Source organism: Somniosus microcephalus, unplaced genomic scaffold (assembly GCF_052327205.1).
Source record: "Somniosus microcephalus isolate GS21.2 unplaced genomic scaffold, FLI_Smic_1.0 scaffold19, whole genome shotgun sequence".
In the NCBI taxonomy this organism is placed as follows: domain Eukaryota; kingdom Metazoa; phylum Chordata; class Chondrichthyes; order Squaliformes; family Somniosidae; genus Somniosus; species Somniosus microcephalus.
Genome location: NW_028225206.1, coordinates 462,898 through 534,986, shown reverse-complemented (window position 1 = coordinate 534,986; position 72,089 = coordinate 462,898). Strand labels below are relative to the sequence as shown.

General features: G+C 46.9%; 1 protein-coding gene across 1 annotated transcript; it reads right to left on the bottom strand.

The window, feature by feature from the left end:
• Positions 1–28,714: 28,714 nt before the first annotated feature.
• On the bottom strand, positions 28,715–50,589 carry LOC147083906 (poly(ADP-ribose) glycohydrolase-like). The gene is made up of 5 exons (XM_085980061.1): positions 50,552–50,589; positions 47,056–47,164; positions 44,869–44,974; positions 31,636–31,764; positions 28,715–30,261 (listed from the first exon to the last, which is right to left on the bottom strand). Exons 2-5 carry the CDS (start codon positions 47,098–47,100, stop codon positions 30,146–30,148), a joined length of 396 nt encoding a protein of 131 aa, XP_085836187.1. The 5' UTR covers positions 47,101–47,164; positions 50,552–50,589; the 3' UTR covers positions 28,715–30,145.
• Positions 50,590–72,089: the final 21,500 nt, after the last annotated feature.

The window sequence follows — 72,089 nt, the reverse complement described above, 5'->3', positions numbered from 1 at the left end:
GGGAGCGGTCCCTTTGGAATGCTGAAAGGGGAGGTGAGGGGAAGATGTGTTTGGTGGTGGGATCACGTTGGAGGTGGCGGAAATGGCGGAGGATGATCCATTGAATGTGGAGGCTGGTGAGGTGAAAGGTGAGGACAAGTGGAACGCTATCGTGGTTCTATTAAAGAGGGGAAGGGGTGAGAGCAGCAGTGCGGGAAATAGAACGGACACGGTCGAGGGCCGTGTCAACCACGGTAGAGGGGAATCCTCGGTTGAGGAAAAAGGAAGACATGTTGGAAGCACTGGTATGGAAGGTGGCATCGTCAGAACAGACGCGACGGAGACGGAGAAACTGGGAGAATGGAATAGAGTCCTTACAGGAAGCGGGGTGGGAGGAAGTATAGTCCAGGTAGCTGTGGGAGTTGGTGGGCTTGTAGTGGATGTTGGTCGAAAGCCGATCGCCAGAAATGGCGATGGAGAAGTCAACGAAGGGAAGGGAAGAGTCGGAGATGGACCATGTGAAGGTGAGGGATGGGTGGAAATTGGAAGTAAAGTGAATGAACTTATCTAGTTCAGGGCGAGAGCAGGAAATGGCACCAGTACAGTCATCGATGTACCAGAAAAAGAGGTGAGGGAGGGGACCTGAGTAGGACTGGAACAAAGAATGTTCCACATATCCCATGAACAGGCTGGCACAGCTAGGGCCCATGCGGGTTCCCATAGCAACACCCTTAATTTGGTGGAAGTGAGTGGAGTCAAAGGAAAAGTTGTTCAACGTGAGAACAAGTTCAGCCAGGCAGAGGAGGGTGGTGGTTGACGGGGACTGGTTGGGCCTCTGTTCAAGGAAGAAACGGAGCGCCCAAAGTCCGCCCTGGTGGGGGATGGAAGTGTAGAGGGATTGGACGTCCATAGTGAAAAGGAGATGGTTGGGGCCAATAAACTGGAAACTGTTGAAGTGACGGAGGGCGTCGGAAGAGTCGCGAATGTAGGTGGGAAGAGACTGGAGAAGGGGAGAAAAAATAGAGTGGAGATAGGAAGAAATAAGATCCGTGGGGCAAGAACAGGCTGAAACGATGGGTCTACCAGGGCAGTCCTGTTTGTGGATCTCGGGAAGTAGTTAGAAGCAGGGTGTGCAGCGTTGGGGGACTATGAGGTTGGCGGCCATGGAGGGTAGATCTCCAGTGGAGATGAGGACAGTGACACACTTGGAAACAATGGCTTGATGTTTGCTAATGGGGTCATGGTCCAGGCAGAGGTTGGAGGAGGTGTTGGAGAGTTGGCGTTCAGCTTCCACACGGTAGAGGTTGGTTCGCCAAACAACAACAGCACCACCCTTATCAGCAGGTTTAATGATAATGTTAGGGTTGGGTCGGAGAGAATGGAGTGCTGCAAGTTCAGAGGGAGGTAGGTTGGAGTGAGAGAGGGGAGCACAGAAATTGAGATGGCCGATGTCACGTCGGCAGTTAGCAACGAAAAGATCTAGAGAGGGTAAAGGCCAGAGGGAGGGGTCCAAGTAGAAGGAGCATTTAGAAAGCGGGAGAAAGGATTGGCCATGTTTTCACTATCCCCTCTGACCTTCCCCTCTCTGACCCCGAACGATCAGTCCTCAGCAAAGGCCTGAGCTTCATCCCCTTATGCCCCTAACTGAATGAATTTCGAGCTCGGCACGATGCTGAGCTCTTCTTCCGTTGCCTTCATCTGCATGCCCACTTCTCTGGCCAGGAGTTTTCCCCCGCATGGCTGATGCTTTCTCCCGTTTTCTAAATTCTCCTTCTACTTGGAACCCTCCCTCTGGCCTTTACCCTCTCTAGATCTTTTCATTGCTAACTGCCGACTTGACATCAGCTGTCTCCATTTCTCTGCTCCCCTCTCTCACTCCAACCTACCTCTCTCTGAACTTGCAGCACTCCGTTCTGTCCAATCCAAACCTAACATTATCATTAAACCTGCTGATAAGGGTGGTGCTGTTGTTGTTTGGCGAACCGACCTCTACCGTGCGGAAGCTGAACGCAAACTCTCCAACACCTCCTCCTACCTTCGCCTTGACCATGACCCCACTAGCAAACATCAAGCCACTGTTCCCAAGTATGTCACTGACCTCATCTCCTCTGGAGATCTTCCCTCCATGGCCGCCAACCTCATAGTCCCCCAACCCCACACAGCCCGCTTCTACCTCCTTCCCAAGATCCACAAACAGGACTGCCCTGGAAGACCCATCGGTTCAGCTTGTTCTTGCCCCACGGAACTTAGCTCTTCCTATCTCAACTCTATTTTTTCTCCCCTTGTCCAGTCTCTTCCCACCTATATTCGCGACTCTTCTGATGCCCTCCTTCACTTTAACAGTTTCCAGTTTCCTGGCCCCAACCGTCTCCTTTTCACTATGGACGTCCAATCCCTCTACTCCTCCATCCCCCAGCAGGACGGCCTTTGGGCGCTCCGTTTCTTCGTTGAACAGTGGCCAAACCAGTCCCCATCCACCACCACCCTCCTCCGCCTGGCTGAACTTGTTCTCACATTGAACAAGTTCTCCTTTGACTCCACTCACGTCCTCCAAATTAAAGGTATTGCTATGGGAACCCGCATGGGGCCTAGCTATGCCAGCCTGTTCATGGGATATGTGTAACATTCTTTGTTCCAGTCCTACACAGGTCCCATCCCTCACCACTTTTTCTGCTACATTGATGACTGTATTGGTGCCGTTTCCTGCCCTCGCCCTGAACTAGATAAGTTCATTCACTTTACTTCCAATTTCCACCCTTCCCTCACCTTCACATGGTCCATCTCTGACACTTCCTTTCCCTTCCTTGATTTCTCCGTCTCCATTTCTGGCGATCAGCTTTCAACAAACATCCAGTACAAGCCCACCGACTCCCGCAGCTACCTGGACTACACTTCCTCCTACCCCGCTTCCTGTAAGGACTCTATTCCATTTTTCTAGTTTCTCTGTCTCCGCCGCATCTGTGCGGGTTAGGTTGATTGGCTATGATAAATTGACCCTTAGTGTTAGGGGGATTAAATACGGGGATAGAGTGGGATATGTGTTGGTGTAGGGGTTGCGGGGATCGGGTGGGATATGTGTCGGTGCAGGCTCGATGGGCCGAAATGGCCTCTATCTGCACTGTGGGGTTTCTGTGATTCTGTGATCTTCTGAGGCAGTGCATGGAACCGTGGATGACTTGCTTCCACATTAGAAATGAGTTCTCAGGTGACTGATGAGTCCAATGCGGGACCTACAGTCTCTGTTACAGGTGGGGCAGACAGTGGTTGAAGGGGAGGTTGGGTGGTGTGCTTGGGTTGACGTGCGCTCCTTGCGCTGCCTGCGCTTGGCTTCTGCGTGCTCCTGGTGAAGAGACTTGAGGTGTGCGGCGCTTTCCCGGATGCTTCTCCTCAACTTTGTGCGGTCTTCGGCCAGGAATTCCCAGGTCTCGGTGGGAATGTTACACTTTTTCAAGGAGGCTTTGAGGGTGACCTTGAAGTGTTTCCTCTACCCACCTGGGGCTCTCTTGCTGTGTCGGAGCTCCGAGTAGATCACTTGTTTTGGGAGTCCCGTATTTGGCATGCGGACAATGTGACCCATCCATCGGAGCTGATCAAGCATGGTCAAAGCTTCGATGCGGCGAATGTTGGCCTGAGCAAGAACACTGACACTGGTGCGCCTATTCTGCCAATGGATTTGCAGGATCTTGTGAATTGCAATGGAATATCAATTTAAAATAGAACAATAATTTGCAATGCAATAGCACATTGCAATGGAATATCACACTGAAATATAATCGTCACTTGCAATGCAATAATACATTTCAATGGAATATTACTTTGCAATTTAATAGTCATTTGCAATGTAATAGCACCTTGTAATGCAATGCCACTTTGCAATATAACCATCATTTGCAATGCAATAGAACATTGCAATGGAACATCACTGCAATACAATCATCATTTGCAATGCGAAAGAACATTTCAAGCTACTATCAGTTGGCAATATAACAGCCATTTGCAATGCAACAGAACAGTGCAATGGAATATCACTGCAATATAATCGTCATTTGCAATGCGAAAGAACATTTCAAGGTACTATCAGTTTGCAATATAATAGTCATTTGCAATGCAATAGAACACTGCAATGGAATATTACCTTTCAATATAATAATAATTTGCAATGCAACAGAACATTGCAATGGAATATCAATTTGCAATATGATTGTCATTTGCAATGCAAAAGCACATTGCAATGGAATATCACTTTGCAATATAATTGTCATTTGCAATACAATAGCAAATTGCCATGTAATATCGATTTGCAATATAATCACCATTTGCAATGCAATAGCACTTTGCAATGGAATATATATTTGCAATATAATAGTCTTTTGCAAAGCAATATCGCATTGTAATGGAATATCGCTTTAAATAAAATGTGTAATTTGCAATGCAATAACATATTGCAATGGAATATCAATTGGCAATATAATTGTCATTTGCAATGCAATAGCACATTACGATGCAATAGAGCATTGCAATGGAATATAAATTTAAAATATAACAGTCATTTGCAATGCAATAGTAGATTGCAATGGAATATCACTTTGCAATATAATAGTCATTGGCAATGCAATAGCACATTGCAATTTAATTTCGCTTTGCAATATAATCATCATTTGCAATGCAATAGCACTTTGCAATGGAATATAAATTTGCAATATAATAGTCTTTTGCAACGCAATATCACATTTTAATGAAATGTCACTTTGCAATATAATAGGCATTTGCAATGCAACAGTACATTGCAATGGAATATCACTTTGAAATATAATAGACACTTGCAATGCCAAAGCAAATTGCAATGGAATATCATTTTCCAAAACACAACTATTTTGAAAACAAGATAACAATGCAATGTAATATCACTTTGAAATATAATTGTCATTTGCAATGCAATAGAACATTGCAATGGAATATAACATTGCAATATAATAGGCATTTGCAATGCAATAGCGCATTGTAATGGAATATCGCTTTATAATATAATCATTATCTGCAATGCAACAGCATATTGCAATGGAACATCACTTTGCAATATTATCATCATTAGCAATGCAACAGCACATTACAATGCAATAGACCATTGCAATGGACTCTCAGTTTGCAACATAATAGTTATTTGAAAGGCATTGGCACATGGCAATGGAAGATTAATTTAAAATATAACAGTCATTTGCAAGAGGGTGGTTGGAATGTGGAACTCAATGCCTAAAAGGGTGGTAGAGGCAGGAACCCTCACAACATTCAAGAAGCATTTGGATGAGCACTTGAAATGCCATTGCATACAGGGCTATGGACCAAATGCTGGAAAATGGGATTAGACTGGACAGGGATGGATGGGCGGCGCAGACACGATGGGCCGAAGGGCCTCTTTCTGTGCTGCAAAACTCTATGACTCTATGACTCTATGACAATAGAATATCACTTTGCCATATAATATGCTTTTGCAATGCAATAGAACATTGCAATGGAACATCACTGCAATATAATCGTCATTTGCAATGCAATAGAACATTTCAATGGACTCTCAGTTTGCAATATAATAGTCATTTGCAATGCAATAGAACATTGCAATGGAATGTTACCTTGCAATATATTAGTCATTTGCAATGCAAAAGAACATTGCAATGGAATATCGCTTTGCAATATTATCGTCATTTGCAATGCAACAACACATTGCAATGTAATTTCAGTTTGTAGAGTAATAGTCATTGGCAATGCATTAGAACATTACAATGAAATATCACTTAACAGCATAGTAGTCATTTGTAATGCAATAGAACATTGCAATGGTATTTCACTTAGCAATGTAATAGTCAGTTGCAATGCAAAAGCTCATTACAATGGAATATCGCTTTGCAATATAATTGTCATTTGCAATGCAATAGCAAATTGCAATGGAATATCGATTTGCAAAATATTCGTTATTTGCAATGCAATATAACATTGCAATTGAATATCACTTTCCAATGTAATAGTCATTTGCAATGCAATAGAAAATTGCAATGGGATATCACTTCACAATACAATAGTCACTTGCAATGCAATATAATATTGCAATGGAATATAAATTTGCAATATAATTGTCATTTGCAATGCAACATCACATTGGAATGCAATGTCGCTTTTCAATATAATTGTCATTTGCAATGCAATATAACAATGCAATTTAATATCACTTTGCAATATAATAATCATTTGCAATGCAATAGCAAATTGCAATGGAATATAAAATTGCAATGTATCAGCATTTGCAATGCAACATCACAATGTAATGGAATATTGTTTTAAAATAAAATCGTAATAGGCAATGTAATAGCATATTGCAATGGAATATCAATTTGAAATATAATCGTCATTTGCAAAGCATTAAGACATTGCAATGGAATATCACTTTGCCATATAATAGTCATTTGCAATGCATTACCTCATTCTAATGGAATATCACTTTGCAATGTAATAATCATGAGCAATGCAATAGCATACTGCAACGGAATATCACATAAGAATATAGTAGTCATTTGTAAGGCAATAGAAGATTGCAATCTAATATCACGTTGTAATATAATAGTCATTTGAAATGCAATGGCACATTGCAATGGAATATCACTTTGCCATATAATATGCTTTTGCAATGCAATAGAACATTGCAATGGAACATCACTGCAATACAATCGTCATTTGCAATGCAATAGAACATTTCAATGGACTATCAGTTTGCAATATAATAGTTATTTGCAATGCAATAGAACATTGCAATGGAATATTACCTTGCAATATATTAGTCATCTGCAATGCAAGAGAACATTGCAATGGAACATCACTCTGAAATATAATCATCACTTGCAATGCAATAAAACATTGCAATGGAATATTACTTTGCAATTTAATAGTCATTTGCAATGCAATAACACCTTGTAATGCAATGCCGCTTTGCAATATAACCATCTTTTGCAATACAATAGAACATTGCAATGGAACCTCACTGCAATATAATCATCATTTGCAATGCGAAAGAACATTTCAATCTATCAGTTGGCAATATAATAGTCATTTGCAATGCAATAGAACAATGCAATGGAATATCGATTTGCAGAGTAATCGTTATTTGCAATGAAAATAACATTGCAATCTAATATCACTGTGTAATATAATAGTCATTTGTAATGCAATATCATATTGCAATGGAATATCACTTAAGAATACAGTAGTCATTTGTAATGTAATAGAAGATTGCAATCTAATATCATGTTGTAATATAATACTCAATTGAAATGCAACAGCACATTGCAATGGAATTTCACTTTGCAATATCATAGTCATTTGCAATGCAATAGAACACTGCAATGGAATATTACCTTTCAATATAATAGTCATTTGCAATGCAACAGAACATTGCAATGGAATATGACTTTGCAATATGCTCGTCATTTGCAATGCAAAATCACATTGAAATAGAATATCACTTTGCAATATAATTGTCATTTGCAATACAATAGCAAATTGCCATGTCATATCGATTTGCAATATAATCGTCATTTGCAATGCAATAGCACTTTGCAATGGAATATAAATTTGCAATATAATAGTCATTTGCAAAGCAATATCGCATTATAATGGAATAACGCTTTAAATCAAATTTGTAATTGGCAATGCAATAACATATTGCAATGGAATATCAATTTGCAATACAATCATCATTTGCAATGCAATAGTACATTACGACACAATAGAACATTGCAATGGAATATCAATTTAAAATATAACAGTCATTTGCAATGCTACAGTAGATTGCAATGGAATATCACTTTGCACTATAATAGTCATTGGCAGTGCAATAGCACATTGCAATGTAATTTTGCTTTGCAATATAATCATCATTGGCAATGCCAAAGCAAATTGCAATGGAATATCATTTCCCAAAACACAACTATTTTGAAAACTATATAACAATGCAATGTAATATCACTTTGCAATATAATTGTCATTTGCAATGCAATAGAACATTGCAATGGAATAGTACCATGCCATATATTAGTCATTTGCAAATCAAGAGAACATTGCAAAGGAACATCACTGCAATATAATCGTCATTTGCAATGCAATAGATGATTGCAATGGAATATCGCTTTGCAATATTATCATCATTTGCAATGCAACAACACATTGCAATGTAATTTCAGTTTGCAGAGTAATAGTCATTGGCAATGCATATTAACATTGCAATGATATATCACTTAACAGCATAGTAGTCATTTGTAATGCAATAGAATATTGCAATGGTATATCACTTAACAATGTAATAGTCACTTGCAATGCAAAAGCTCATTACAATGGAATATCGCTTTGCAACATAATATGCTTTTGCAATGCAATAGCAAATTGCAATGGAATATCGATTTGCAAAATATTCGTTATTTGCAATGCAATATAACATTGCAATTAAATATCACTTTGCAACGATGGCTTAGTGGTTAGCACTGTTGCCTCACAGCGCCAGGGACCCGGGTTCGAATCCGGCCTCGGGTGACTGTCTGTGTGGAGTTTGCACATTCTCCCCGTGTTTGCGTGGGTTTTCTCCGGGTGCTCCGGTTTCCTCCCACAGTCCAAAGATGTGCGGGTTAGGTTGATTGGCTATGATAAATTGACCCTTAGTGTTAGGGGGATTAAATACGTGGGGTTACGGGGATAGGGTGGGATATGTGTTGATGTAGGGGTTACGGGGATCGGGTGGGATATGTGTCGGTGCAGGCTCGATGGCCTGAAATGGCCTCTATCTGCACTGTGGGGTTTCTGTGTGATTCTGTGTGAATATAATAGTCATTTGCAATGCAATAGAAAATTGCAATAGGATATCACTTTACAATACATTAGTCATTTGCAATGCAATATAACATTGCAATGGAATATTACTTTACAATATAATAGTCACTTGCAATGCAATAGCAAAGTGCAATGGAATACAAATTTGCAATATGATAGTCATTTGCAATGCAACATCACATTGGAATGCAATGTCACTTTTCTATATAATTGTCATTTGCAGTGCAATATAATAATGCAATTTAATATCACTTTGCAATATAATAGTCATTTGCAATGCAATAGCAAATTGCAATGGAATATAAATTTACAATATAATAGTATTTGCAATTCAACATCACGTTGTAATGGAATATTGCTTTAAAATAAAATCGTAATTGGCAATGCAATAGCATATTGCAATGGAATATCAATTTGAAATATAATCGTCATTTGCAAAGCAATAGAACATTGCAATGGAATATCACTTTGCCATATAATAGTCATTTGCAATGCATTACCTCATTCTAATGGGATATCACTTTGCAATGTAATAATCATTGGCAATGCAATAGCATATTGCAATGGAATATCACATAAGAATATAGTAGTCATTTGTAATGCAATAGAAGATTGCAATCTAATATCACGTTGTAATATAATAGTCATTGGAAATGCAATGGCACATTGCAACGGAATATCACTTTGCCATATATTATGCTTTTGCAATGCAATAGAACATTGCAATGGAACATCACTGCAGAACAATTGTCATTTGCAATGCGATAAACCATTTCAATGGACTATCATTTTGCAATATTATAGCCATTTGAAATGCAATGGCATATGGCAATGGAATATTACTTTAAAATATAACAGTCTTTTGCAATGCAATAGAAAATTGCAATGGAACATCACTGCAATAATTTCATCATTTGCAATGTGATAGAACATTTCAATAGACTATCAGTTTGCAATATAATAGTAATTTGCATTGCAATAGAACATTGGAATGGAATATTACCTTGCAATATAATAGTTATTTGCAATGCAAAAGAATATTTCAATGGGATATCACTTTGCAATACGATCATCATTTGCAATGCAATAGAACATTGCAATGGAATATCACTTAACAGCATAGAAGTCATTTTTAATGCAATAGAACATTGCAATGGTATATCACTTAGCAATGTAATAGTTACTTGCAATGCAAATGCACATTGCAAAGGAATATCACTTTGCAATAAATTGTCATTTGCAATGCAATAGAACATTGCAATGGAATAGTACCATGCCATATATTAGTCATTTGCAATGCAAGAGAACATTGCAATGGAACATCACTGCAATATAATCGTCATTTGCAATGCGAAAAAACATTTCAATGGACTATCTGTTTGCATTATAATAGCCATTTGAAATGCAAAGGCATATGGCAATGCATTATTACATTAAAATATAAGAGTCTTTTGTAATGCAATAGAACATGGCAATGGAATATCGCTGCAATAATTCCATCATTTGCAATGCGATAGAACATTTCAATGGACTATCAGTTTGCAATGTAAAAGTCATTTGCATTGCAATAGAACATTGGAATGTAATATTACCTTGCAATATAATAGTCATTTGTAATGCAATAGAACATTGCAATGGTATATCACTTAGCAATGTAACAGTTACTTGCAATGCAAAAGCACATTGCAAAGGAATACCACTTTGCTATATAATTGTCATTTGCAACGCAATAGCAAATTGCAATGGAACATCGATTTGCAAAATAATCGTTACTTGCAATGCAATATAACCTTGCAATTGAATATGCAATGCACTAGCTCATTGGAATGCAAGGTTGCTTTGCAATATCATCGTCATTTGCAATGCAATACAAAATGCAATGGAATATCACTTTGCAATCTAATAGTCATTTGCAATGCAATAGCAAATTGCAATGAAATATAAATTTGCAATATAATAGTAATTGCAATGCAATATCAGATTGTAATGGAACATCCCTTTAAAATAAATTCATAATTGGCAATGAAATAGCATATTGCAATGGAATATCAATTTGAAATATAATTGTCATTTGCAATGCAATAGAACATTGCAATGGAATAACATTTTGCAGTATATTAGTGATCTGCAATGCAATAGAACTTTGCACTGGAATATTACCTTGCAATATAAGTCATTTGCAATGCATTACCTCATTCTAATGGAATATCACTTTGCAATGTAATAATCATTAGCAATGCAATAGCATATTGCAATGGAATATCACATAAGAATATAGTAGTCATTTGTAATGCAATAGAAGATTGCAATCTAATATCATGTTGTAATATAATAGTCATTTGAAATGCAATGGCACATTGCAACGGAATATCACTTTGCCATATATTATGCTTTTGCAATGCAATAGAACATTGCAATGGAACATCACTGTAAGGATTTCGGGGGCTTCGTTTAAACTGGTTTAAGGTAATCTACCTGGCCAGCAGTCTTTTTGCTGCTGCACTCTAAACCAATTTACAAACAGCGGTTTCGAATCGCTACCCCTCCTTTAGTTCTGAGTGGAGGAACTTATAATTAATGATATTAAAACGGAACACGTGGTTTGGATGAGAGAAAAAAATCAAGCTTTATTAACTAAAAGAAACTACAATCACAATATCAAACTATCCCACACGAACACAGTAAAATTGTAAAACTATACAGCAGGAGGGTTGCAGATGGTGAAAACGAGGGGTACAATGGCTACAATGTTATTTAAACAATCTTAGCAATTCCCTTAAATCACCATCCCCCCTTAACTCCTGCTAGGTTGCCTTGTTGAGAGTCAGAAAATCTCTGCTCACATGGTCCAGCGAAGAGAGAGAGAGAGAGAGAGAGAGCTCACCTATGTCCCAGGAAGTCAAGAGGCAAGAGCCAAGAGTCAAGAGAGCGAGCTGGCTGCTCAGCCCTTTTTTTATACCTGGTGAGCCCCTCACATCCTGCCTTGCAAGGGCTGTGTGCAAAATTAACCCCAAAGCTGTGATAGGCTAACTCAAAGTGGTTAGATTGAGTGAATGTGATTTTCAGAGCTCCCTTTGCTGAAACAAAAGGGAGATACATCTGCTCTATAGTCCAGTACTGGGTGATTGGAAACCCATTCAAGATACAAAGAGTCTCTTCTGCAGTTTAGGTGTATCCACTCGATATACAAACAAATGCTAATAGCATTCAATTGCTTTATAAACAAAGCAATGTCCTTTGTCTTCATTGAACCTTACTTCCAGACACAGGAAGCTGCATTCCAAACCTCTTTTGTCATTCGGCCATGTGGTGCGACTGCCATTTTATCCCTGGAAATTTAAAAAGCACATTGCCCAGGGATACTTTAATCAAAAACATGAATCTTCAGAACTGTAAATTATTGCGAATTCTTACAGTCCGCCCTTGGATACTTCCAGCTTGCTTGTAGTATCCTCTTGAAGAAATGAGCAATGATTTCTGACCCCCCACAAACAACCATCCCCTGTATTTACCTAATAGCTATCTGCCACTGATCCCCGTCCTGTCTATTCCCCTTAAATTCAAGAAAAAACCATGGTACAGTTGGCATCTTACAGATACTTCAGTTTTCAATAAGGGGTCTCATACAACTACACGCTTGTAAAATTATACAGTGTAAACCAAATTTACAATCACTTTTTTTTTACATCATAATTTATTACAAAATGTTGCAATCTTAGTTACACAATGTACTCAAATTATCGCAAGCACGGAGAGGGTCCTACGCCTCTGCTCAACTTGGAGTTGTCACAAACTGGTCCCAAGCACGGAGAGGATCCGACGCCTCTGCTCAACTTGGGGCTGCAACACAAAATACAAAAAGTCATTAAACAACATGCTTAAATGAAACCCGATCTTCACGTGCCGATGATGGGTCGCGAAATTCGAGTGGGTATTGCTCCTCCCACTCGGGCAGTAAAAATACCTTCCACCCCCCTTTGATCAGCTTAAACTTTAAAACAGGCAGAATGGATTTAGCGACCAGCCTGCTCCAACAGCCCCGAGCCATTCCCTTGTTCTTTTGTGGAGGCGGGGTACCCCTCACGTTTAAAATATACCTTGGCACAGACCGAGACCGGGGAGTATGGGATCTCATGACTCCCAGTCCCTCCCCATCCCATCTTCCCTCGACTGGCTGCAGAAAATGATGGGTGCCTGTGTGGCGGCACTCCCTGGCCCCACACTGATCCGGCCACCCACTCATCCTTCCCAGCCACAACTTATCTTCTTGGCCCGTGGGCCCCCGGGTGAGTTCCTCCCTCCCCCGACCGCACCCACGTGACTCTTGGGTCTCCCCCTCCTCTATACAATAATTCCCGGGCCATCACCACCCACCCCCGGGGAAGGCGTCCCTATGACCAGGCACCCGCGCTTCCCCATCGTGACTCCTCAACAGCGAGGTTTCCCGCACGTGAACTTCGGTCAGGATAGTGCTGGGTTGGGGGCCATGCCCCACCCAGCTGGGGCCATCTCCTCCCCGTAGGAGGAGAAGGCAAGTTCCTCCAGACTCTGTCCAATTTTTCCCGAAGATCGCTGCCGGGTCTCCTGGATTCGTCCAGTGGCGAGGTGATCCCCAACATTCCGTATCTTCATTCGGTGTCCAGCTCGGGCTGGGCGAACATGGCTGCTTCATTTTCCAATCTCCTGCAAAAACTTAAAAGGACATGCAGCCAGGTCTCACTGACCTGCTGCCTTAGGTGGAGACATGGTCGGGTCCCTTGACCTCGGACCAAAATACAAACATTCGGCACACATGTTAAACTTACTTAAAACTAGTTAAATAAAAATCATTAAACACCTTATCAAGCTTTGTACACTCACATAGCTATAATACAAATGCCGCCCGTCTCCGGACGGCCAGTCTAATCTCTGGCACTGTCACAGATTGCTGCTGGCTGCAGCGAAGCTGGACTGCCTCCTGTCTCTGGTCCCCCACAGCTTATGGCTGTTGAGTGGGGGCCTCTGTTCTCTGGCTTTTCCCTGGCTCGGGAAACCGCTCTATTCCACTGTAAAGTGGGTGACCATGCTTTCTTAGGCTGGGGCACCCGCTGAGACCTTCTGAGGGGTGTCTCTATGGGGGAAACTTTGGCTGGCAGACCCTGAGCTTGGGTCACAGCCCCAGCTGGCTGGGAACCTTCTCCCCCATGTCCAAATAGCCCGCACTGTATAATGTACCTGGAAGCCTGCTGGTACAAATCTCTCTCTTCTGATCCAAAACCTGGTGTCAGCTCCCTCCCTATGTCTCCTACCACCCCATTGTCCACCCCTCCTCACTGCCAGAGCTCCTCAAAACCCGGAGCTGTGGGCTGCTGCCTTGGGATCTCTAATTCCCTAGCCAGCCTTTCCCTGGGTGATGCCTGTGGGATAGTTTGATTTGGGCTGCCAGTAAAATCCAGCTGACCTGCCTTCGGGCTGATCAGACAAATCATCCCCTTTGATGCATTTAAAGCCATGTTAAGGCTTTCTATCTCTGCACTACAGGGGCCATGATCTGCTTCCTCAAACCTTAGGGCGCAGGCCAGCTTATAAGCTGCCCTTGCTTCCCTAAACCTTTCCTCCTGCTCTCTCTTCACACCCTTCCTAACCCAGCCACCTATACCCCGATAGGTCAGCCTACACGCTGCTGCTAACATCCGCAGGGCTACCCACATACTGAAAACAACGAGAGAAACAAGAGCTGATGCTTTCTCCAGATCCAGATCACTTATTAAATCAAAAACTGCCTCCACTCCTACCTGGCTCGCCATTGTAAGGATTTCGGGGGCTTCGTTTAAACTGGTTTAAGGTAATCTACCTGGCCAGCAGTCTTTTTGCTGCTGCACTCTAAATCAATTTACAAACAGCGGTTTCGAATCGCTACCCCTCCTTTAGTTCTGAGTGGAGGAACTTATAATTAATGATATTAAAACGGAACATGTGGTTTGGATGAGAGAAAAAAATCAAGCTTTATTAACTAAAAGAAACTACAATCACAATATCAAACTATCCCACACGAACACAGTAAAATTGTAAAACTATACAGCAGGGGGGTTGCAGATGGTGAAAACGAGGGGTACAATGGCTACAATGTTATTTAAACAATCTTAGCAATTCCCTTAAATCACCATCCCCCCTTAACTCCTGCTAGGTTGCCTTGTTGAGAGTCAGAAAATCTCTGCTCACATGGTCCAGCGAAGAGAGAGAGAGAGAGAGAGAGAGCTCACCTATGTCCCAGGAAGTCAAGAGGCAAGAGCCAAGAGTCAAGAGAGCGAGCTGGCTGCTCAGCCCTTTTTTTATACCTGGTGAGCCCCTCACATCCTGCCTTGCAAGGGCTGTGTGCAAAATTAACCCCAAAGCTGTGATAGGCTAACTCAAAGTGGTTAGATTGAGTGAATGTGATTTTCAGAGCTCCCTTTGCTGAAACAAAAGGGAGATACATCTGCTCTATAGTCCAGTACTGGGTGATTGGAAACCCATTCAAGATACAAAGAGTCTCTTCTGCAGTTTAGGTGTATCCACTCGATATACAAACAAATGCTAATAGCATTCAATTGCTTTATAAACAAAGCAATGTCCTTTGTCTTCATTGAACCTTACTTCCAGACACAGAAAGCTGCATTCCAAACCTCTTTTGTCATTCGGCCATGTGGTGTGACAGCCATTTTATCCCTGGAAATTTAAAAAGCAAATTGCCCAGGGATACTTTAATCAAAAAACATGAATCTTCAGAACTGTAAATTATTGCGAATTCTTACATCACTGCAGAACAATCGTCATTTGCAATGCGATAAACCATTTCAATGGACTATCATTTTGCAATATTATAGCCATTTGAAATGCAATGGCATATGGCAATGGAATATTACTTTAAAATATAACAGTCTTTTGCAATGCAATAGAAAATTGCAATGGAACATCACTGCAATAATTTCATCATTTGCAATGTGATAGAACATTTCAATGGACTATCAGTTTGCAATATAATAGTAATTTGCATTGCAATAGAACATTGGAATGGAATATTACCTTGCAATATAATAGTCATTTGCAATGCAATAGAATATTTCAATGGGATATCACTTTGCAATGCGATCGTCATTTGCAATGCAATAGAACATTGCAATGGAATATCACTTAACAGCATAGAAGTCATTTTTAATGCAATAGAACATTGCAATGGTGGCATAGGTGGCATAGTGGTTAGCACTGTTGCCTCACAGCGCCAGGGACCCGGGTTCGAATCCGGCCTCGGGTGACTGTCTGTGTGGAGTTTGCACATTCTCCCCGTGTTTGCGTGGGTTTCCTCCGGGTGCTCCGGTTTCCTCCCACAGTCCAAAGATGTGCGGGTTAGGTTGATTGGCTATGATAAATTGACCCTTAGTGTTAGGGGTATTAAATACGTGGGGTTACGGGGATAGGGTGGGATATGTGTTGGTGTAGGGGTTACAGGGATTGGGTGGGATATGTGTCGGTGCAGGCTCGATGGGCCGAAATGGCCTCTATCTGCACTGTGGGGTTTCTGTGATTCTGTGATTCTGTGATCACTTAGCAATGTAATAGTTACTTGCAATGCAAATGCACATTGCAAAGGAATATCACTTTGCAATAGATTGTCATTTGCAATGCAATAGAACATTGCAATGGAATAGTACCATGCCATATATTAGTCATTTGCAATGCAAGAGAACATTGCAATGGAACATCACTGCAATATAATCGTCATTTGCAATGCGAAAAAACATTTCAATGGACTATCCGTTTGCAATATAATAGCCATTTGAAATGCAAAGGCATATGGCAATGGATTATTACATTAAAATATAAGAGTCTTTTGTAATGCAATAGAACATGGCAATGGAATATCGCTGCAATAATTCCATCATTTGCAATGCGATAGAACATTTCAATGGACTATCAGTTTGCAATGTAAAAGTCATTTGCATTGCAATAGAACATTGGAATGTAATATTACCTTGCAATATAATAGTCATTTGTAATGCAATAGAACATTGCAATGGTATATCACTTAGCAATGTAACAGTTACTTACAATGCAAAAGCACATTGCAAAGGAATACCACTTTGCTATATAATTGTCATTTGCAACGCAATAGCAAATTGCAATGGAATATCGATTTGCAAAATAATCGTTACTTGCAATGCAATATAACCTTGCAATTGAATATGCAATGCATTAGCTCATTGGAATGCAAGGTTGCTTTGCAATATCATCGTCATTTGCAATGCAATACAAAATGCAATGGAATATCACTTTGCAATCTAATAGTCATTTGCAATGCAATAGCAAATTGCAATGAAATATAAATTGGCAATATAATAGTAATTGCAATGCAATATCACATTGTAATGGAATATCCCTTTAAAGTAAATTCATAATTGGCAATGAAATAGCATATTGCAATGGAATATCAATTTGAAATATAATTGTCATTTGCAATGCAATAGAACATTGCAATGGAATAACATTTTGCAGTATAATAGTGATCTGCAATGCAATAGAACTTTGCACTGGAATATTACCTTGCAATATAATAGTCATTTGCAATGAAGTAGTACATTGCAATGGGACATGGCTTTGCAGTATAATAGTAATTTGCAATGAATTAGAACATTGCAATGGAATATCACTGCAATATAATCGTTATTTGCAACGCAATAGAACATGGCAATGGAATATCGCATTGCGTTATGATCATCATTTGCAATGCAATAGAACATTGCAATGGAATATCACTTTGCAATAGTATCGTCATTTGCAATGCAACAGCACATTGCAAAGTAATTTCAGTTTGCAGAGTAATAGTCATTTGCAATGCATTAGAACATTGCAATGGTATATCACTTAGCAAAGTAATAGTCACTTGCAATGTAAAAGCACATTGCAATGGAATATCACTTTGCAATATAACTGTCATTTGCAATGCAACAGCAAATTGCAATGGAATATCGATTTGCTAAATATTTGTTATTTGCAATGCAATATAACTTTGCAATTGAATATCACTTTGCAATATAATAGTAATTTGCATGCAATAGAAAATTACGATGGGATATCACTTTGCAATATAATAATCATTTGCAATGCAATAGCACATTGGAATACAATGTTGCTTCGCAATTTAATCGTCATTTTAAATGCAATGGAATATCACTTTGCAATAAAATAGTCATTTGCAATGCAATAGCAAAATGCAATGGAATATAAATTTGCAATATAATAGTCATTTGCAATACTATATCACATTCTAATGGAATATCGCTTTAAAATAAAATTGTAATTGGCAATGCAATAGCATATTTCAATGGAATATCAATTTGAAATATAATCGTCATTTGCAATGCAATAGAGCATTGCAATGGAATAATATTTTGCAGTATAAAAGTGACTTCCAATGCAATAGAACTTTGCATTGGAATATTATCTTGCAATATAATAGTCATTTGCAATGACGTAGCACATTGCAATAGAATATGGCTTTGCAGTATAATAGTAATTTGCAATGCATTAGAATATTGCAATGGAATATCACTGCAATATATTCGTTACTTTCTATAGCATTAAAAGACAGGCATAGCTTGGACCCATGTGGGTTAACCAGTGACAAGTTTATTTGGAGGAAGTGAGCAGTGTCAAAGGAAAAGCTGTTTAATGTGAGACGGAGATTGGCCAGGTGGAGGAGGGTGGTTGTGGATTGGGATTGGTTGGGCCGCCATGCATGGATGAAGCGCAGGGCCCGCAGGCCATCCTGCTGGGGTGGAGGTGTAGAGGGACTGGACAACCTGGGGAGAAAACGAGATGTAGAGTCACTGGACATCCTTGTAAGGGATGAATGTGTAGAAGGACTGAACGTCATGATGAGAGAAGGAGATGTAAATGGACTGGACAATCTGGTGAGCGATGGAGGTGTCGGGGCCTGAATGTCCTGGTGGGGGTGAGGTTGTAGAAGGACTGGGCATCTATGGTGAAAAGGAGACATCTACGACCATGAAACTGGAATGGTTAAAAAGGTGAATGCTGTCGGAAGAGATTAGACAAGGGGAGAACATTTACAGTTGAGATAGGAAGAAATCAGTTCCATGGGGCATTAACAGGTTGATAAGATTGGTCTACCGGCGGGGTCCTGTTTGTGGATGTTTGAAAGGAGGGAGCAGTGGCTGTGCCAGGTGAGTGGACTATCAGTTTGGAGGCCGTGTGATGAAGATGTCCAGAGGAGATGAGGTCATTGCCAGCCTGGGAAAGGATTGCTTGATGTTCGGTGGTGGGGTCACGGTGCGGGGGAGGGACAAGGAGATGTCAGAGTTTGGGCTGTATTTTGCGGCCAATACGGGTGTGTACAAGGTGTGCATGTGTCCGTAGATTCCACGCTAGTTCGGGGATTAGGCATCGAAATCTTCTTAAATAGCAAAATACTGCAGATGCTGGAAATCTGAAATAATAACAGGACATGCTGGAAATACTCTGCAGGCCAGGCAGCATCCGTGGAGAGAGAAACAGAATTAACGTTTTAGGTCTGGGACCCTTCATCAGAACTGGAAAAAGCTGGATATGTAACAGATATTAAGCAGGAGCAGAGACGGGGGCGCGGGGCGGTGGGGGGGTTGTTAGGAGGGGAGGAAGGAATTGAAAGAACATCCTGTACTTTTGTAAGAGGCAGAAAAGATAAAATGTTGCAAATGGGAATGGCAAAAATCATACTGCATGAAAAATGGGGGCAGGGCTAATTATCTGAAATTGTTGAACTGAATGTTGAGTCCGGCAGGCTGTAAAGTGCCCAATCAAAAGATGAGGTGCTGTTCCTCGAGCTTACCTTGAGCTTCATTGGAACAATGTAATAGGCCGAGGACAGAGAAAACAGAGCGGGAGTGAAGCGATGAATTAAAGTGACACGCGACCGAAAGCTCAGGGTCACCCTTACGAACTGAACGGAGGTGTTCCCCAAAGCGGTCGCCCAATCTGCGTTTGGTCTCCCCAATATAGAGGAGACCGCATCGTGAGCAGCGAATGCAGTATATTAAATTGCAAGAAGAACAGGTAAATTGCTGTTTCACGTGGAAGGGGTGTTTGGGGCCTTGGACAGTGGGAAGGGTGGAGGTAAAAGGGCATGAGTTGCATCTCCTGCGCTTGCACGGGAAGGTGCCAGGTGAAGGAGAAGGGCTGTTGTGGGTGACTGAGGAGTGGACCAGGGTGTCACAGAGGGAGCGGTCCCTTCGGAACTCCACACAGTCACCCGAGGCCAGATTCGAACCCAGGTCCCTAGCGCTGTGAGGTAACAGTGCTAACCACTATGCCACCGTGCTGCCCAAGATGCTAAGTGATATTACATTGCAATGTTCTATTGCATTGTAATGTACTATGGCATTGCAAATGACGATTTTATTGCAATGTTCTATTCCATTGCAATGTTCTATTGCTTTGCAAATGATGATTATAATGCAATGCGATATTCCAATGCAATGTTCTATTGCATTGCAAATGACAATTATATTGCAGAGATAGTCCATTGCAATATTCTAATTACTATTATACTGCAAAGCCATATTCCATTGCAATGTGTTACTTCATTGCAAATGACTTGTATTGCAAGGTAAAATTCCAATGCAAATTTCTATTGCATTGCAAGTGAATATTATACTGCAAAGTGATATTCCATTGCAATGCGCTATTGCATTGCAAATGACTATAATATTGCAAAATGTTATTCCATTGCAATGCTCTATTGCACTGCAAATTATTATTATATTGCAAATGTTAATTCCATTGCAATTTGCTATTGCATTTCAAATGACTATTATATTGCAAAGTGATATTCCATTGCATTGTTATATTGCCTTGCAAATGACTATTATATTGCAAAGCAACATTGCATTCCAATGTGCTATTGCATTGCAAATGACTATTAAATAGTAAAGTGATATTCAATTGCAATGTGCTATTGCATTGCAAATGTCTATTATATTGTAAAGTAATATTACATTGCAATGTTCTATTGCATTGCAAATGATGATTATAATTCAAAGCGATATTCCATTACAATGTGATAATACATTGCAAATGACTATTACATTGCAAATTTATATTCCATTGCAATTAGATATTGCATTGCAATTGACTATTATATTGCAGAATGATATTCTATTGCATTGTTATATTGCATTGCAAATGAGGATTATATTGCAAAACGACATTGCATTCCAATGTGCTATTGCATTGCAAATAACTATTATATAGCAAAGTGATATTCAATTGCAATGTGCTATTGCATTGCAAATGTCAATTATATTGCAATGTTATATTACATTGCAATGTTCTATTGCATTGCAAATGACGATTATATTGCAAAGCGATATTCCAATGCAATGTTGTATTGCATTGCAAAGGACGGTTATATGGCAAAGCGATATTCCATTGCAATATGCTATTGCATTGCAAATGACTATTATATTGCAAAGTAATATTCCATTGCAATGTTTTATTGAATTGCTAGTGACGATTATATTTCAAAGTGATATTCCATTGCAATGTGCTATTGCATTGAAAGTGACTAAAATATTGCAATGTGATATCGTATTGGTACATGAGCAGTGGTGTTCATTCAAGGAGATATTTCACAACTTTCAAGAAAAATATATTCCACTGAGGAAAAAGCGGCGTAAAAAAAAGACAGCCATCCGTGGCTAAGTAAAGTAATAAAGGACAGTATCCGACTGAAAACAAGGGCATATAAAGCAGCCAAATCTAGTGGGAGGATAGAAGATTGGGAAGCACTTAAAAGCCAGCAATGAATAACTAAAAGATTAATTAAGAAAGGGAAGATAGATTAGGAAAGTAAACTAGCAAAAAATATAAAAACAGATAGCAAGAGTTTCTACAGTGATATAAAAAGAAAAAGGGTGGCTAAAGTGAATGTTGGTCCCTTAGAGGACGAGACCGGGAAATTAGTAGTGGGAAACATGGAGATGGCAAATACGCTGAACAATTATTTTGTATCAGTCTTTACAGTAGAGGACATTAAAAATATCCCAACACTGGACAAAAAGGGGGTTATGGGGGGGAGGAGCTAAACATGATTAAAATCACTAAGGAGATGGTACATAAGAACATAAGAAATAGGAGCAGGAGTAGGCCATACGGCCCCTCGGGCCTGCTCCGCCATTCAATAGGACCATGGCTGATCTGAATATAGACTCACGTCCAATTCCCTGCCGTCTCCCCGGTAAGATAATGGGACTTAAGGCGAATAAATTCCTGGACCTGATGGCTTACATCCTAGTGTCTTGAGAGAAGTAGCGTTAGGGATTGCGGATGCATTGGTGGTAATTTTCCAAAACTCCCTGGATTCAGGAAAGGTCCCAGAAGATTGGAAAACTGCTAATGTAATGCCCTTATTTAAAAAGGGAGGTAGACAAAAGGCTGGAAACTATAGACCAGTTAGCCTAACATCTGTGGTTGGTAAAATGTTGGAGCCCATTATTAAGGAAGCAGTAACAGGACACTTGGATAAGCATAACTTAAACGGACAGAGTCAGCATAGTTTTATGAAGGGGGAGTCATGTTTGACAAATTTGCTCGAATTCTTTGAGGACGTAACAAACAGGGTGGATAAAGGGGAACCAGTGGATGTGGTGTATTTGGACTTCCAAAAGGCATTTGACAAGGTGCCACACAAAAGATTACTGCACAAGATAAAAAATCACGGGATTGGGGGTAATATACTGGCATGGGTGGAAGATTGGCTATCTAACAGAAAACAGAGAGTGGGGATAAATGGGTCATTCTTGGGTTGACAATCAGTAACTAGTGGTGTTCCGCAGGGGTCAGTGCTGGGACCCCAACTCTTTACAATCTATATTAACGATTTGGAGGAGGGGACCAAGTGCAACGTATCCAAGTTTGCCGAAGATACAAAGATGGGAGGGAAAGCATTGCGTGAGGAGGACATAAAAAAACCTGCAAAAGGTCATAGACAGGCTAAGTGAGTACTGGGCAGAAATTTGGTAGATGGAATATAAATGTTGGAAAGTGTGAGGTTATGCACTTTGGCAGAAAAAATCTAAGAGCAAGTTATTATCTAAATGGAAAGAAACTGCAAAGTGCTCCAGTACAAAGGGGTCTGGGGGTCCTGGTGCATGAAACACAGAAGGTTAGTATGCAGGTGATCAGGAAGGCCAATGGAATCTTGGCTTTTATTGCAAGGGGGATGGAGTATAAAAGCAGGGAAGTCTTGCTGCAGTTATACAGGGTACTGGTGAGGTCACACCTGGAATACTGCGCACAGTTTTTGTTTCCATATGTAAGAAAAGATATACTTGCTCTCGAGGCAGTTCAGAGAAGGTTCACTCGGTTGATTCCGGAGAGGAGGGGGTTGACTTATGAGGAAAGGTTGAGTAGGTTGGGCCTCTACTCATTGGAATTCAGAAGAATGAGAGGCGATCTTATCGAAACATATAAGATTATGAGCGGGTTTGATCGGGTGGATGCGGGGAGGATGTTTCCACTGATTGGTGAGACTAGAACTAGGGGGCATAATCTTAGAATAAGGGGCTGCCCTTTCAAAACTGAGATGAGGAGAAACTTCTTCACTCAGAGGGTAGTAAATCTATGGAATTTCATACCTCAGAGAGCTGTGGAAGCTGCGACACTAAATAAATTTAAAACGGAGATAGACAGTTTCCTATCTGATAAGGGAATTAGGGGTTACGGGCAATGGGCAGGGACGTGGACGTGAGTCTAGGTTCGGATCAGCCATGATCCTATTGAATGGTGGAGCAGGCCCGAGGGGCCGTATGGCCTACTCCTGCTCCTACTTATGTTCTATGTTCTTATATTATGTTTTTATGTATTGATTGGAGGATGTGAGCAGCCTCTGGACCAATGGGAGGTTAGGAGCCACTGTGTGGGGATTGGATTAGGTGAGCAGGCTCTGGGCCAATGGCAGGGCAGGAGTCAGTGTATGTGGATTGGAGGATGTGAGCTGCCTCTGGGCCAATGGCAGGGCAGGATTCAGTGTATGTGGATTGGAGGAGGGGAGCAGGCTTTGGGCCAATGGCAGCGTAGGAGTCAGTGTGTGGGCATTGGATTAGGTGAGCAGCCTCTGGGCCAATGGCAGGGCAGGAGTCAGTGTGTGGGGATTGGAGGAGGGGAGCACATTCTGGGCTAAAATCTAGCCAGGGTAAAATGGAACCAAAGACTGGCAGGAAAAACTATAACAGAACAATGGGTGATCTTTAAGGAGGAGATGTTCCAAGTACAAGCTAGGTACATTCCAACAAGAGGGAAGGGTGAGGGAACCAAAGCAAGGGCTCCTTGGATGACGGGGGAGATAGAGAAGATGATGAAACAAAAAAAGAGAGTGTATGATGCATGTCAGGTGAATTCTTCAAGGGAGAACCAGACCAAATACAGTAAGTTGAGAGGGGAAGTAAAGATGAAAATAAGATTGGCAAAGAGAGAATATGAGAGCAGAATGGCGGTTAACATAAAAGGGAACCCAAAAATCTTCTACCGGCATGTAAACAGTAAGCAGGTTGTAAGAGGCGGGGTGGGGCCCATTAGAGACAAAGAAGGTGATATATGCTTAGAGGTGCAGGGCAAGGCTAGAATACTCAATGAGTACTTTGTATCGGTGTTTACTAAGGAGGTGGATGCTGACAAAATATCAGCAGAAGTGGAAAAGGTAGAAGCAATGGAAGGGGTGAAAATTGATAGACAGGATGTACTAGAAAGGCTGGGTATGCTTAGAGTAGATAAGTCACCTGGTCCAGATGGCTTGCATCCCAGGTTGCTAAGGGAATTGTGGGAGGAGATAGCAGAAGGGCTTGCCATAATTTTCCAATCTTCTCTAGATGTGGGGGAGGTGCCTGAAGATTGGAAAGTGGCAGATGTGACACCATTGTTCAAGAAAGCATGTGAGGACAATCCTAGTAACTACAGGACAGTCAGTTTAACATCAGTGGTGGGTAAAGTTTTAGCAACAATAATCAAGGAAAAAATTAACAGGCACTTGGAGAGGTTTAAGCTAATTAAGGAGTGCCAACACGGATTTGTAAAAGACAGATCATGTTTGACGAAACTAATTGCATTTTTTAATGAAGTAACAGGGAGGATTGATGAAGGGAATGCAATGGATGTTGTCGACATGGATTTTAGGAAGGCATTTGACAAAGTACCACATGAAAGGCTGGTTAACAAAATTGAGGCTCATGGGAATAGATGGGTCAGTGGCAGCTTGGATAAGGAATTGGCTTAAGGACAGAAAACAGAGAGTTGTGGTAAATGGCTGTTTTTCAGACTGGAGGATGGTAGACAGTGGTGTTCCCCAAGGGTCAGTGCTGGGGCCACTGCTTTTTTGATGTATATAAATGACCTGGATATTGTAATACAGAGTAGAATTTCTAAATTTGCCGATGACACCAAACTTGGAGGTGTGGCAAACAGTGAGGATGATACCAATCGACTGCAACAGGACATAGAAAGGCTAGCAGAATGGGCAGACAAGTGGCAGATGGAATTTAATACAGACAAGTGTGAGGTGATGCATTTTGCCAGAAGGAACAGGAAGAGGCAATATACACTTAATGGCACAGTTTTAAAGAGTGTGCAGGGATAGAGGGACCTGGGAGTTAATGTGCATAGGTCCCTGAAGGTGGCAGGACATATTGAGTGGTTAGCAAAGCATATGGGATCTTGTGCTTCATAAATAGAGGTATTGAGTACAAAAGTAGAGAAGTTATGCTGAACCTTTATAAAGCGCTGGTTAGGCCACAACTGGAGTACTGCGCCCAGTTCTGGTCACCACACTTTAGGAAGGATGTGAAGGCCCTTGAGAGGGTGCAGAGGAGATTTACCAGAATGGTTCCGGGGATGGGGGATCTTAGCTACCAGGACAGGTTGGAGAAGCTGGATTTGTTTTCATTAGAGCAAAGGAGGTTGAGGGGTGATTTGATAGAGGTGTACAAGATTATGACGGGTTTGGATAGGCTAGATGTGGAAAGGCTGTTCCTACAAGTTGATGGTACAAGGACTCGGGGACACGGATTTAAGGTTTTGGGCAAGAGATACAGGGGGGATGTGAGGGAAAACTTTTTTATGCAGCGAGTGGTGATGATCTGGAACTCGCTGCCAATGGAGACACAATGCTTTCAAGGGGGGACTGGATAGGCACTTGAGGGAAATGAACTTGCAGAGTTATGGGGATAGAGCGGGGGTATGGGACTGACTGGCTTGCTCTAGAGAGCCGGCACGGACTCGATGGGCCAAATGGCCTCATTCTGTGCCGTTATGACTCTGAGACTCTTTCATTCAGTCGTTCATTCAGTTATTAATTCATTCTGACATTCAGTCATTCCAACCATCATTCTTTCAATTTGTCAATTCAGTCATTTCATTGAGTTAAAGATTTCCCTGTCGTAGATTGCTAGCTTTTCACTGAACTTTCAATTTTTAATAAAAACAGAAAATGCTGGAAATACTCAGCAGGTAATTTTTAGTCTGCCTTGTCACTTTGTGATATCTTTCAACAAAAGTGCTTATTTCACTGAGTTCCAGCTTTACCTGTTGTGGATTATTGGCCCAAACACTGTGGCCAGCAGCGTCGTTCCCGAGTACCTTGACAGGCCGCCAGTTCACCATTAACTTGCGGTATTTTTCAAAGGCGGTATGGCGGTACACAAGATACGGCCATTATTTTTTTAACTGTATCCAACTCATTTTTAGCCGTTCTTGTCAGTTTTTGTGTTTGTTCAGCAGAATGCTTATCACAACAACAACAACTTGTGCCTTTAATGTAGTGAAACCTCCCAAGGTGCTTCGCAGAAGCAGCAAATAAATCTTGACACTGAGCCACATAAGGATAAATTAGGGCAGGTGACCAAAAGCTTGATCAAAGCGTAGGTTTTAAGGAGCGTCTTAAAAGAGGAAAGAGAGGTAGCGAGGCGGTGAGGTTTAGGCAGGGAATTCCAGAGCTTAGGGCCGAGGCAACAGAAGGCACGGCCACCAATGGTTGAGCGATTATAATCAGGGATGCTCAAGAGGCCAGAATTAGAGGAGCGCAGATATCTCGGGGGGGTTGTAGGGCTGGAGGAGGTTACAGAGATAGAGAGCGGCGAGGCCATGGAGGGATTTGAAAACAAGGATAAGAATTTTGAAATCGAGGCGTTGCTTAACCGGGAGCCAATGTAGGTCAGTGAGCTCAGGGGTGATGGGTGAATGGGACTTGGTGTGAGTTAGGACATGGGCAGCCGAGCTTTGGATGACCTCAAGTTTACATAGGGTAGAATGTGGGAGGCCAGCCAGGAGTGTGTTGGAAGTCAAGTCTCGAGGTAACAAAGGCATGGATGAGGGTTTCAGCAGCGGATGAGCTGAGGCAATGGCAGTCAGGTGAGTTTGCGATGCTGGAAATAGGCGGTGTTAGTTGTGGCACGGGTATTCCACTGACTATCTTGCTTACCTCTACAAGACCAGCTCTCAGTCACTTCCTCTGATGGTGAAGAACTCCGTAATTGCCAAGCATTTAACATCTTGTTGGAAATGCAGTGAAGGAAAATCACTTTTAATCCCACTGATTTCATGGTGCGCAATTCTTGTTCATCCCCTCGCACTGCTCCCAACTCCAGTGACAGTCTTGTACCAGTTCGCTCCTCACTGTTGTTTTATCCGGCTCCGAATGCTCTCTTCAGGCAGCCCAGCTTTGAAGGGATACTTTCTAGAATTGTCCCACAGGGAGGCTTTTTAAAGAGTGAAAGTTCCGCACTCCACTTTTACAGAAATCCTAGTGACAGCACTGATGTGGGTTTCTGTCCTTCCCTCCTAACTGTGAATGGTGGCCTGACTCGCTCACTCTCTGAGCTGCCATTCAGGGGCCTGATGACTTCTCTGTCCACTCCACAAACAATTACAAAATGAGTTCCACCCTTACTCGTGAAACACACGCAAGTTCAGCAATAGGATGCGCTGAAAAGTTCATCCCATATGTCAAACTGAAACCGATTTCATGGTTATTCAGACTAAACACCTTCAGCTCTTGCTGCCTCCTGTTAGATCCATGCTGGGAGCCGGGCCTGTCAGTGACGGTGCCTGTTCATGCCAGCCTGGAGCTCTTTCAACATCATCTTCCTGCTCATTGGTACGAGGCTCCCAGAGGATGTACCAGCTAAATGAAAGGTTGCGACCTTCTGCCCCGCACCACCCCCTCCCCGTCCAAAACTGGATGGGAGCGTCACGGACTAGCACCAGGACAGCCTGATAGCTGAAGGTGTGATATTTACTGTTGGTGAGAGTTCATTGAGAACTTTACTAACTAATGCCCCCACCCCACCACATCATGGGGCAAAAGGGACTTCTGCTTTTATAAGCAGAATTATCGCCGATCCTTCATCGTCGCTGGGTCAGAATCCTGGAACTCCCTCCCTAACAGCACTGTGGGAGCACCTTCACCACACGGACTGCAGCGGTTCAAGAAGGCGGGTCACCACCACCTTCTCAAGGGCAACTAGGGATGGGCAATAAATGCCGGCCTTGCCAGCGATGCCCACATCCCATAAACAAATAAAAAAATAAGCTGGGTCTATGTCTCAGCCGCCCTGGTGTGAAAGCAGGCGCGTTGGCCCCTCACCGTACGGGCGCTGATCTGAACAACTGCTGTGCACATTAGACCGGCGGATCTAAGAGAGAGAGTGAGGGGCAGGTGAGAGGCCTCGGCTTGGGTTCATTGCTCTGATTCTATCCTATTGCGGTTGTACAGACATCCCACGGGGTGTAGTGTCAGTCAGTCACTGACAGTGACGGTGAAATGTAATGAGTGCTCCTGTTCCCCATCAAAAGAAATTCTCGTTCCTTTCAACATTATTTTAAGTTTTTAATTTGGATTAGGATGTACAAGATAAGAACAATTTGGGTTGGAGAACCACTTAACACTTATAAAGAAAGAAAGACTTGCATTTATATAACACCTTTCACGACCTCAGGATGTCCCAAAGGCTTTACAGCCAACGAAGGACTTTGGACTGGACTCACTGTTGTAATGTAGAAACGTGGCAGCCAATTTGTGCACAGCAAGCTCCCAGAAACAGCGATGAGATAATGACCAGTTAATCTGTTTCAGTGATATTTATTGAGGGATAAGTATTGGCCAGGACACCGGGGAGAACTCTCCTGCTCTACAATATAGTGTTATGGGATCTTTTACATCCACCCGAGAGAGTAGACTGGATCTCGGTTTAACGTCTCATCCGAAAGACGGATGACTCACTATGAAATGAAACGGCCCTTGGGAATCTGTGTAAAAATGCATGAGACAGCTTCAGGCTCTCACTTCGCACCTGGTTGGTATTTGCCCAGCTGTAGCATCGCTTCCTGTGCTCACAATCTCTGTAAAACCAACCCTGACCCTAATGCTGTAAGCACAGGGTTAATCAGACTGGCCCGAAGCCGACTGACGCTGTACTGCTGCTGAGCTCTCTTCATAGTGTGGCAATGTTAACCTTTCACCTTTGCTTGTTAAGTTAATTTAGATGCGGTGACCACTGAACTAAGGCTGATCTCGAAGCAGTGGTCAGTTTAATCACTTCAGTAAACCTAAAGACATCCCAGTGCAGACTGATCCAGATATTTCACAGAACTTTAATCAGTTGATAACAAGTGTGTGAAAAACAAAGGAAACCCTCTGGGGATACATCCTCCTTTTTAATTGGGGTTTCTGTAGAAGCAGAAGATTGGCTGGTATTGAATGGCACCGAATCAAAGACACACTTACAATCAAAGGTTTCACCTGGTAGAATAGCAGAAACTAGCGATAAGATAACAGAGTAAGGAGTCTCATTAACACAACAGAAAAATAACTCTAAGTAAACAAAACTAAAATTATCGATAAGGGGACAAGCTGATTAAAATTCACCTTATATAGGGCCGTAATTTAACTTTTGTACAATCTTAATGCAGAAACATGTGGGTAGTCACATCGAGCGGGGTAAGAAAAAGATATAAAAGGTGTGTGTTTGTACAGATACCACAAGGTCTGATCAACCTGTACACTGAGCTCGAAGCTGTGACACGTTTCAGTCCCCGACTAAAGCAGCCAGCCTCAGTTGTAAATGCTGTCTTTTTTAAGTGTATGTTTAAGGACTATTGCCTGTGCTGTAAGCTTAATAAATCTCTGGCCCCTGATTTTCAATGTTTAAGAACCCTGTTGATTTGAGGAATGAATTATAAATGAGATCCTCTCCTCCATCAATGCACTGAGCGTCTTTCTGTCATTTGCTGCTGGTGATCAGATTCGCACCTTTAAACAGTTCACATTGTTCTGAATGAACTCGTATAGATCTCTGGCTCTGCTTGTTCCAAAATCTGTTCTCGAGTACTTCTCCAAAATGTTGTAAAGTTGCCCTATGAGAAAAGCAGCAGAATGTTTGATGACATTACACTCAAACCAGCTCGCCAAGGTTTTTCACTTAATTTCTCGCCTCCTCTCCTGAAGGTACCGCCGCTTGCTGGGGTACAATCCCACGGGTGTTAGCCGTAGCCTCCCTCCCCCGGATCAGTGTGTTAATCTGTGCTTGGACAGTAAGTAGTGGCAGGCTATTCAGCCGCTTGGGGCTTCACATATGCACCTGATTCTACCTTTACCATGTCTGTCTGTCCACACAAGCGCACACACACACACCCACACCGCACCCCACACTCACACCCACACCAACCCACACACCCACACCGCACCCCACACTCACACCCACACCAACCCACACCCACACCGACGCCCACACACACTCTCACACCCACACTCACACCCACAGCCACACTCACACCCACACTCACACCCACATGAACACACCCATGAACACACCCATGAACACGAACACAAATGCACCCACGAACACGCACACACACGAACACACACACACCCATGAACATGCACGCACACACACACACACACCACACCCCACCCACACACCCACACACACACTTGACACCCACACCCACTCTCAAACCCACACTCACACCCACAGCCACACTCACACTCACACCCACACTCACTCACACCCACACGAACACACCCATGAACACGAACACACACGCACCCACGAACACGCACGCACACATGAACACACACACACCCCAAGAACACGAACACACACGCACGCACACACACCCACATGCACACACGAACCCACGCACACCCACACACCCACGAACACACACCCACCCACGAACACACACCCACCCACGAACACGCACACAACTACATACAAGCAAGATATACTAATCAAGACCAGGAGCTGGGCTGATTTTGGCCCATTCCCCCACACCCGATAAGAATGATGATGTGAATTATAGCAACTCACCAAGGCCCTGCTTTAACTCTGCTAACAAAGCACGAAGCAGGAATGGAACCTGGGATCCTCCTCTAAACCCCAGTCTCACGTTGGGAGGTTAATTTTCAACTGAGCCATTACAGCAGCTCGCCTTCACACAAGTGCTGAAGGTCTCGGTAAACTGGTGGTGTAGGTATTCCTCATCTTTCCCCGAGTGATGCCACTGGATGGCTTTATTGATGGGCCCTCTACTCCTGCTCTTTCATGTTCTCGACAGTTAGAACCGTCACAAAAGCATTGACAACTACACATTGACCTAACGTTTGAGCAGCTGTGGCTCCTGTTCCTGATCACTATCCAATGGCGTCGAGCAGAAAATACCAGAAACCGCTGCTGTCTCTGAGCTCACACCGTACACTATCCATCTTCTAGTTTGGTTGGTACTTACCCACTGTGACATCTTTCCTTTGCAAAAACTGATGCATTTCATATATGCTTCTCATCAAGGCCCTGTCCCCAAAAGTAAAGTACACCACGTCCCTCTGTGCCTGAGCAGCTGCCATTATCTGAAGGAGAGCTGTGGAAAGAAAGCATGATTTCAGAGTCATAATAATTACAGCACAGAAGGAGGCCGTGAGGCACCTCAGGTCTGCACTGGTGCCCGTTCTGCAACTGCAGCCTTCGACTCTAATCCTGCCCTTCCTCTATACCTTTACCGTCTTCCTTTTCAAATACTGAATCCAGTTCCCATTTAAATGATGTGTGGGGCTCTGCCACAGCAGCCACGCGTGGTAAAATGTTCAAGGTTCAAATAACCCTCTGCACGATCAAAAATTCTTCTGATCCTAGTGCTGACGCCCTCTTATTCCCTGTATCTGTGCCAGTGTGAGCAATCTTTGTCTGTGTAACTTGGGCCATTTTATGTTAAAGGCGCTATATAAATGGTTGTTTCTAGAATTGTTCCCATGGATGCAAGCACCTGGCTCTTTGTCTCTGGTGGATTTTTATTTTCCATTCAGGACACAGCAGAAGATTTGCAGCTTCTCTGGTCATTATCACAGTGCTGTTTGTGGGAGCTTGCTGTGCACAAATTGGCTGCTGCGTTTCCCACATTACAACAGTAACTGCACTCCAAAAAGTTCTTCATTGGCTGTGATGCGCTTTGGGATGTCTGGTGGTCGTGAAAGGCGCTATAGAAATGCAAGTCTCTCTTCTCTTCCTGGGCGCTAATGCCACCCACTTCCTTCAGGTGGCAGTGCTGAGACCAGCACCTTCCACTGAATCGATAGCTCCACCAGCAGCAGCGTGCTGGTACTACAACTGCAGTATTTACCCAACTTGCAAAACTCACGGGGAGAAATTCGGTAGCTTAGCGCCTGGCAGGGCGCTAACGGGGCACTGAGGCAGTAGCACCGCGGTGAGGTGAATCCAGCAGCGCATGCCAAATTCGACCTCCCACCCCCGTAGCACCGCCGCTACGATTAGCGCCGGGGACTTCAGCAGCAGGCAAATCGTAACGTCAGTGAGTGTGCAAAGGTCACTGGGCGCCCAATCTGCCAAATTAAGCATCATCCCCTGCCTTAGCGACTCGCCCAACAGCGGTAATGGGAGGGGGCGTGAAGCAGGCATATGTCGGCTCCAGGGGCGCTATTTAAAGGGATCAGTCGCAGCTGTCAGGTTAGTGCTGTTTCAGTTTGCGATTGTACAAGAGTTTAATTCAGTCATTTAAAAGTTCTTTAGTATCAGGAGTGTTGTGGCCACTAAAAATTAGTTACATTTATTCTGACAAACTTTCAAAGTGCTACACATCGTTACATTAATGGGGGCTGTACTGGCAGTCAACCTCGCCCTCCAGGGTCTACAGCAGAGGGAGAGGAGGAAGCGAGAAAGATTGCAAGATGTGGCCTGAGGGAGGAGGAGGGCCATCAGGGCTCTCAACAGGAGGCCTTACCCTCCGAGGGTATTCCGAGAGCACTTCTCCTTCCTCCAATTAAGCGAGGAGCAGTGCATTAGAAGGCTCTGCTTCAGCAAGGATGTGGCCACCTCCTGCAACCAGACCTCGAGCCTCAGATCAGGTCAACCATGGCTCTCTCTGTGGCAGTCAAGGTCACCGTCGCCCTCAATTTCTTCGTCAGTGGTTCCTTCCAGTCTGCAACAGGAGATATAGCGAACATCTGCCAGTTCGCAGACCATCGCTGCATCCGGGAGGTCACAGAGGTACTCTACAGTAGGAGAAGGGACTACATTTCATTCCCCATCACCAGAGAGAAGCAGGACAAACGTGCATGTGGCTTTGCCAGGATAGCGGGCTTCCCCATGGTGCAGGGCGCCAATGACTGCACCCACATGGCTTTGCCTGAGGTCTCCGTAACTGCAAAGACTACCACTCACTTAATGTGCAGTTGGTGTGTGACCACAGACAGCAAATCCTCAATGTGAATGCCCGCTATCCTGGCAGCACCCACGATGCCTTCATCCTGCGCCAGACCGGTGTGCCAGCACTCTTCCAGCCATCACATCAAGCTCGCGGCTGGCTGGCTGGAGACCAGGGCTATCCGGTCTCCACCTGGCTCATGACTCCCCTCCACAACCCCAACACACCTGCTCAGCACTCATATACTGAGAGCCATGCTGCCACCAGGAACATCATCGAACAGACCATTGGAGTGCTCAAGCAACGGTTCCAGTGCCTTGACCGCTCGGGAGGAGCCCTTCAGTACTCGGCTGAGCTGGTGTCCCATTTCGTTGTGGTCTGCTGCATGCTCCACAACTTGGCCATCATGAGGGCCCAGCTGTTGCCACCAGGGACTGCGAAACAACCTCAGGAAGAGGAAGAGAGGGAGGAGGAGGAGAACGAGGGAAAGGAGGAAGAGAAAGAGGAGGAGGAGGAGGAGCAGGAGCGAGGGAGGAGGCAGCCACTCAATCTTTCTTCTGGAAGGGCGGTCCGTGACAGCCTCATCAGACTGCAGTTCCAATAAATTAAACCCCAGATCCCCATTGCTCACCACATCCCCATCATTCCATCCCTGTCGCAGGTCACATCACAGCACAACGCTGAAATGAGCGACATCACAAAATCATCCAAAGCCAATTAATAATAATCAGTGAACACATATTTGCAACAACACTATTAACTATTCACCCTGGTGCAATCCCTTAGTGCCTCTTGTTACTGTGCCTTTGCCTACCCTAGTGCTCCTACCAAATGTTGGCCCAACGGCTGCAGCACGGTGGGTGGAAGGCTGCTGAGTGTCCGTGCGGGAGACTTCAGATGGCCTTGTGGATCGCACTCGACCAGCTCTGGGCCTGGAAGGCCCGGCTGTAGACTGCACCACCTCAGCATTGGCGGCAGCAGTCTGGGCTGGCTGGATGACAGGCAGCGACAAGGGCAATGGCGGAGTGCCAGTGGTGGAAGCAGGAATGCTGTCATCCTGAGAGAGGACAGTAACTTCCTGCTCCACTGACACACTGCCACTCCCCCGAGGCAGCACCTCAGCATCACTGCCAATCTGCTGGAGCACAGATTGCTGGCCTGCTGTGACACCGTGACACTGAGTGCGGTTTTCAACAGAGTGCTGAGAGTTGGGTGAGTCAGGGAGTCTTAACTGGTTGCTGAAATCAAACTTTTGTTTGTTTCACATTTACTGTGTACTGTTTAAAATCTAAATTTCCCAGCTTTAAGCAGGGTTAAAAAGGGATAAACAAGTCCTACAACTCAGAGCAGCTGAAGGCAGTTAACAAGGGAAACTGGAGTAATCTGGTTAACCTGGTTCTCATGTAGCTGGGCTCAGCAAGTCTTTGTTTCAGGGCCCATAAAAACAGGCTTTGAAGTGCGATTTTGCACTGAGTGCAGTTTTCAACAGAGTGCTGAGAGTTGGGTGAGTCAGGGAGTGTTAACTGTTTGCTGAATTCAAACTTTTGTTTGTTTCACATTTACTGTGTATTGTTTACTGTTTAAAATCTAAATTTCCCAGCTTTAAGCAGGGTTAAAAAGGGATAAACAAGTCCTACAACTCAGAGCCGCTGAAGGCAGTTAACAAGGGAAACTGGAGTAATCTGGTTAACCTGGTTCTCATGTAGCTGGGCTCAGCAAGTCTTTGTTTCAGGGCCTATAAAAACAGGCTTTGAAGTGCGATTTTGCACTGAGTGCGGTTTTCAACAGAGTGCTGAGAGTTGGGTGAGTCAAGGTGAGGCAAGGCCTCAGAGCTTCGGCGGGTGCTTCAGCGGTAGAGCGGGCCTACAAAGGGCTCCAGAGACCAGGTAAGGCTTACTTTACTGGTGGTATTGAATTAATTTAATTTAAATTGATGAAAGGGGTAGGTCATGCCAGGAGGGCCCAGCCCCGTGATATGCTCCTCTTGCTCTATGTGGGAATTCAGGGACGCTGCCAGTGTCCCTGACCAACACGTGTGCCAGAAATGCATCCAGCTGCAGCTACTAATGGGCCGTCTTGGGGCGCTGGAGCTGTGGGCGGATGGGTTGTGGAGCATTCACGGTACTGAGAGGGTCGCGAATTACTCGTACAGTGAGTTGGTCACACCGCAGGGTAGGGCTGCACAGGCAGAAGGGAAATGGGTGACCACCAGGCGGAACAATAGAAGCAGGCAGGTAGTGCAGGGGACCCCTGTGGCCATCCCCCTTTCAACCAGGTATACCGCTTTGGATACTGTTGGGGGGATGATTTATCAGGGGAAGGCAGCAGCAGCCAACTTCCTGGCACTGGGGGTGCTCCTGCTGCCCAGGAAGGGAGGAAAAAGAGTGGGCGAGCAATAGTGGTAGGGGATTCTATAGTAAGGGGAACAGACAGGCGTTTCTGTGGCTGTAGACGTGAATCCAGGATGGTTTCTTGCCTCCCTGGTGCCAGGGTCAAGGATGTCACTGAGCGGCTGCAGGGCATTCTGGAGGGGGAGGGCGAACAGCCAGAGGTCGTGGTCCACATTGGTACCAACGACATAGGTAAAAAGAGGGATGAGGCCCTGCAGCAAGAATTTAAGGAGCTAGGTAGAAGATTAAAGAGCAGGACCTCAAAGGTTGTAATCTCTGGATTACTCCTGGTGCCACGTGCTAGTGAGTATAGGAATAGGAAGATAGAACAGATGAATGCGTGGCTAAAGGAATGGTGCAGGAGGGAGGGCTTTAGTTTCCTGGATCACTGGGTCTGCTTCTGGGAAAGGTGGGACTTGTACAAGTCGGACGGTTTACACCTGAACCAGAAGGGGACCAATATCCTTGCGGGGAGGTTTGCTAGCACTGTTGGGGGGGGTTTAAACTAACTTGGCAGGGGGATGGGATACAGAGTGGAGCTATAGTAGGGGGTGATTTATAGCCAAATACGGAGGAAAAAACAAGTCAGCTGGGAAGGCAGAGCAAATATGTGAAGGCAAAAGGGAATATGGCAAGGCTGGAAGGCATTTATTTTAATGCAAGGAGTCTTGCAAATAAGGTGGATGAACTGAAGTTGTTGTTGAACACATGAACACATTGTTGCTATCACGGAGACATGGTTGAGGGAGATAGAAATGGCCTCTATCTGCACTGTGGGGTTTCTGTGATTCTGTGACTGGCAGCTCAATATTCCGGGGTATAGAATCTTCAGGCGAGACAGAGGGGGGTGTAAAAGGGGAGGGGGTGTTGCAATATTAATTAAGGAGTCAATTACTGCTGTAAGGAGGGATGATATATTAGCGGGTTCCTCTAATGAGGCCATATGGGTAGAACTTAAAAACAAAAAGGGGGCAAGCACTTTGCTGGGAGTGTACTATAGGCCCCCAAACAGTCAGGGGGAGATAGAGGAACAGATATGTAGGCAAATCTCAGAGCAGTGCGAAAATAATAGGGTAATAATAGTGGGGGATTTCAACTTCCCCAATATTAATTGGGATAGTCAGAGTGTGAAAGGCTTAGAGGGTGCAGAATTCTTAAAGTGCATCCAGGAGAGCTTTTTGAGCCAACATGTAGAAAGTCCTACAAGAGAGGGGGCGGTACTGGACCTAATTCTAGGGAATGTAGCCGGGCAAGTGGTGGAAGTGTCAGTAGGAGAGCATTTTGGCGACAGTGACCATAATTCGGTGAGATTTAAGGTGGTCATGGAAAAAGACAAAGACAGCGCGGAAATAAGGGTTCTAAATTGGGGGAAGGCCGATTTTAATATGATAAGGCAGGATCTGGCCAAAGTGGACTGGGAGCAGCTACTTATAGGAAAATCCACAACAAAGCAGTGGGAGACTTTCAGAAGGGAAATAGAGAGAGTACAACGCCAACATGTTCCCGTAAAGGTCAAGGGTGGGACCAACGAGCAAAGGGAACCTTGGATGACAAGGGATATACAAAAATGCATTAGGAAAAAAAGGGGGGCTTTTGGCAGTTACAAAAGACTAAAGATGGAGGAAGCCCTAGAGGAGTATAAAAAGTGCAGGGGCATACTTAAAAAAGAAATTAGGAGAGCGAGGAGGGGCCATGAAATAACACTGGCGAGCAAAATAAAGGAAAATCCTAAGATGTGTTATAAGTATATTAAGGGCAAGAGGATAACCAGGGAAAGGGTAGGGCCCATTAGGGACCAAAGTGGCAATCTGTGTGTAGAGCCAGATGATGTAGGCGGGGTTTTAAATGAATATTTTGCATCTGTGTTCACTATGGAGAAAGGCGATGTAGACATAGAAATCGGGCAAGGGGACTGTGATATACTTGAACATATTAGCATCGAGAGGGAGGAGGTACTAGTGGTTTTAGCAGGCCAAAAAGTGGATAAATCCCTAGGCCCGGACGAGATGTATCCCAGGCTGCTGAGTGAGGCAAAGGAGGAGATTGCAGGGGCTCTGACACAAATTTTCAGAACCTCTCTGGCCACAGGGGATGTACCAGAGGACTGGAGAACAGCTAACGTAGTACCATTATTCAAGAAGGGTAGCAGGGATAAACCAGGGAATTACAGGCCAGTGAGCCTAACATCTGTGGTAGGGAAATTATTGGAAAAAATTCTGAGGGACAAAATTAGTCTCCACTTGGAGAGGCAAGGATTAATCGGGGATAGTCAGCATGGCTTTGTCAAGGGTAAATCATATCTGACCAATCTGATTGAATTTTTCGAGGGGGTGACTAGGTGTGTGGATGAGGGAAATGCTGTGGATGTGGTATACATGGACTTCAGTAAGGCTTTTGACAAAGTCCCACTGGTCAAGAAGGTAAGAGCCCATGGGATCCAGGGTGCCTTGGCACGTTGGATCCTAAAGTGGCTGAGTGGCAGGAGGCAGAGGGTGATGGTCGAAGGTTGCTTTTGTGACTGGAAGCCTGTGTCCAGTGGGGTACCTCAGGGATCGGTGCTGGGTCCCTTGCTGTTTGTGATCTACATAAATGATTTGGATGAGAATGTAAAAGGTATGATCAGTAAGTTCGCAGATGCCACGAAAATTGGTGGGGTGGTAAATTGCGAGGAGGAAAGCCTCAGGCTACAGGACGATATAAACGGGTTGGTCAGATGGGCGGAAAAGTGGCAAATGGAATTTAACCCTGAAAAGTGCGAGGTGATGCATTTTGGACGGACAAATAAGGCAAAGGAATACACAATGAGTGGTAGGACCCTAGGAAGTACAGAGGGTCAGAGGGACCTTGGTGTACATGTACATAGATCCCTGAAGGCAGCGGAACAGGTAGATAAGGTGGTTAAAAAGGCATATCGGATACTTGCCTTCATTAGCCGAGGCATAAAATATAAGAGCAAGGAGGTTATGATGGAGCTGTACAAAACGCTGGTAAGGCCACAGCTGGAGTACTGTGTGCAGTTCTGGTCGCCTCACTATCGGAAGGATGTAATTGCTTTGGAGAGGGTGCAGAGAAGATTCACCAGGATGTTACCTGAGATGGAGCGCCTCAGCTATGAAGAAAGACTAAACAGGCTGGGATTGTTTTCCTTGGAGCAAAGAAGGCTGAGGGGGGACCTGATTGAAGTGTGCAAAATGATGAGGGGCATAGATAGGGTAGATAAAGAGGAACTTTTCCCCTTAGTAGGGGGGTCAATAACAAGGGGGCATAGATTCAAGGTAAGGGGCAGGAGGTTTAGAGGGGATTTGAGGAGGAACTTTTCCACCCAGAGGGTGGTTGGAGTCTGGAACTCACTGCCTGAAAGGGTGGTAGAGGCAGGAACCCTCACAACATTCAAGAAGCATTTGGATGAGCACTTGAAATGCCATTGCATACAAGGCTATGGACCAAATGCTGGAAAATGGGATTAGTTTGGACAGGGCTTGATGAACAGCGCAGACATGATGGGCCGAAGGGCCTCCTTCTGTGCTGTAAAACTCTATGGCCTAGAAATTCACTTTGGGCCCGCCAGCTGGCGTGCGCCCAAAATTTAGCGCTGAGAGCGGAGGCAGTTGCGACCGTCAGATATTCAGTTTTTGCGCCCCAAGTCGGAACCGGGTGCTATTCCAGGGTGTGCCCGCCCCCGCTTGGGGCGCTGAAACTGAATTTCAGCGCTCTAGGTGCCGCTGCGCCACCCGCTGCGGAGCAGCAGGCTGCGGTACTGCAGGCCTCCTCCTTCTCTTAAGGGGGAGGTGCCTGCAACGGGGAGGTCGCCGCTGGATAGTGCCGGCAAATTAGCCCGGCACCACGGAGAAGTGCCGGGTTCGCGGAAAGCAGCCGGCAATGCCACGGGGGGGTGGTGGTGGAGGAGGCCGGGGAAGGAGGTGCGGGCAGGCGGCCGCCGAAAAAGCAGCCGGCCGCACCTCCACCTTAAAGCGCCCCATTAAGGCTACAGTACGGCCCCGTTTTCTGATCGCTGTTTGCGGCCACTGTGGAAGAGGTGGCCGCAACTAAATATGGGGGTCGGGCCGGTGGCGGGGCGGTAGCGGGGCACTGCGCGCACCGATGACATCATCGGTGCCGGCGCAGCGCTAACAGCTACCGCCGCCATTACCGCAGCGCTGAATATCAGCGCAAACTCCTCTATTGGCGCAGAGGCCCTCTTTGGGCGGTAACTGGCTGCAAAGCTGGCAGCACCTTACTGAATTTCTAGGCCTATGACTCTATACTCTATGACCGTGAAAACTCCGGTGGACGGTGGTCGACCCAGCCACGATGGCAGCAGCCAGAGCTTATGTGGCAGCAAGCTGAGACTGCGTGAAAGCAGTCTGAGAATCGATGGCACCAAGCATAGTCTGCATTACAGCACTAAGACGTTGCATGGCTTCAGTCTTTGCTGCAATGGAAGCTGCGACATTGCCCATCACACGCAGCAACAGGTCTGGGTCTCCACTGTTTCTCAGGGAGTTCACCGTCCTTTCCAGACTGGAAATGACAGGCTCCATGGTGTGCACAGAGCTCTGTGCAATGTTGGAGGCGGACTCCACCACGCTCCTTACCATTGCCGAGAGGCTCTCGGGCACCCTTGCCATTGCACCTATCATCTCCGTGTGCATGCCCATCACCCTTCTTCTAAAGAACTCCCCATCAACGTCCTCAACTGAGTCCTGTGCAGCAGAACTCGCCCTCCGGGGAGCTGACGCTCGCGCTACCCTTTCCCCCTGGCCTTGCTGCAGCCCACTTGTCCCCGGTGCATGACCCTGTGCAGATCCCGCTACTATACTAGCCTCTAAAGAACGCGTAGTGCCAGTATCTGAGCTGGTGCCTGTGGGTGAGACATGCAGTGACACAGTGTGTTCTTCGTCCTCCTCTTCTTCTGCCTCACTCTCTGTGGTACCCTCAGGGACAGGATGCTCAGCTGCTTGCTCATTATCTGAAAGCATAAAGGCACAAGAGTCGGGTTAACATAGAAACATAGAAGACAGGAGCAGGAATAGGCCATTCGTCCCTCGAGCCTGCTCCGCCCTCAATGCAATCATGGCTGATCATCCAAATTCAGTACCCTGTTCCTGCCTTCTCTCCATATCCCTTGATCCCTTTAGCCTTAAGAAATATATCTAAATCCTTCTTGAATATATTTAATGAAATGGCATCTGCTGCCTTCTGTGGTAGAGAATTCCACAGGTTCACCACTCTCTGGGTGAAGAAATTCCTCCTCATCTCAGTCCTAAATGGCTTACCCCTTATCCTTCGACTGTGACCCCCGGTTCTGGACTCCCCGGCCATCGGGAACATCCTTCCTGCATCCAGTCTATCTAGTCCTGTTAGTATTTTATAAGTTTCAATGAGATCCCCTCTCATTCTTCTAAACTCCAGCGAGTATAAGCCCAATCGACCGAATCTCTCCTCATACGTCATTCCTGCCATCCCAGGTATCAGCCTGGTAAATCTTTGCTGAACTCCCTCCATGGCAAGAACATCCTTCCTCAGATAAGGTGACCAAAACTGCACACAATACTCAAGGTGCGGTCTCACCAAGGCCCTGTACAACAGTAGCAAGACATCCTTGTTCCTGTACTCAAACCCTCTCGCTACAAAGGCCAACATACCATTTGCCTTCTTAACCGCCTGCTGCACCTGCATGCTTACCTTCAGCGACTGGTGCACAAGGACACCCAGGTCTCGTTGCACTTTCCCTTCTCCCAATCTATTGCCATTCAAATAATAATCTGCCTTCCTGTTTTTGACACCAAAGTGGATAAGCTCGCATTTATCCACATTATATTGCATCTGCCATGTGTCTGCCCAATCACCCAACCTGTCCAAATCATACTGGAGTTTCTCGGCATCCTCCTTACAGCACACACTCCCACCCAGCTTTGTGTCGTCTGCAAACTTGGAGATATTACATCCAATTCCCTCGCCTAGATTATTAGTATATTGTGAATAGCTGGGGTCCCACGTCCGATCCCTGTGGTGCCCCACTAGTCACTGCCTGCCACTTGGAAAAAGACCCGATTATTCCAACTCTTTGCTTTCTGTCTGCCAACCAGTTCTCGATCCAAGTCAATACCTTGCCCCCAATCCTATGTGCCTTAACTTTACACGCTAATCTCTTATGCGGGACCTTATCGAAAGCCTTCTGAAAGTGCAAATACACCACATCCACTGGTTCTCCCTTATCAATTTTACCATTTACATCCTCAAAAAATTCCAGTAGATTAGTCAAGCACGGTTTACCTTTTGTAAATCCATGTTGACTTTGTCCGATCCTGTCACTGTTTTCCAAGTGCTCTGCTATTACATTGTTACAATGGACTCTAGCATTTTCCCCACTACCAATGTCAGGCTTACCAATCTATAATTCCCCTTTTTCTCTCTACCACCTTTTTTGAATAGTGGGGTAACATTAGCTACCCTCCAATCCATGGGTACTGTTCCAGAGTCTACAGAATTTTGGAAGATGACCAGCAATGCATCTACTATTTCTAGGGCCACTTCCTTAAGTACCTAGGATGTAGATTATCAGGCCCTGGGGATTTATCGGCCTTCAATCCTGTCAATTTCCCTAACACCATTTCCCTACAAATATTGATTTCTTTCAGTTCCTCCCTCTCATTAGAACCTATGTTCCCCGACATCTCTGGGAGGTTATTTGTGTCCTCCTTTGTGAAGACAGAACCAAAGTATGTATTTAATTGTTCTTCCATTTCTTTGTTCCCCATTATAAATTCCCCTGATTCTGACTGCAAGGGACCTACGCTTGACTTCACCAATCTTTTTCGCTTCACATATCTATAAAAGCTTTTTCAGTCAGTTTTTATGTTCCCTGAAAGCTTACTCTCATACTCTATTTTCCCCCTCTTAATTAATCCCTTTTTCCTCCTTTGCTGAATCCTAAACTGCTTCCAATCCTCAGGTTTACTGCTTTTTCTGGCCAATTTATATGTCCTCTCCTTGGATCTTATGCTATCCCTAATTTCCCTTGTTAGCCACGTTTGAGTCAGCTTTTTTTTTAATGCCAAACTGGGATGAACAGATTCTGTAGTTCATTCATGCGATCTTTGAATGTTTGCCATTGCCTATCCACCGTCAACCCTTTGAGTGACATTCCCCAATCAATCGTACCCAACTCTCGCCTCATACCATCATAGTTTCCTTTATTTAAATTCAGGACCCTAGTCTCTGAGTCAACGACTTCACTCTCCATCTTAGTTAAGAATTCTATCATATTATGATCGCTCCGACCCAAGGGGCCTCGCCCAACAATATTGCTAGTTTATCCTTTCTCATTACATAATACCCAATATAAGATGGCCTGATATCTAGTTGGTTCCTCGACATATTGGTCCAGGAAACCATCCCGTATACACTCCAGGAATTCTTCCTCCACTGTATTGTTACTAATTTGGTTAGCCCAATCTATATGTAGATTAAAGTCACCCATGATAACTGCTGTGCCCTTATTGCATGCATCTCTAATTTCCCTTTTAATGCCATCCCCAACCACCACATTACTGTTTGGTGGTTTATATACCACTCCCACTAACGTTTTCTGCCCTATGGTATTTCTCAGTTCTACCCATACAGATTCCACATCTTCAGAGCCAATATCATTCCTACAATTGTGTTAATCCCTTTTTTACCAGCAATGCTACCCCACCTCCTTTTCCTTTTTGCCTATCTTTCCTTAAGGTGAGGGGAGGGGGCAGGAAGGGAGAAAGGCATGCATACAGCATGATTAGCTGGAAAGTGGGAAAGGCTTGTGTGGTGAGGGGGAAGTGGGATGTGAGGAGGAGGAGTAGGGATGAACATACCATTGTTGTCCCTAAGAGGGTCAACATTGCTGGTGGCCACAACGCCCACCACCTGGCACCCAATAATCTGCAGCACTCTCCTCCAGCTCAGACAGTGGTCGGGTGTCAGGTTTTCCCCCGCCTGTGCGCTGCTCCTGCTCCCTCCTGTTGTGAGTGACCTTGGCCTGCAAGAGAAAGGAAAGTGTGTGAGTGAGTGTGGAGCAAGGTGTTTGGGAGATGTGCCTGCCACAGTTGAATAGCTGCCATTGTTTGCAAGGTGTGAGATGTGGGTGTGAGTGTTGGTAGGTAGAGATTGTTGGAGGATGAGTGCTGGGGGAGTGGTGCTTTGGGCAGTGTATGAAGATTGTGGCTCAGATGGTGGTATGCAGCATTTGTTGAAGCGTTGACTCACCCTGACCACACGAGTGAGGTTGTTAAATTTCTTCCTGCTCTGTGTGTGTGCCCTGGGGACCACAGTGCTGCCCGAGACCTGCTGGGTGACCTCCCTCCACATGGTGTGGAAGACTTGCGGTGAGGGCCTCCTGCCACTTGCTGGGTACAGCACGGCCCTCTGTCTCTCCACAGCGAAGACCAACTCCTCCAATGCTTGGTTGCAGAATCTGCGGGCTCTCTCCCTGGGCCGTTGATCTGCCATGAATACAGCTGCTTGAATCATCCGGCTCCTTGCGCTTGGCCTGCTCCTGCTTGCTGACACAGGTTCACAGGCAGCAAAGCTGAGAATGAGGTTCTGCAGCATCAATGAACCTCCCCTCTAAGAACTGGAAAGAGCCTGTGGCAATGATGACCTTCGATTAGACTGCACCTGACATTGGTTAGTGTTTTGAGTGTAACGCCACTGAGCTAAGCCGTTAGCACTTGATTTAGCGCTGCCATCCATTCTCTGAGCGACTACACTGAATTTTGTGTGCAGCGAGATTCATTCGCGCCTGGCGCTAAATCTCAAACTTTTCCAAAGTTAGCGCCCACTCCTGGGCTATAATGAATTTCTCACCCACAGTGGCCTCAGATGGTTGTACTCCACTTGAGGTGGTCTTTTACTAACGGCAGTTTAACAATCAACCAACCTTTAAGCTGTACATCCCCTTTGCATGCTTCACAGCCCCAGTTGCCGGTGGCGATGGCGGAATGCTGATTGGCTGGTATCACACAGTGTGAGAATCCACAGAAAGCCTTCAGAGGAGACACAGCATTAAAGGCACCAGACTCAAAGCCGTTAAATCTGACCAACAAACAAAATGCAGTCAGAGATGCCTTTTATTTCCAGCCTTCGCCTCTCTTCTCCTGAAGGTGCTGACACTGGCTTGGTCCAGTCTCGCCCCCCCCACCGTCCTGCCCATCCCGTCCCACCCCCACCCCATCCCGTCCCAACCCGTCCCGTTCCCCCACCGTCCCTCCGCCAACCATCCCTCCCCCACCATCCCCTCCCCCAGCATCATCTCCCCCACCATCCCCTCCCCCACCGTCCCTCCCCCACCGTCCCCTCCCCACCATCCCCTCCCCCAACATCCCCTCCCCCACCGTCCCCTCCGCCCACCGTCCCTCCCCCGCCGTCCCCTCCCCCCACCATCCCCTCCCCCCACCGTCCCCTCCCCCACCCACCGTCCCCTCCCCCACCCACCGTCCCCTCCCCCACCGTCCCTCCCCCACCGTCACCTCCCCCACCGTCACCTCCCCACCGTCCCCTCCCCCACCGTCCCCTCCCCCACCGTCCCTCCCCCACTGTCATCTCCCCCACCGTCCCTCTCCCACCGTCCCCTCCCCCACCGTCCCCTCGGACCACCGTCCCTCCCCCACCGTCCCCTCCCCCACCGTCCCTCCCCCACCATCCCCACCGTCCCTCCCCCACCGTCCCCTCCCCCACCATCCCCTCCCCCATCGTCCCCTCCCCAACGTCCCCCTCCCCCACCGTCCCCTCGCCCACCATCCCCTCCCCCACCATCCCCTCCCCACCGTCCCCTCCCCCACCATCCCCTCCCCCATCGTCCCCTCCCCCACCGTCCCCTCCCCCACCATCCCTCCCCCACCATCCCCCTCCGCCACCTTCCCCCTCCGCCACCTTCCCCCTCCGCCACCTTCCCCCTCCGCCACCGTCCCCTCCCCCACCGTCCCCTCCCCCACTGTCCCATCCCCCACTGTCCCCTCCCCCCACCGCAGCAGCCCCAACACTGGGCTGGCAAGGCCCAGCTAACTCCACACTGACCAGTGATCTAAGCAAGGATCGCTGTGGTTCAGTACCAGATGGGACAAGATCCTTTAGCAGTGAGTGGAACAGCAGTGACTGTGACAGCCCCAAGCCACACCAGCAGGTCGAGAGGAGAGGGGCAGAAACCCAAATCATTTCCACAATCTTATCTGTGACCAGTGACTAAAATGTATAATTCTACTTTTGCTGCTGATACCTTTAAGTATTTTAAATAATAAGTTATTCTCTCCCTTTTCCCAAATGGACGTCGTTGGCTATGAATGGGTGAACCTTCTCCCTGGCCTCTGCTGTGAAACTGGCTGTTGGGAGGCGAGAGCAGAAAGTTGAAGCAAAGTAGACCGCTTTGCTCACGCCAGTGGGGTGACTCTAGCCAAGCCCGGAGAGCAGCTCCAAGGGCCCACACCCTCCAGAATGAGGTGACCACTAATGGTGACCACTAATGAGAAACCCCCTTGACTCGTCCCAACAAAAATGTGTAAATTTAGATCATTTGTAAATTGGCATCAATGAAGCGATGTCCAGGGGTTCCCGCTAGTGGACACCAGGTGGCTGCACCCATGGTCAGCTCGGTGTGTGACCGAGATCAGGACCGAGCAGGCAGGCTCAGGCAAGGGTCCACTTTTCACATCGAGCTCGACAATCAGACAGCTGGTTAGATGCAGACTGGAGTTCAGGCCGGCTGCAAGATACAGTTTGTAAGTCTGCAGGGGCCGCTGATTGCGGTTTTAGATCTTCAAAAAATTGTACCTGTTTCAATCAACCTCGGACTTCAATGAATCCTGAAACTTAAAAACGCACGAGCTGAAGTAATGTAGTGCGCAGTAATCCTTGCCTGGCTGTCACCCTGAAGCCCTGTGATTAAGATCAGGAGCTAACCTGTGGGCCACTCTCACTATACGCTGGTACTGTGTGTGGGTTCCCAACAGGACCTGCTCGCCTTTAAGTTGGTTACTACACACTTTGCATCCGTTTCAAGCTGTGTGACCACGGATGTCGAAGGCGGCCAGTTTCCTTTGCTGGGTTGTGTTCTTCCTGTCTCAGGACTTACCTTTCTCAGCTCCCTCTCCAAAAACCGAGGTTGGTACTGGTCCATGGGGTTGCGAAAGTTAATAGCATCAATGGCCACTATCTCTGTACTTCGCCTCAGCCAGGAATCCCTGGAAAAATGGAAATGGGATGAATATTTCTGTTTGCAAAGACCCCGAATATTCACTCCCCCCTCCCCAAGGTATTAATGTGGCACGGTTGGTGATTTATTTAGATAGTGAAAATAAACTTAATTCCCAGAGCAACTGAAATATTGGCAATCCGCCAGAACAAATGAAACTACGGACAGCAAATGCCCCTTCAGACACTTTCTTTTCACAGACAATGTACAATCTGCCCTTTCACAGACGGTTTGTCTCTTCCCACTCTCCTGAAGGTGGTGCCTCCCTCACTGGAGCAGTGACCAACATCAGCGGCATTTTCTAACAAGGTAAAACCCTGAAATTTCTCACTGATGCCGAGTGTATTGCCAGGATATTAGTCTAACGCAATTTTCTACCTTATTCAGTTCTGTCCTACAGGGGGTTTATATATAGAATAACGGATACCCGGGAGTGAGTTACAGGCTGGAATCTAATCAAGGGGTTCGGGGGTTTATATACAGAATAACGGATACCCGGGAGTGAGTTACAGGCTGGAATCTAATCAAGGGGTTTGGGGGTTTATATATAGAATAATGGATACCCGGGAGTGAGTTACAGGCTGGAATCTAATCGAGGGGTTCGGGGGTTTATATGTAGAATAACAGATACCCGGGAGTGAGTTACAGGCTGGAATCTAATCAAGGGGTTCGGGGGTTTATATATAGAATAACAGATACCCAGGAGTGAGTTACAGGCTGGAATCTAATCGAGGGGCTCGGGGGTTTATATGTAGAATAACAGATACCTGGGAGTGAGTTACAGGCTGGAATCTAATTGAGGGGTTCGGGGGTTTATATATAGAATAACAGATACCCGGGAGTGAGTTACAGGCTGGATTCTAATTGAGGGGTTCGTGGGTTTATATATACAATAACGGATACCCGGTAGTGAGTTACTGGAGACATCAGCTCGCGTTTCTCTGACTTTAGTCTCTAACCTTCTGTAACAGAACTTCCTCAGGGCAGTGTCTGAGGCCCAACCATCTTCAGCTGTTTCATCAATGACCTTCCCTCCATCATAAGGTCAGAAATGGGGATGTTTGCTGATGACTGCACAGTGTTCAGTTCCATTCGCAACTCCTCAGATAATGAACCAGTCCATGCCCCCATGTAGCACGATCTGGACAACATTCAGGCTTGGGCTGATAAGTGGCAGGTAACATTCGTGCCACACAAGTGCCAGGCAATGACCATCTCCAACAAGCGAGAGTCTAACCACCGCCCCTCGGCATTCAATGGCATTACCATCGCCGAATCCCCCAGCATCAACATCCTGGGGGTCACCATTGACCAGAAACTTAACTGGACCAGACACATAAATACTGTGGCAGCAAGAGCAGGTCAGAGGCTGGGTATTCTGCAGCGAATGTCTCACCTCCTGACTCCCCAAAGCCTTTCCACCATCTACAAGGCACAAGTAAGGAGTGTGATGGAATACTCTCCACTTGCAGCTCCAATAACACTCAAGAAGCTCGACACCATCCAGGTCAAAGCAGCCCGCTTGATTGACACTCCATCCACCACGTTAAACTTTCACTCCCTCCACCACAGGCGTACCGTGGCTGCAGTGTGTACCATCTCCAAGATGCACTGCAGCAACTCGCCAAGGCTTCTTCGGCAGCACCTCCCAAACCCGTGACCTCTGCCACCTAGAAGGACAAGGGCAGCAGGCGCATGGGAACACCACCATCTCCAAGTTCCCCTCCAAGTCACACATCATCCTGACTTGGAAGTATATCGGCCGTTCCTTCATCGTTGCTGGGTCAAAATCCTGGAACTCCCTCACTAACAGCACTGTGGGAGTACCATCACCACACGGACTGCAGCGGTTCAAGAAGGCGGCTCACCACCACCTTCTCAAGGGCAACTAGAGATGGGCAATAAATGCTGTCCTTGCCAGCGACGCCCACATCCCATGAACGAATTAAAAAGAATTCTACCCCTCTCGATATAAAGGCTAACATTCCATTTGCCTTTTGATTATTTTTTGTACCTGACTACATTTTAGTGATCTGTGTACACGGAGCCCTAAATCTCTTGGGCCCTCCACTGTTCCCAGCTTTTCACCATTTAGAGAATACTCAGATCCATCCTTTCTTGGCCCAAAATGGATGACCGGGGTTGAAATCCATCTGCCAGGGTTTTGCCCACTCACTGAATCTCTCAATGGCTCTTTGTAATTTTATGCTCCTGTCTACACGACTTACTATACCACCAATCTGTGTCATCGGCAAACTTGGATGTACGGCTCTCTAATGTGTTAATAAATATAGTGAATAGTTGAGGCCCCAGCACAGATCCTTGTGGGACACCACTAGTCACTTCCTTCCAACTCGAGTACACGCCCATTATCCCTGCTCCCTGTCTTCCACCGCAGAACCAATCTCCTCACTAGGTCAGTAATTTGCCTTCAATTCCATGAGCTTTAATTTAGGTCTTGTGTCTTCTGCAATTATCTTGCATTCTTCACATAATTCAAACCTGCCTGACCTTGTCTCTCAATCAGCACTTCTCCCAATGCAAATAGCTCAAGTTTGGAGAGTCTTTTGATAACTTGCCCCCAAAATATTTTTTTTTTTTAAGTTCTATAAAGTGGGCGCTCAGAGACCCACTTCCTTCACTCTTCCCCACTCACTTTCTTTCTGTTCTACAACCCAAATCAAAGCCGGAGATACATAATCCCATTCCAAAAGAAGAGGGTATCCAGATCTGCACTTTGTGTTCAGCTGGAGTCCCAACACCTTCAGGGGCCCAGGCGGTCAGGCGGAATCGCTCTGACGCAACACCTCATATCATCTCAGAAATGTCCCAGAGCACTTCACACTCAATGAAATACATTGAAGTCACTGTTATATGGGCAAACACAGCAGCTAATCCGTACAAAGCAAGATCACACAAACAGCAATCAGGTGAATAACCAGTTAATCCATTTTTGGGGGTGTTAGTTGAGGGAGGTGTGTTGGCCAGGATACTGGGAGAACTTCCCGCTGTTCTACAATGATGACACGGGATCTTTAACATCCACTTCAAAAGGCAGGTGGCACCTCGGGCAGCCTAGACTATGTGCCCTCGTCCTGCATCGAGGCCTGAGCCCACAGCCTTTGGAGTCCGAGACGAGAGTGCTTCCAAGTGAGCCGAGCTGGAACACGGGTGGTTTTTGTTCAAGGTCACCATCAACAGCGGGAGTACTAAAGGCGCTCAGATGGCCAATTCTGATAATCACTATTTCAGGCAAATTGTTGCTCTAAGCATCGACAGGACAGAGGGCTCCAGATCTCCACTTTGAGCAGCCATGGTTACGATAGCCCCCTACACCCAAGCACCATATTCTCTACCTGAATGGGATGTCGCTCACCTTGGCGTCTCATCATTGTAAAATCTGGCCCATCTGTACGAGTCACTGTATCAATTAGATTCACTGTAACGCTGAGCTCCTGGAAATCAGATGATTGGGATCAGTGGAATCTCTCAGCATTCGATCACTCTCATTGTCTGCTCTCTTCCTCCGCGCACTGGTTCTGTTTCTCCCCTCTTTGTGTTCCGAGTCTCAGATTGTCACCCGGCCTGCACCAGGGGATGAGACTGGAAATCTGCCCCTCCATGCTCGCTGACGGATGGGAGACTCCCGGGGATTAACTGGCCCATCCGTTTCCCCAGCCTTCCTTGTGAGTTAGAGCCACCTCCCCATCTCTCCTGAAGATGCTGCCTGTGGTGGGGACAGTTTTACAGGGGGGGCACTGGCCCTCCAATACCTCGTCCAATCGACCATTCTTTAGGTATGAGTACCATCAGTGAGTATCGGCACGCTATCTGAACTGATCCCAATCCAGTTCGAAGCCACTGTCCAGACACCCGCACACTTCCAGCAGGGGTGGCGCGGTGGTTATGACACTGGACTAGTTAATCCAGAGTAGAGCCAGTTCAAATCCCACCAGGGCAGTTTCATAATTTGAATTCAGTTAAAAAAATCTGGAAGTAAAAAGTTGGTCTCAGTAAAAGTGACCGTGAAGCTGTCGGATTGTCGTACAAACCCAGCTGGTTCACTAATGTCCTTTAGGGAAGGAAATCAGCTGTCCTTACCCGGTCTGGGCCTATATGTTACTCCAGTCCCACACCAACCTGGCTGACTCTTAACTGCCCTCCGAAGTGGCCCAGTGAGCCCCTCGGTTGTGCAGGGTGACTGGGGATGGACAGTAAATGGTGGACTTGCCAGCGACGCCCACATCCCAACAGGTTACGTGATTGGACAATAAGGTGACAGATGGAGTCTAATGTGGGGAAATGTGAGGTAATTCACTTTGGTAGGAAGAATAGAAAAATAATGGCCTAGAAATTCAGTGGGCTTTGCGCCCAGTTACCGCCCAAAGAGGGCTTCTGCGCCAGTCTGCAAACTTCGGGCGAGCTTCATTGACGCGCTAATTGCGGCGGTAGCCGTTAGCGCTGCGCCGCCACCGATGACGTCATCGGTGTGCGCAGCGCCCCGGTTCCGCCCCGACACCGGCCTGATCCCCATCTTCTGTAGCGGCCGCCTCTTCCGTGGCGGCCGCTAATAACTTTCGGAGACCGGGTCCGTACAGCAGCCTTAGTGGGGCGCTTTAAGGTGGAGGTGCGGCCGGACGCTTTTTCGGCGGCCGCCTGCCCGCACCTCCTTCCCCGGCCTCCTCCACACCCCCCGCCCCCCCGCAGCATTGCCGGCTGGTTTCCGGGAGCCCGGCACTTCTCCGTTGTGCCGGGCTCTTTTGCCGGCACTCGCGATCGGGGCTCCGGCTGCTGCAGGCACCTCCTCCTTAAGAGAGGGAGGAAGGCCTGCAGTACCGCAGCCTGCCGCTCCGCTGCGGGTGGCGCTGCAGCCACTAGCACGCCGATATTCAGTTTCAGCGCCCCAAGCGGGGGCGGCCACACTCTTGAACAGCGGCCGTCCTCGACTTTGGGCGCTGAAACTGAATATCGGCTGGGCGCGAGTGGCTCCGCGCCCAGCGGTAAATTCTGGCCGCCAGCGAGCTGGCGGGGCTATAGCTAATTTCTAGGCCAATATTTTTTAAATTGTGAGAAACTATTAAATGTTGGTGTTCAGAGAGATTTAGGTGTCCTCGTACAGGAAACACAGAAAGCTAGCACGCAGGTATAGCAAGCAATAAGGAAGGCAAATGGCATGTTGGCCTTTATTGCAAGGGGTTGGAGTATAAGAGTAAGGAAGTCTTGCTACAATTGTACAGGGCCTTGGTGAGACCACACCTGGAGTACCGCGCACAGTTTTGGTCTCTTTATCTGAGGAAGGATATATTTGCCTTGGCGATGGTGCAGCGAAGATTCACTAGATTGATTCCTGGGATGTCCTATGAGGAGAGATTGTGTAGAATGGGCCGATACTCTCTGGAGTTTAGAAGAATGAGAGGTGATCTCATTGAAACATACACGATTCTGAAGGGGATTGACAGGGTAGATGCCGAGAGGTTGTTTCCCCTGGCTGGAGTGTCTAGAACTAGGGGCCATAGTCTCAGGATAAGGGGCCGGCCTTTTTAGACTGAGATGAGGAGGAATTTCTTCACATGGGAGTGTTGTGAATGTTTGGAATTCTCTGCCCCAGAGGGCAGTGGTTGTTGAGTCATTGAGAACATTCAAGGCTGAGACAAATAGATTTTTGGACTCTAGGGGAATCAAGGGCGATGGAGATCGGGCGGGAAAGTGGAGTTGAGGTCGATGATCAGCCATGACCTTATTGAATGGCGGAGCAGGCTCGAGGGGCCGAATGGCCGACTCCTGCTCTTATTTCTTATGTTCTTATGGGAATGAACATAAATAAACCCTGTAAATGGTACATTTTCTACAGCACCATTAATGCAGCAACCGTCACACGGCACTGGAGATGGTACAGGAAAACCATGGGCAAAACGGCAGGTTTGGAGGAGATTTTTTAAAGGCAGGGAGACAAGTAGCGAGGGGGAGGGAGGGAGAGTGCAGCTACTCATTGAGAAACTCCCAGCTTTTCTCTCACACGTTTGCTAGTGTTCCTTCAGGCAGCGAGCGTTTGCTTAGCGCAGTTTCAGAGTTTGGGAGCTGCGACTCCCTGAACCATTATTTAAAAAAATCCATCTGAACTGGGCAGTAAATCCCAATAAATCCAAGCAGATCCCGAATTACACCCATGGAGAAAGAACTGGGAATGCTGAGAATGTTCCGAATGGGAGGTTCACCAGAAGCAGTGCAGACGATGGACCCTCGTCCAAGCATCAACCCGGCTTTCCTCCCTTCCAAATGCTGACTGTTTATTCCATCAGACCCTGAGCTCTCCCGAATCCGAACTATTTAAACAGGAGGCTCGCTGCCGCTTGCAGCGCAAAGTAACTGAGTTAACAGAGCTGAAACCTCACAGGTAATAACCAGACATTCGTTTTCCAGCAGCTTCTCGGTGAAGAGACGTGCCACGATCAGCTCCGGGTTAATGAGAAATCGGATTTCCTCCTGGACAAGTCCAGAGCCAAGAACTCCACCTCCCACCAACGCTGCAGCAAAATCCTCCTGGAATCAACAGGCACACTGGTCACACCGCGCACTGCTCCAGCCCGCACTGGTCACACCGTGCACCACTCCAGCCCACACTGGTCACACCGCGCACTGCTCCAGCCCACACTAGTCACACCGAGCACTGCTCCAGCCCAAATTGTCACACTGCGCACCGCTCCAGCCCGCACTGGTCACACCGCGCACCGCTCCAGCCCACACTGGTCACACCGTGCACCACTCCAGCCCAAACTGGTCACACCGCGCACCACTCCAGCCCACACTGGTCACACCGCGCACCGCTCCAGCCCAGACTGGTCACACCGCGTACCGCTCCAGCCCGCACTGGTCACACCGCGCACTGCTCCAGCCCACACTGGTCACACCGTGCACCACTCCAGCCCACACTGGTCACACCGCGCACTGATGCAGCCCACACTGGTCACACCGCTCCAGCCCACACTGGTCACACCGCGCACCGCTCCAGCCCACACTGGTCACACCACGCACCGCTCCAGCCCACACTGGTCACACCGCGCACCGATCCTGCCCACACTGGTCTCACCGTGCACTTCTCCAGCCCACACTGGTCACACCGCGCACTGCTCCAGCCCACACTGGTTACACCGCACACCGCTCCAGCCCACACTGGTCACACCGCGCACCGCTCCAGCCCACACTGGTCACACCGCGCACCGCTCCAGCCCACACTGGTCACACCGTGCACCGCTCCAGCCCACACTGGTCACACCGTGCACCGCTCCAGCCTGGAGAACGGCACTTCAATGTGGATCCTTTGTAAGATTGGAAAATACCATGTTTCAGCATCTGGTTCCTTTACTACATGGGAACTCAACAACAACTTGTACCTTTATAGGACCTTTAACATAGTAACAATGGCCCGCTGTGCTTCACAGGAGTGTAAAGCAGACAAAGATTGACCCCGAACCACATGAGGACGAAGTACGGCAGGTGACCAAAAGCTCGGTCAAAGAGGGAGGTTTTGAGGAACGTCTTAAAGGAGGAAAGGGAGGCGGAGAGGTGGAGAGGTTTAGGGAGGGAATTCCAGAGCTCAGGCCCTCAGCAGCTGAAGGCACGGCCACAAATTTTGGAGCGATTAATATCGAGGAGGCGCAAGAGGCCAGAATTCTGTCTGTCCCTCCCTCTAAAAATTTGCATGTATGACCTTTCATGTCTCTAACATGTCCCAAAGTGCCTCGCAGCCAATGAATGAGTCGTATAGTCAACCGAAGATTTCTGTTTTTACACAGCGGGTGATGAACAGTTCGGATGGGTTGGCAGGAAGGCTGCCTGAGACCAGGACACTGAACTCATTGAGAAGAACAGCTAGGTACTGCCATGGGGAAACAGTGGGATTTATATTCTCAGAGGGCGAGGTCAAAGGGTCAGAAGGGCCTTCTTCGATCAAACCATTATTTTATGCTTGTGTTTTGGTGCCACAGGCAATTCCCAGTTTGGCCATGCATTGGTCAGGTCCAATTGGTAATTCTGACATCCAGGGTCAGTGTAAGCATGGTGCAATTACACAAGCCAGGTGACGGGAATGAAATAACTTGCATGGGCTTTCAACCCCACGAGCAGGCTGTAAAACTACGCTACACCCCGCTGTATCTGCGAGATTTAGTATCCGCTTTAAATGCAGATTTTGATTCCAGTTTCCTTCCTTCACCCCTTCTCCTGAGCCTTTCACTAATGTACAGTAATGTTGCATAGGCCAGCGGTCGGGGCCCGTTTCTGGCAGTGACCATGAGCAGCGAGATGACCAGGGTTGTCCTGTCTGCCATTGGGTTTCCTGATTGGCTGCTGGTGTACTTCCACTTTGCTCCCCATACCAATATATGGCACTCACCCTTCCGCAACATGGGCCTGTGCTGTGGAGATGTTGAGCAGGCTCTTATTCATATACTTCCAGGAAGGGGGTCCAGACCAGATGGGCTCTTTCCAACTTGAGGCCAAAGCTGAATGTCACTCCGCACGACACTTTAACACGTCTTAAACATATGTCTCTCCAGTGAACTGAGCTGACAGCTGAAGCCGGTGTGGAACGATACACGGAGGGAGTTGTGGGACATCTCCTACAAGTGGTGGGACTGTGAGCGGTGTTAGACCTTTGCACCTGCCAGTCCTCTGTTACCTGCAGCATGTCATGTTCCTCTTCTATTCTGCCCTTACAGGTGATATGAAGCTTAGTCACCTTGTACATAGATCTGGAACCAAGAGAAACATTTATTGGAACAGATGGTGGAAAGCAGCCGTTGTTGTGCAGGCACTGGGCAAGAAACGAAATGACCAAGGATTATAAATGACCACATATTTACCCCCCGCCCCCCTCCAACCCCCGACCCCCCACAATTTCCCTTCTCTCTGTCTCTGGAAGTCACTGAATTCTCACTTGGTTTCCACAGGCAGTGCTCACCCAATGATACCCAGCCTCAGTGATCATTGTCCCTGTGCAGGTTCTGACCAAGTGTTGGCAGCCGATCTGTGGAGGACATCAGACCTATCGTGTCCACGCATCAATAACACACGGACTGCAGGAGAATGGTAATAACAGGTAATTACTGAACAGAGGGTATGCTGAAACTGAAAGTACAGAAGCCTGCTACGGCTTTATATACAGGTGTGGTCACTGCCGGTACTGCAGTATAAAAGCAGTTCTCTGTTAAAGGTACATACACAACAATTCCTCCCCTATTAGATAAACATTCATTTAACAATTGAATAATAACTAATTACAATTACAATTTTCTTTGTACTATATACATCAGCTGAAAGTAATCATTTATAAATTCAGTCTTTGAGGCGGCTTCCTGATCCTGTCTGGATAGCACCTTTCTCGAGTATCCTGTTCTTGCGGCGGAGTCGATTCTGGGTCATTGTCATTGGTTGTTTCATCCGCTTCCAATACCACTGATTCTGAGGTAGACGCAATCTGTACTTCGGGTTCATCACCAGGTGTGCCTGCTCGTGGTATGGGTTTGACTTGTTCCTGTGACTCTAGAATCTGGTCAGCATGGTGTCTCACGATGCTCTCTCCAACGTCCACTGTGTACATTAGTGGTCCCTGCCATGTGCATATCGTTCCTGGCTGCCATTTTTCCATTCGGTAATTGCGGGCCAAGACTGGTTACCCTATCTTGAAGTTCCTGGTTGGCTTTTCATTGATGTGCTGGAATTGCTTATTCTCAACCTCTCGTCTTATGTTTGGTTTGAGCAAGTCCAGGCGACATCTTAACCCGTGGTTAAAGAACATCATGGCTGGAGTTTGGTTGGTGACTGCATGTGTCGCATTTCGGTAAGCAAACAAGAAATTATCCACCTTGTGTTGCAGTGGTAGGTTGTCGTTATACATCGCCTTTATTGCTTTTTTAAAGGTTTGAACAAACCTCTCAGCCAATCCATTTGTGGCTGGATGATATGGGGCGGATGTGTAATGCTTTACCCCATTATAACTCAAAAACCTCCAGAAATCCTCGGACACAAGCTGTGGCCCATTGTCGGAGCAAATCTGTTCTGGCAAGCCAGTCCTGGCGAAGATGGTCCTTGGACTGCAACAGTTTTCTCCATGGTTGTGGAGGACATTTTGATGACCTCTGGCCATTTCGAATATGCATCCACGGCGATTAAAAACATTGAGTCCATAAATGGACCAGCAAAATCAATGTGTACCCGTTGCCATGGAGATGAGGGCCACTCCCATGGGTGTAGCGGGGCCTGTGGTGGAGCGTTTTGGACCTTCTGGCATCCTGTGCATCTCTTGGTCATTTCTTCGATTTCTTTATCGATTCCCGGCCACCACACAAACGCCCTGGCTACGCTCTTCATTTTCACCCCTCCCAGATAACCCTCATGAAGTTCATTGAGCACTCTTTTTCTCAACTTAGGTGGAATTACCACTCGGGTCCACACATCAAGGTCCCCTGGCACACTGACAGCTGTTCTCTCCTTGGCGAGAATGCTGGCAACAGTGAGTCGCCATGTGCTGGCCAACCCTTCACCGTTAAATCATAGACCTGAGAGAGTGTCGGGTCATTTCTGGTTTCCTTTTCTATACTTGAGTTTGTAACAGGTAGACATTCGACTATGGTTGAATGGAATATCTCAACAGGGCCCACTGCAGGTGCTTCCTCCACCATAGGCAGTGGCAGGCGCGACAGTCCATCAACGTTTCCATGCTGTTTCGTGCCCTTGTACTCTATGTCGTATTGATGAGCCCCTAGAAAAATGGACCATCTTTGCAGCCGTTGCGTCGTCATCACCGGAACGCCCTTCTTTTGGTTAAACATGGAGACAAGAGGCTGGTGATCAGTCAGTAAGGTGAATTTCTGCCCATGCAGATAGTGATTGAACTTCTTCACCCCCCACACCAGGCTGAGGGCCTCCCTGTCAATCTGGGCATAGTTACGCTCGGCTGAAGTTAACGAGCGTGACGCAAAGGCTATTGGCCTCTCTGAACCGTCAAGGAATTTGTGCGACAGCACCGCTCCAATTCCGTAGGGAGACGCATCACATGCCAACCTAATCGGTAGTGATGGATTGTAGTGGGCCAATACATCTTTTGAGGTGATTAGGCATTTTCATTTCTGAAAGGCACGCTTACACTCATCACTCCATTTCCATGCTCCTCCAGTTTGCAGCAGGGCGTTCAGCGGGTGCAGAATTGGAGACAAGTTTGGCAAGAACTTATGGTAGTAGTTCACCAGCCCGAGGAACGACCTCAGTTGTGACACATTTTCCGGTGCTGGAGCCTTGACTACTGCCTCAATCTTATCTGGGGACTTATGTAACCCCTCTTCATCAATCACGTGACCACAATACGAGATTTGTTTCCTGAAAAACTCGCATTTGGGGTGGTTGGCTCGTAGCCCATATTCTTGCAATCTAGTGAGCACCTGCTTCAGGTTGGCAAGGTGTTCACTGTCATTTCCACCCGTAACCAGGATGTCGTCCAAATTACACTGGGTCCCCGGGATCCCTTGCAGGACTTGTTCCCTCACCCTCTGCCAAATAGCCAGAGCTGATGCGACTCCGAATACCAGTTGGTTGTACTGGTAAAGACCTTTGTGAGTGTTTATCGTGAGGTATTTCCTAGATGCTTCTTCTACCTCCATTTGTAGATACGCTTGGGCCAGATCAATCTTCGTAAAGCATTTCCCTCCAGATAGTGAGGCGAAAATATCTTCCATCCGTGGAAGTGGAAATTGTACTGTGTGAAGGACTGGGTTCACAGTTACCTTAAAGTCCCCACAGATGCGAACCTTCTTCAGTTCCCCAGGCCTGCTGCTCAATGACTTCTTCATTACAGGAACGATGGGTGTGGCCCACTCGCTCCAGTCCACCTTGGACAGCACACCCGAATGCTCCAGACTCTCCAGCTCTGCTTCAATAGCTGGGCGGATCGCATGCGGGCTTAAAAAATTTTGGGTTTGCTTTATCTTCCATTTTTATCGTTGCCGTTATGCCTTTTAGAGTCCCAAGTCCTTGCTGGAACACCTCTTTCACGTCAGTTAGAATTTTTGACAGTCGTCCAGGTGTGACGTCATCATCCTTTTTGTCAGCCACAGTTAGCGCCTGAATGGAATGCCAATCCAGTTGTATTTTTCGGATCCATTCACGTCCCAATAATGGTGGTCCTCCATCTTGTAGTATATACAGATACAGTTCCTGTGTTTCCTTGCCGTTGTATTTAACGGGCACCCTTATTTTTCCTCTGGGGTAGACTTTTTGCCCCGTATATGTCTTCAAGATAATGGAAGTATCCTTCAAGGGAATGTATGAGAATAGCCGCTCGTAGTCTCGTCGATTCATGACTGTTAGGGCTGATCCTGTGTCCAATTCCATCTTTACTTGGGACACTGCTATCATGTGGGTGACCCAAATGGTTCGGTGATCCTCCTTTGCGATCACGTTGTGTAACTTTAAACAATTAGTCTTCTGCTCCCGGAGTCATTATCACTCTTCTGATCTTCCGAACTACCGTCCGTCATCTTTTGTACTTTATTGTACTTTTCCTCAGTAGTTCTTTTAGTGTTGGTTTTCTTTCCTGACCTGCAGACTTGTGCTATGTGTCCCAATTTTCCACATTGCCTGCATACTTTGTCCTTAAACCAGCAATCCTTCTGGTCATGGGTTGTTCTGCCACAGCGATAGCACTTTTCTGCTCCATATGCCATTTCATTAGCGCTATACTCTTGTGGTTTATGTTGTATTTCCGCAGCTCCCCGTGCTGCTGCTTCGCTGAAAGCCTTTTCTAGCGTAAGGTCCTTTTCCGAAAGTAGTCGTTTCTGGGATCCTTCACTCTGGAGCCCGCAGACAAACTTATCCCTTAAGCTATCTGCCAGTCCTGCTCCGAACTGGCAGTGTTTTGATAACTTGTGTAGTTCCGTAAGATAGTCAGCATTACTCTCGTCTTTGTGCTGGTTTCATTTATGGAACTTGAATCTTTCTGCTATCAGCAGCAGCGTAGGGTTTACATGTTCTTTTAAGATATTGACAATCTCATCAAAACTTTTCTCCATTGGTTTAGCTGGGGTAATTAAATTCCGCAATAGGTCGTATGTTCTCGCACCCATCAAATTCAATAATACCGATGCCTTCTTTCCATCGGCCACCTCATTTGCCTTGCAGTACACTTCAATTCTTTCCACATACGTGGTCCAGTCTTCTACTTCGTTGTCGAAAGCAATGATGCTGCCACTCTTCGGCATCTTGGGTGGTTTAAAATGGCACCTCCCGCGCTTTTCCTTCTTCCCCAATGGGTTAAAATGGCACCTCCCACGCTTTTCCTTCTTCCCCCTGCTGCCAATGCTGCTCTTAGCGTTCTAACTCATAATGGCGGCGCCCTGCGGCTTTCTGCGCGTCTCTCTTTTGTTAATTAAATTTTCTTCGACGTTGTCCGCTGAGCGTCTCTCAGTTCCTTCCCCTTTCTTTTTCTTAACGCAGCCCGACTCTTGATCACCGGCCACGCCCTGTGCGCTCCACCATCTCTCTCTCTTTTTCTTCCCGATGACACTGCTCAGCCGCTTTTCAGAGCCGCTCGATCGAGCTCTAGCCGGCCGCAGTCCAGGAAAGGTCAGCGCACTACCTGCTACCAGCCCGATTTGCTGGGACACCTTGACTGGAGAACCAAGCCCAGCTCTACACAGCTTCCCCTGCGATTCTCTGAACTCCGATGGATCACTGGGCGGTTGCCCATGATCAACGCCCGTTGCTCTGGCTTCGACCTCCAAGAAGCTTCTTTTCAGGGATGGATCCCCGTGAGGTGATGCAGTACTGCAGGTGAGTTTGAACCTGCTCGTCACCACTATAGTGTCCGCACATCAATAACACACGGACTGCAGGAGAACGGTATTGACAGGTATGTACTGAACAGAGGGTATGCTGAAACTGAAAGTACAGAAGCCTGCTATGGCTTTATATACAGGTGTGGTCACTGCCGGTACTGCAGCATAACAGCAGTTTTCCCTTAAATGTACATACACAACAAGATCCAGGGTCTGACTGTATCCACACTCGATTTTCACAAGAGCATTTCCCGGGAGGTCGCCGGCTGGTGCTCAGGGGCAGAAACCTTGGCCAATTTCAAAGGAACAGGAGGAGGCCATTCAGCCCCTCGATGCTTTTCCGCCATTCTATTAGATCATAGCTGTTCTTACCTCAACTCCATTTACCCGCCTTTTCTCCATAGCTCTCGATACCCTTACCCAACAAAAAGCCGCTGTTCCAAGTCTCGAGAACCCCAGCAGCCACAGCCTTTCGGGGGACAGAGTGTTCCAGAATTCCACCACACTTTGCACAAAGTAAATGTTTCCTGATTCCCCACAACCCCCGCTGGAGTGACGTGTGCCCCCCCCGCCGCTGCTGGAGTGACGTGTGCCCCCCCGCCCCCGCTGGAGTGAAGTGTGCCCCCCGCCCCCGCTGGAGTGACGTGTGCACCCACCCCCCGCCCCTGCTAGAGTGAAGTGTGCCCCCACCCACCGCCCCTGCTGGAATGAAATGTGCCCCCCGCCCCCGCTGGGGTGACATGTGCCCCCCCGCCCCTGCTGGAGTGATGTGTGCCCCCCGCCCCCGCTGGAGTGACGTGAGCCCCCCCGCCCCCGCTGGAGTGATGTGTGCCCCCCGCCCCTGCTGGAGTGATGTGTGCCCCCCCCGCCCATGCTGGAGTGATGTGTGCCCCCCGCCCCCGCTGGAGTGATGTGTGCCCCCCCCCGCCCGTGCTGGAGTGATGTGTGCCCCCCGCCCCCGCTGGAGTGATGTGTGTCCCGCCGCCCCCGCTGGAGTGACGTGTGCCCCCCGCCCCCGCTGGAGTGACGTGAGCCCCCCCGCCCCCGCTGGAGTGATGTGTGCCCCCCCCGCCCGTGCTGGAGTGATGTGTGCCCCCCGCCCCCGCTGGAGTGATGTGTGCCCCCCCCGCCCGTGCTGGAGTGATGTGTGCCCCCCACCCCCGCTGGAGTGATGTGTGCCCCCCGCCCCCGCTGGATTGACGTGTGCCCCCCCCGCCCCCACTGGAGAGACGTGTGCCCCCCGCCCCCAAAGGAGTGATGTGTGCCCCCCCCGCCCCCGCTGGAGTGACGTGTGCCCCCCCTCCACCCCCCGCTGGAGTGATGTGAGCCTCCCCTCCCCCCCCGCTGGAGTGATGTGTGCCCCCCCACTGCCCCCCGCTTGAGTGACGTGTGCTACCCCAACCACCCCCCCCCGCTGGAATGATGTGTGCCCCCCACAACCGCCCCCCCGCTGGAGTGACGTGTGCCCCTTCCACTGACCCCCACTGGAGTGACGTGTGCCCCCCCGCTGTAGTGACGTGCCCCCCCCACGCTGCAGTGACGTGTCCCCCCCCCCCGCTGACTTGACGTGTGCCCCCCTCCCCCCGCTGGCGATCCGACTCGGTGCAACTCAGCAATGAGCTCTGAACTGAGCGAGGGGGAAAGTTCTATCGTTGAATTTGGGAAGGTTGTGAGATGCAACTTTCAGCAGTGTAAGTTTTGGATAAGCAGTTCGACAAATAAAAAGACACTCTCGGCCATTTGCTGCCGTCCACCAAGGCGCTATCTGGGAATAACTGAAGCTGCCCTTACAGCACTTTCTATTGGCATTTAAAAGGGCACCCATCCACCACCTTAAACATTCACCCCCTCCACCACCAGCGTACCGTGGCTGCAGTGTGTACCATCTAGAAGATGCACTGCAGCAACTCGCCAAGGCTTCTTCGGCAGCACCTCCCAAACCTGCGACCTCTACCACCTGGAAGGACAAGGGCAGCAGATGCATGGGAACACCACCACCTCCAAGTTCCCCTCCAAATAACACACCATCCTGACTGTGGAAATATATCGCCGATCATTCATCGTTGCTGGGTCAGAATCCTGGAACTCCCTCCCTAACAGCACTGTGGGAGTACCTTCACCACACGGACTGCAGTGGTTCAAGAAGGCGGCTCACCACCACCTTCTCAAGGGCAACTAGCGATGGGCAATAAATGTCCATGAATTAATTTAAAGAAAAGAAACGACATGCCACTTTTGCCCATTACCAGTTGATCCTTCATGGCTTTGAACACAGGGAGTCAAGGAGCAAGTGAAGCAAGGTTAAAGGTGAAGAATAATTGGAGGGTGTGCTGACGTAACCTGTGGGATTTTCTACCACAGAAGGCTGTGGAGGCCAAGTCACTGAATATATTTAAGAAGGAGATAAATAGATTTCTCGACACAAAAGGCATCAAGGGGTATGGGGAGAGAGCGGGAATATGGCATTGAGATAGAGGACCAGCCATGTTCATATTGAATGGCGGAGCAGGCTCGAAGGTTCTTTCCTGTTTTATATTTTTCTATGTTTCTATATAACTCCTTCCTCCAACATAAAGTCACACATTCTGTCCTCGTTTTATACAAGACTATATTTGCAGTTAAATAACAAATGGTATAGCAGAAAAGCAGCACCACCGCAGGTGGGAGGATGTCATTACAAGATCAATCTGCAGTTCTCATTCTGAACAGAGGAAATTACATTGGGGAACTTGTGCACGGATGTGTGACACCAGGAAGTAAGGTTTTGTAGACAGGAAGTGCGCACAGACAGCAGACCTGGAGTCTCCGCTCAGTTGCGCTGTTTTTTTGCGCAATTAGCCTGAAATTAGTGCCAAGGATCGCGGAATTTATAAGTGCAAATTACACTCAGCGCGAATCGAGTTTCCGCGATCTGTTGCGCCGGTTTAAAGCCGGCCCCTCCCACGAAACCTGCCACGCCCCCAGATCGGATTAAACACCGCGGCGCACTTCCGCTAACTGCGCCCGTTTGCGGTCCTTCGAGGAGGCTCCAAAAAACCTTTTAGACGCAAAGACACTAATGGGCACGTTTTAAAAGCTTTTGATCAGAATTTTTTTGAATTTACTAAGAAACTGACTGCTGTTCACCAATGTAGCTAGTAAAAGGTTAGGTAAAGTTTTGAAAGTCTTTTTCAGTTGGTGATGGTGTAGAGGGAGATTTACTCTGTACCTAACCCGTGCTGTACCTGCCCTGGTGAGTGTTGGATGGGACAGTGTAGAGGGAGCTTTACTCTGTATCTAACCCGTGCTGTACCTGACCCGGGAGTGTTTGCTGGGTAATTGCAGAGGGAGCATTACTCTGTATCCAACCCGTGCTGTACCTGCCCTGGGAATTGTTTGATGGGACGGTGTAGCGGGAGCTTTACTCTGTATCTAACCTTTGCTGTACCAGCCCTGGGAGTCTTTGTTGGGACAGTGTAGATGGAGCATTACTCTGTATCTAACCCGTGCTGTACCAGCCCTGGGAGCGTTTGATTTGAGAGTGCAGAGGGAGCTTTACTCTGTATCTAACCTGTGCTGTTCCTGCCCTGGGAGTGTTGGATGGGAAAGCGTAGGGGGAGCTTTATTCTGTATCTAACCCGTGCTGTACCTGCCCTGGGAGTGTTTGATGGGAGAGTGTAGACAGAGCTTTACTCTGTTTCTAACCCGTGCTGTACTTGCCCTGGGAGTGTTTTATGGGGCAGTATAGAAGGAGCTTTACTCTGTATCTTACACGTGCTGTACCTGCCCTGGGAATGTTTGATGGGACACTGTAGAGGGAGCTTTACTCTGTATCTAACTCGTGCTGTACCTACCCTGGGAGTCTTTGATGGGACAGTGTAGAGGGAGCTTTACTCTGTACCTAACCCGTGCTGTACCTGCCCTGGGAGTGTTTGATGTGACAGTGTCGAGAGAGCTTTACTCTGTATCTGACCCGTGCTGTACCTGCCCTGGGAATGTTTGATGGGACAGTGTCGAGGGAGCTTTACTCTGTTTCTAACCCGTGCTGTACGTGTCCTGGGAGTGTTTGATGGGCCAGCATAGAAGGAGCTTTACACTATCTAACCCGTGCTGTACATGCCCTGGGAGTGTTTGATGGGACAGTGTAGAGGGAGCTTTACTTTGAATCTAACCTGTGATGTAACTGACCTGGGACTGTTTGATGGGACACTGTAGAGGGAGCATTACTCTAATCTCTGTAGGACCTGCCCTGGGAGTGTTTGAGGGAGCGTTACTCTGTATATAACCCGATCTGTAGTTGACCTGGGGAGTGCTTGATGGGACAGTATAGTGGGAGTTTTACTCTGCATCTAACCCGTTCTGCACCTGCCCCGTGAGTGTTTGATGGGACAATGTAGGGGGAGCTTTACTCTGTATCTAACCCGTGCTGTACCTGTCCTGTGAGTGTTTGATGGGACAGTGTAGAGGGAGCTTTACCCTATATCTATCCCGTGCTGTTCCTGCCCTGGGAGTGTTTGATGGAACAGTGTAAAAGGAGCTTTACTCTGTTTCTAACCCGTGAGATAACTTCCCTGGGAGTGTTTGATAGTACAGTGTAGAGGGAGCTTTACTCTATATCTAATCTGTGTTGTACCTGCCTTGGGACTGTTTGAAGGGACAATGTAGAGGGAGCATTACTCTATATCTAACCCCAGCTGCACCTGCCCTGGGAGTGTTGATGGAACTGTGTAGAGGGAGCTTTAATCTGTATCTAAGCTGTGCTATTCCTGCCCTGGGAGAGATTGATGGGACAGTGTCGAGGGAGCTTTACTCTGTTTCTAACCCGTGCTGTACGTGTCCTGGGAGTGTTTGATGGGCCAGTATAGAAGGAGCTTTACTCTATCTAACCCATGCTGTACATGCCCTGGGAGTGTTTGATGGGACAGTGTAGAGGGAGCTTTACTCTGAATCTAACCTGTGATGTAACTGACCTGGGACTGTTTGATGGGACACTGCAGAGGGAGCATTGCTCTAATCACTGTAGGACCTGCCCTAGGAGTTTTTGAGGGAGCATTACTCTGTATATAACCCGAACTGTAGTTGACCTGTGGAGTGCTTGATGGGACAGTATAGTGGGAGATTTACTCTGCATCATACCCGTGCTGCAACTGCCCTGTGAGTGTTTGATGGGACAGTGTAGAGGGAGCTTTACCCTGTATCTAACCCGTGCTGTTCCTGCCCTGGGAGTGTTTGATGGAACAGTGTAGAGGGAGCTTTACTCTGTTTCTAACCCGTGAGATAACTTCCCTGGGAGTGTTTGATAGGACAGTGCAGAGGGAGCATTACTCTATATCTAACCCCAGCTGCACCTGCCCTGGGAGTGTTGATGGGGCAGTGTAGAGGGAGGGTTACTCTGTACCTTACCAATGCTCTACCTGCCCTGGGGAGTGTTTGATCGGACAATGTAGAGGGAGATTTACTCTGTATCTAACCCGTGCTGTACCTGCCTGGGAGTATTTGATGGGACAGTGTACAGGGAGTTTTACTCTTTTTAACCCGTGCTGTACCTGATCTGAGTGTGTTTGATAGGACTGTGTTGAGGGAGCTTTACTCAGTATCTAACCGGAGCTGTTCCTGCCATGGGGAGTGTTTGATGGGACAGTGTAGAGGGAGCTTTACGCTGTGTCTAACCCGTGCTGTACCTGCCTTGGGAGTATTTGATGGGACAGTGTACAGGGAGTTTTACTCTATTTAACCAGTGCTATACCTGATCTGAGTGTGTTTGATAGGAATGTGTGGAGGGAGCTTTACTCTGTATCTAACAGATGCTGTACCTGCCCCGGGAGTGTTTGATGGGACAATGCTATGGGAGCTTTACTCTGTATCTAACCTGTGCTGTTCCTGCCCTGGGAGTGTTTGATTCAACAGTGTAGAGGGAGCTATACTCTGTATCTAACCCGTTCTCTACTTGCCCTGGGAGTGTTTGATGGGACAGTGTAGACGGAGCTTTACTCTGTTTCCATCCCATGATGTACCAGACCTGGGAGTGTTTGATGGGACAGTGTAGTGGGAGCTTTACTCGGTATCTAACTGGTGCTGATCCTGCCTTGGGAGTGTTTGATTGGACAGTTTAGAGGGAGCTTTAATCTGTATCTAACGCATGCTGTACCTGTCCTGGGAGTGTTTGATGGGACAGTGTAGAGGGAGATTTACTCTGTACATAAACCGTGCTGCAACGGCCCCTGGAGTGTTAGATGGGGCAATGTAGTAGGAGCTTTGCACTGTATCTAACCCGTGCTGTTCCTGCCCTGGGAGTGTTTGATGGGGCAGTGTAGAGGGAGCTTTACTCTGTATCTAACCCGTGGTATTCCTGCCCTGGGAGTGTTTGATAGGATAGTGCAGAGGGAGCTTTACTTTGCATCTAACCTTTGTTGTAACTGCCCTGGGAGTTTTTGATGGGACAGTGTAGAGGGTGCTTTACTCTGTATCTTACCCGTGCTGTACCTGCCCTAGGAGAGTTCGATGGGACACTGTAGAGTGAGCTTTACTCTGTATCTAATCTGTGTTGTACCTTCCCTGGGAGTGTTTGATAGGGCAGTGTAGCGTGAGATTTACTCTGTATCTAAACTGTGTTGGACCTTGCCTGGGAGTGTTTAATGGGACAGTGTAGAGGGAGCTTTACTCTGCATCTAACCCGTGCTTGTCCTGCCCTGGGAGAGTTTGATGGGACGATGTAGAGGTAGCTTTACTCTGTTTCCAACCCATGCTGTACATGTCCTGGGAGTGTTTGATGGGACAGTGCAGAGAGAGCATTACTCTGTATCTAACACTAGCTGTACCTGCCCCAGGACTGTTTGATGGGACAGTGTACAGGGAGCTTTACTCTGTATCTAACCTACGCTGTTCCTGCCCCGGGAGTGTTTGATGGGATAGTGTAGAGGGAGAGTTACTCTGTTCCCAACCCGTGCTGTACCTGCCCTGGGGAGTGTTGGATGGGACAGTGTAGAGGGAGCTTTACTCTGTATCTAACCCGTGCTGTACCTGACCCGGGATTGTTTGCTGGGTCAATGCAGAGGGAGCATTGCTCTGTATCTAACCCGTGCTGTTCCTGCCCTAGGGATTGTTTGATGGGACAGTGTAGAGGGAGCTTTACTCTGAATCTAACCTGTGCTGTTCCTGCCCTGTGAATGTTTGATGGGACAGTGAAGAGGGAGCTTTACTCTGTATCTAACCCGTGTTGTACCTGCCCTGGGAGTGTTTGATGGGACAGTGTAGACAGAGCTTTACTCTGTTCCTAACCCGTGCTGTACCTGCCCTGGGTGTGTTTGATGGGGCAGTATAGAAGGAGCTTTACTCTGTATCTAACACGTGCTGTACCAGTCCTGGGAGTGTTTGATGGGACAGTGTGGATGGAGCTTTACACTGTATCTAACCCGTGCTGTACCTGCCCTGGGAGTGCTGGATTGTAGAGAGTAGAGGAAGCTTTAATCTGTTTCTAACCCATGCTGTACCTGCCCTTAGAATGTTTGATGGGACAGTGTAGAGGGAGCTTTACTCTGTATCTAACCCGTACTGTTCCTGCCCTGGTAGTGTTTGATGGAACAGTGTAGACGGAGCTTTACTCTGTATCTGACCTATGCTGTACCAGCCCTGGGAGTGTTTGATGGGAAAGTGTAGGTGAAGCCTTACTCTGTATATAACCTGTGCTGCTCGTGTCCTGGGAGTGTTTGATGGGACAGTGTAGAGGGAACATTACTCTGTATCTAACCCTTGCTGTTCCTGCCCCGTGAGGGTTGGATGGGACAGTGTAGAGGGAGATTTACTCTGTATCTAAGCCGCGCTGTACCTGACACGGGAGTGTTTGCTGGGTCAATGCAGAGGGAGCTTTACTCTGTATTTAACCTGTGCTGTAACTGCCCTGGGGTGTGTTTGATGAGACAGTGTAGAGGGAGCTTTACTCTGTATCTAACCCGTGCTGTACTTGCCCTGGGAGTGTTTGATGGGACAGTGTAGACAGAGCTTTACTCTGTAGTTAACACGTGCTCTACCAGCCCTAGGAGCGTTTGATGGGACAGTGTAGATGGAGCTCTACTCTGTATCTAACCCGTGCTGTACCTGCCCTGGGAATGTTTGATGGGACACTGTAGAGGGAGATTTACTCTGTATCTAATCCGTGCTGTTCCTGCACTGGTAGTGTTTGATGGAACAGTGTAGAGGGAGCTTTACTCTGTATCTAACCCATGCTGTGCCAGCCCTGGGAGTGTTTGATGGGACAGTATAGATGGAGCTTCACTCTGTATCTAACCCGTGCTGTACCTGCCCTGGGTGTGTTTGATGGGACAGTGTAGAGGGAGCTTTACTCTGTATCTAACCCGCGCTGTACCTGCCCTGGGAGTGTTTGATGTGACAGTGTACAGGGAGCTTTACTCTGTATCTAACCCGTGCTGTATCTGCCCTAGGAGTGTTTGGTGGAACAGTGTAGAGGGAGCTTTACTCTGTATCTAACCTGTGCTATTCCTGCCCTTGGAGTGTTTGATGGGACAGTGTCGAGGGAGCTTTACTGTGAATCTAACCTGTTATGTAACTGACCTGGGACTGTTTGATGGGACACTGTAGAGGGAGCGTTACTCTTATCGCTGCAGGACCTGCCCTGGGAGTGTTTGAGGGAGCGTTACTCTGTATATAACCCTATCTGTACCTGCCCTGGGAGTGTATGATGGAACAGTACAGAGGGAGCTTTACTCTGTATCTAACCCGTGCTGCATCTGCCCTGGGAGTGTTTGATGTGACAGTGTACAGGGAGCTTTACTCTGTATCTAACCCGTGCTGCACCTGCCCTGGGAGTGTTTGATGTGACAGTGTACAGGGAGCTTTACTCTGATTCCAACCCGTACTGTACGTGTCCTGGGCGTGTTTGATGGGACACTGTAGAGGGAGGGTTACTCTGTACCTAACCAATGCTCGACCTGCCCTGGGTAGTGTTTGATGGGACAGTGTAGAGGGAGCTTTTCTCTGTATCTAACCCTAGCTGTACCTGCCCCGGGAGTGTTTGATGGGACAGTGTACAGGGAGATTTACTCTGTATCTTACCTGTGATTTTCCTGCCCCGGGAGTGTTTGATGGGATAGTGTAGAGGGAGATTTAATCTGTACCTAACCCGTGCTGTACCTGCCCTGGGAGTGTTTGATGTGACAGTGTAGAGAGAGCTTTACTCTGTATCTTACCCATGCTGTACCTGCCCTGGGAATGTTTGATGGAACAGTGTCGAGGGAGTTTACTCTGTATCTAACCTGTGCTATTCCTGCCCTGGGAATGTTTGATGGAACAGTGTCGAGGGAGTTTACTCTGTTTCTAACCCGTGCTGTACGTGTCCTGGGAGTGTTTGATGGGCCAGTACAGAAGGAGCTTTACACTATCTAACCCGTGCCGTACATGCCCTGGGAGTGTTTGATGGGACAGTGTAGAGGGAGCTTTACTCTGAATCTAACCTGTGATGTAACTGACCTAGGACTGTTTGATGGGACACTGTAGAGGGAGCATTACTCTAATCTCTGTAGGACCTGCCCTGGGAGTGTTTGAGGCAGCGTTACTCTGTATATAACCCGATCTGTCGTTGACCTGGGGAGTGCTTGATGGGACAGTATAGTGGGAGAATTACTCTGCATCTAACCCGTGCTGCACCTGCCCCGTGAGTGTTTGATGGGACAATGTAGAGGGAGCTTTACTCTGTATCTAACCCGTGCTGTACCTGCCCTGTGAGTGTTTGATGGGACAGTGTAGAGGGAGCTTTACCCTGTATCTAACCCGTGCTGTTCCTGCCCTGGGAGTGTTTGATGGAACAGTGTAGAGGGAGCTTTACTCTGTTTCTAACCCGTGAGATAACTTCCCTGGGAGTGTTTGATAGGACAGTGTAGAGGGAGCTTTACTCTATATCTAATCTCTGTTGTACCTGCCTTGGGAGTGTTTGAAGGGACAATGTAGAGGGAGCATTACTCTATATCGAACCCCAGCTGCACCTGCCCTGGGAGTGTTGATGGGGCAGTGTCGTGGGAGGGTTACTCTGTACCTCACCAATGCTCTACCTGCCCTGGGGAGTGTTTGATCGGACAATGTAGAGGGATCTTTACTCTGTATCTAACCCGTGATGTACCTGCCTGGGAGTATTTGATGGGACAGTGTACAGGGAGTTTAACTCTTTTTAACCCGTGCTATATCTGATCTGAGTGTCTTTGATAGGACTGTGTAGAGGCAGCTTTACTCAGTATCTAACCGGAGCTATTCCTGCCATGGGGAGTGTTTGATGGGACAGTGTAGAGGGAGCTTTACGCTGTATCTAACCCGTGCTGTACCTGCCTTGGGAGTATTTGATGGGACAGTGTACAGGGAGTTTTACTCTATTTAACCAGTGCTATACCTGATCTGAGTGTGTTTGATAGGAATGTGTGGATGGAGCTTTACTCTGTATCTAACATGTGCTGTACCTGCCCCGGGAGTGTTTGATGGGACAATGCTATGGGAGCTTTACTCTGTATCTACCCTGTGCTGTTCCTGCCCTGGGAGTGTTTGATTCAACAGTGTAGAGGGAGCTATACTCTGTATCTAACCCGTTCTCTACTTGCCCTTCGAGTGTTTGATGGGACAGTGTAGACGGAGCTTTACTCTGTTTCCATCCCATGATGTACCAGCCCTGGGAGTGTTTGATGGGACAGTGTAATGGGAGCTTTACTCGGTATCTAACCGGTGCTGATCCTGCCTTGGGAGTGTTTGATTGGACAGTTTAGAGGGAGCTTTAATCTGTATCTAACGCATGCTGTACCTGTCCTGGGAGTGTTTGATGGGACAGAGTAGAGGGAGTTTAACTCTGTACATAAACCGTGCTGCAACTGCCCCTGGAGTGTTTGATGGGGCAATGTAGTAGGAGCTTTGCACTGTATCTAACCTGTGCTGATCCTGCCCTGGGAGTGTTTGATGGGGCAGTGTAGAGGGAGCTTTACTCTGTATCTAACCCGTGGTATTCCTGCCCAGGGAGTGTTTGATAGGATAGTGCAGAGGGAGCTTTACTTTGCATCTAAACTTTGTTGTAACTGCCCTGGGAGTTTTTGATGGGACAGTGTAGAGGGTGCTTTACTC

Coding starts and splice junctions, on each gene's coding strand:
- LOC147083906 (XM_085980061.1), bottom strand. CDS start 47,100: ATGGACCAGTACCAACCTCGGTTTTTGGAGAGGGAGCTGAGAAAG. Junction 44,975..47,055: donor TGGAGAGGGAGCTGAGAAAG/GTAAGTCCTGAG, acceptor TCTCCTCTGAAG/GCTTTCTGTGGATTCTCACA. Junction 30,262..31,635: donor AAGGAAAGATGTCACAGTGG/GTAAGTACCAAC, acceptor CTTTTCTCATAG/GGCAACTTTACAACATTTTG.